Source organism: Silene latifolia, chromosome Y (genome assembly GCF_048544455.1).
Source record: "Silene latifolia isolate original U9 population chromosome Y, ASM4854445v1, whole genome shotgun sequence".
Taxonomy (NCBI): Eukaryota; Viridiplantae; Streptophyta; class Magnoliopsida; order Caryophyllales; family Caryophyllaceae; genus Silene; species Silene latifolia.
In genome coordinates, this window is record NC_133538.1 from 380057133 (window position 1) to 380129221 (window position 72089).

Below are 72089 nucleotides of genomic sequence, written 5' to 3' on the forward strand. Positions count from 1 at the left end.
ATTGATTGTGATGTAAGTAATAATGAACGTAAATAAAGGAGATTGACACAAGGGATTTGGTGACGCGGAAAACCCAATGTGGGAAACGACTGCGGGAAGGAGACAGAATCCTTCCAAGATTTCACTAGCAATAATGTGCAATATAGGTCACGAGTACAAGAGAATTAGGCGGCTAAATTGATAGTATCATGTGTGAGGCTTTCTATGTATAAATGAATGAATTCCTTCTCCTCCTTTCCGTCTGATATAGAACTAAACCCTAGTAGAGTTTAGCTTACTTGCTTCTTAAGATAGTTGTAGTGGGCATACATTCTGCTTCCCGTGACCATCTACCCGTGACCCATGATCCACCTTCCTCTCATGTTGGGCTTATACACTCATGGACTCCTTTTACGTAATTCTTGCGCTTGCTGGCTTACCTTGCTCCTTAGCCAATTACTCTCCATGGCCCAATATGCAAGATTAGGCCCAAACAAAAGAGTTAGATTGTGAACCCCCGTAATAACGCGGAAAATATAACTTATAAAATTCAAGCGGAAATTTGGAAATTTTTGAAACTTTTAAAATTTAAAGCGCGGGTTAATAAAAACCTAAAACACAAATAAAGAATGCGGAAATAAAGATTAAATTATACAAACGGGATAGTCAAAGGTGAGGGAAGATATATCCCTCGAATGACAAAACAATAAAAGGAGAGTCTAAGCAATCCTAATAAACCGACTACTAGGCCCAAGTGCTCGCTAGCTCACACATGTCTTCACCCCATAGATGCACCAACTAATACCTGTCATTCACGTAAACATGAACGCCACAGTTAGTGGGGAGTAACTCAAGGTTCTCCCAGCCACGAATTGTCAAAATGAACATAACAAGGAACTAAAACAGGTAAGTCATATAAGATACTTACAAAAGATAAGAATATCAAGTTTATATGTAAACATGGCAATTAAATAAGATGGAACAAGATAGACCAACATTAGCATAATAAAGAATCAACTATTCACGAGAGAGAATTAAATAATATGAAAGACAAGAATACGGTAATTTATGCAAAAGTACACATTTCAAGGAATTACAACATAGATATGAGATTAGAATCCAAATCATGTAAAGCAGTTAAGTAAGGGATCAATCAATGCAAATTACAAGAATAGAAAACGTAGCCATTATTTGGAAAACCACTTAGCAAACATTGCACGGGACGTGGCTACTAATGTCACATTCACACATTTCAAGGAATTACAACTTAGATATGAGATTAGAATCCAAATCATGTAAAGCAGTTAAGTAAGGGATCAATCAATGCAAATTACAAGAATAGAAAACGTGGCCATTATTTGGAAAACCACTTAGCAAACATTGCACGGGACGTGGCTACTAATGTCACATTCATACTTATGGCTTGCATCTCACCATAAGAACAGATGGGAACATCAATCCTGATGATCATATCGCAACTAGAAGGCTTATAGCTCACCCCTAGTATCCGATAGGACCAAAACAAACAACACAAGGCATAACTCTTGCCTTGAACGACAAATACCAATATTTATAACCAAGCAAGACCTTTACTACTCATATATCAAAACATAATTCCCCCGGTAGGACGACAATGGTACTCCCAAGACTCAGTCCGAGTCTAATCTGGCCAGACTCTCGGGACAGCACAGTTCCCGATTCGACATGCGGCAGTACAGTCCGCATCCAAGACCCGAACCCTAAATCGGAAATCCAGAACCCACAATCGGCAGGACAGTCCGAAAGAGGCGGAAAATATGAGCTTAACCCACAATCGGCAGGACAGTCCGAAAGAGGCATACAGATAAGTCAAGCATAAAGGTATAACATAAAGGCATTATCATAAGAATACGACTCAACCAAGCGATACGAATCAATTTGGAAAGAGACTAATAATGTAATGAGTCGATGATAATCCAAGTAAGACAATCCAAGTCAAGTTATACTCGTAAACATGGATTAGTGACTCATTTCTTAAATACTTGTCACTTAAATAAATATGTAAATAAACGGAAATGAACCATTTATAATAAGCAAAACAAGAATTCAATTATAAATGACTCAAATGTAAGATAGATCATTTATTACTTACAAGGCATAAATAATTAAATTGGGCTCATCTTATAATGAAAACATGTCATTTTATATATAAATGATATAATTAAATAATGAGTTCCACAATTATAAATCATGTGACAAAAATATATAAATGAACGATATTTAACGAATTACGTTATGCGAAACACGAGACGAAAACTCAATTACTTACACACGACTACTTAACTTTCAGTTGTCGCTTCAGAGGAGAACTAACATGAGACAAGTTAATCTTAGGATCTCAGATACAAAATTATGAACTCAAAGTCAAAGTGTCTACACCAAAAGAACACTACACTTGTTTAAAACAATCTTATTCTTTGTGTAGTTTAAACATAACCACCAAATGCCAAGCATTCAAGCTAAATAAATATAGAGCATAACCATCAGGCAAAAGCAAGTCACTCTAGTCTTTTAAGTTTATTCATGAACAAGAGATACAGGAATAACAACTGAAAGAAAGAAGGCATATGTTCAATAAAGGCGGATGCATCTTATAATTCGCTAATATATATGGTCAACTAGGCGCTCATATAGATTTGCTTAAGCATAATGATGATTTGTAAAATAACCACAGAGACTGTATTAACCAGATTTATAGAACATACTGGCCACCGAGTATCGTCCAAATAGCCCAAACGACCTCCCCTTCATGACTGCTCAACACAGCCCCGAAAAGCTACAAGAACTCGCACTAAACCGCACCACAAAGGGTACCAAAACAATCCCAATTTCAGCACAAACAACCCACATTTACGGTTCCAAAACCGCACCAAAATAGTTCTAAAACAGCTCGTAAAACTTCCATGAAAACCGTTCCAAACAGCCCATTTCAACCATCAAATTGAAACGGAAATTACCGTACCATTGAGAAAAAATGTAAAGAACCAAACTTTATCAGAAAAAGAACATATAAAACGACACATAAGACGGAATTTCGACGTTTTATCGAGTAACCTATCACCGTTACCTTTTTGCCCTTCAATCTCCAAGTGAAACGCCTAAAAGGTACGAGCCTCCCTCCGGGTCTTCAAGTTCTTCAACTAGCACACGAAAGGACTCGGTTTTCAGATGAACCGTGACATTTATAAGACGGGTCAAAAACGAAAATCTTACAAGACCGCAACTTTCTTAGCTTGAATGAAGGAGGAAGGAAAGGGGAAGAGAATGGTATAAAAATTATAGAATTTGGTCGAGAAATGGGGACGGTATCGGAGGTTGAAGGTGACGGAATAAAAAAGGGGGTTTTGCTCTGTTGATTGTTGTTGTTGCTGGTTCAACGAAGAAGCAAAGGGAAAGACGAGTTGGGCCTTGGTGGAGTTTAGTAATAGTAATAATAATAGTAATAATAATAATAACAATAACAACAGCAACAACAACAACAAAGAACAACAACAAAGAACAACAACAAAGAACAACAACAAAGAACAACAACAACAAAAAGAACAACAACAACAACAACAACAACAACAACAACAACAACAACAACAACAACAACAACAACAACAACAACAACAACAACAACAACAACAACAACAACAACAACAACAACAACAACAACAACAACAACAACAACAACAACAACAACAACAACAACAACAACAACAACAACAACAACAACAACAACAACAACAACAACAACTACTACAACAACAACAACAAATACAACAACAATAATAACAACAACAACAATAATAATAATAATAATAATAACAATAATAATAATAATAATAATAATAATAATAATAATAATAACAATAACAATAACAATAACAATAACAATAACAATAACAATAACAATAACAATAACAATAACAACAATAACAATAATAATAATAATAATAATAATAATAATAATAATAATAATAATAATAATAATAATAATAATAATAATAATAAAAGAATTATATAAATGTAGAGTGTAAGGGGGTAGGTGAGTGTGTTGTCGATTTTTGGTTGGTCCGGATTAAATTAGGTTCAAAAGTGAAATGTGACGGTCTTATAAAAGACGGAAGTATGTCTATAGCTTAAGACGGAAATATTAATAATTATTATTATCAATGTTAATACTATCCGACTAAAATACGTATTTTTATGTAAATTAAGCTTTAAAATATTACTTTTATAAAAATCGTGTTTAAAATAATATTAATAAAATTAAATTATTTAAAAATATAAAATAAATTAATTGAATGGTTAAATAAATTATAAATGTCAAAATGAGAAATTCGTGGGTGTTACAAAGACCCGTATCCAGTGGTTGTAGGAACCAGGAGTATTATGCAACACCAGCAGTCAGGAGGAAACTCTGGATTGGAGAAAACCCTACCAGGACTGGCTGCAGAATGATACCCTACCAGCAGATATAAAAGAGGTAAGAAGCTTTAAAATGGAAGCGTCCAGATTCATATTAATTGATGGTGTTTTGTTAAGGAAATCCCTCGCTGGACCCTACCTCAGATGCCTAGATAGGGAGGAGTCCCAGGCTGTTTTACATGCTCTCCACAGTGGTGAATGTGGAAATCATGCAGAGGGCAGGAACCTGTCCAAAAAGGCACTGAGGCAGGGATACTTCTAGCCCATAATGCGCAAAGATTCTGTGGAATTCGCAAAAAGATGCGATGCTTGTCAGATGCATGCACATGTCTGCCACCAGCTAGGAGAACCTCTGCATCCAATCATTTCGCCCTGGCCCTTTATGAATTGGAGGATGGACATTGTGGGACCATTTCCCAGAGCACTAGGAAACAAGGTCTATATGCTCGCCATGACGGACTAATTCTCCAAGTGGGTAGAAGCAGAACCATCCTCCCAGGTTACATAAACCCAGGTTATATCTTTCATTAATCCAAATATCATATGCAGGTTTGACATTCCATCTAAGATAATATCTGATATCGGATCCCGGTTTATTGGAAATAAGACAGAAGCATTTTGTGCTAGGTGGAATATCTCACTATAGAAGTCTGCCCCTAGAAACTCCCAGTCCAAAGGACATGCTGAGTCCAGTAAAAAGATTATTGTGGAGAACCTAAAAAAGAAGCTGGACGAAAGAGGGGGCAAGTGGGCAGAGGAGCTGCCTCTGGTCCTCTGGGCTGATAGGACCACTCCTAAAGTTGCAACAGGACAAACTCCTTTCAGCCTGGTATTTGGAGCCGTAGCAGTAAATCCGTCAGAGGTTAGGATCCCTACCCATAAGTATGGGTGCATAACAGAAGACCGGAACCAGGTAGAAATGGCAAGCAGTCTAGACACGATAGACGAGCTTAGAACCAGCGCTCAGATCAGGATGGCTTCGTATAGGCAAACAGTGGCCAGGAGCTATAACAAGAACGTGAAGGTGAGAACTCTGCACGTAGGAGACCTGGTCCTTAGAAAAGTCTTACAGAATACCAAGAACCGGCAAGTACGGAAATTCGCCTACAACTGGGAAGGGCCATATCAGATAGAAAGCATAGTTGGAAATGAGGCCTACCGGCTCATGACTATGAAGGGACAAATGGTTCTCAGATCATGGAATATCATCCATTTAAAAAAGTATTACATCTAAGTGATCATCACGGTAAGCAATCAGATACTCAGTCTACCAGATGCAGCTCTGCCAGGTTCCAGGTTTTTCCTTAAACATTTTCTGGTTCTGAAATAATTATTGATTCTATATGTACCTTTTTAACATTCTCAAACATTAAATCAGTATTAGTAAGTTTGAGCATCTTTAAAACTTTGAACGTTTTATAGTTCCAGGATTTACTTCGAACATTGTCTAGTTCCATGCTTTGCTTTGAATATTTTTCTGGTTCTAGATTTTGACATTTGCTAGAAGTTGAATACCTTTTGCAAAAATTATTGTTATAACTATTGAAATATGATCCCAAAATGTGAAATTATAAACTGATCTGGTAAAAGTTGTACTTTCTAGCAGAAGGCGTATGTCCGTGGCTAAGCACTTACAACCAGAACAACCAGCCTCCCGCGCTGCATTAGCACCCACGCAAGCCTGGATCCTCCGACAGAGTGTGCAAACAAAATCCCACAGCCAGAAGTCCAACAACGATGGCCATACATACAGCGTAAAGTGGATGCATAAATCAAAGTACACCAGAAACGGTAAAGTAAAAAATGTTCCTAAAGCATAAGTACTGCATTCAAACGTAATGCATACGAGTTCGCAAGAACGACATAATGCATCTGGTCCCTGCGGACCAGACCAAAAGTATACCGAATTGTTTATCAGATCTAACAAAGTACTACACCACGCAGGGCCAAATACTACTAGCTAGCAAAGCAAAACAAGTATCTACTCTAGGAAACCATCACTCCACCAGACTAATACGCTCCGCAACTTCATCAGCAGAAGTTTGAGTAACAGGAGCAGAAGGAGCCTAAGTCACCTCCTTATCAGTAGCGGAAGGACCTACAAGATCCTCTGCATCTTTCACCCCAAAGCCAGAAAACGCATCCAGATTCGGCTTCTTTGGAAATTTCTCAGCAAGTGACTTCTCTGCTGCTTCCAGGTCCCAAGCCAGATGCTCTCCACTATGAAACTCCTTTATGAAATTATTCCTGGTCTCTAGAGAGGCATATGCGAGAGCATCCACCAAGGATCTCTTGAGATTAGCATTCTTTCCATTCAGCACCTGCACCTCGGTGGATAGAGAAGATTCAATATCCAAAGCCTTGGAAAGTTGACGCTCAGCTTTAGCTAGTTGACCCTGAAGCTTCTGCTTTTGAGAGGCCTCCTCCATCAGTAGGTTCTGAACCGAATCCAACTCAGCCTGCGTCTTAAGTTTATCTTCCTTGGCAACGCTTACCTGACCAAGTACCTCAGACTATTTCATTTGCAACTTGCCAATACTACCTTCCAATTGGGAAATCTTCTTCCAAAGAAGCAGAACTATTTGTAGGGACTGTCAAGAATAATAAAATCAAGCACTCAGAAGGGATCAAAAGCTAAATGGGAAGAGTAAGGAAGAGGAAAGTACCTCGAAGGAATGTTCGGTACCTCGGTCAACCAAATCACCCACGCTCCTCTTCTCCAGCCCATACCTCGTACCAGAAAGCAGTATCTGGTTGAGATGGCCCAAGTCCCTTGCAGACTTGGTTTTGCCAAAGTGACTAGGAATCCTGAGCACTACCTCAAGAAGACCACCAGAAGCGTCAGGAGCAGAGTTGGGCCTAGGAGTAGAAGTAGTCCCAGAAGCAGAAGCAGAGTCGCGCGGTAAAACACATCAAGAAATTGGTGGCATGGTAGCGAGAGGAGTGACCTCAATAGGGACCGACTCCTTGGTTGAGTCAGCATCATATCTTTTTCTAGCACGGGCTCCAGCGGAAGGAGTGAGGTCAGCCTTCCTCTTCTCAGCCGACTTGGGGGCATATCCAACCTGTTTCTTATTCCTCAAAGCTAGGATCATTGCGAGTGTAACCTTGGTTTTAGCAGAATCTGCGAGTAAAGCAGAAGTACAAAACAGAAGCAGAGACCGTGGCAGATCAGCAGCAGAAACAGGAAAAGATAGAACAACGTAGCAGACGACATTGACTCTCCTTCCTCTTCTTTCTCGCCTACTTCTTCATCTCCTCCAGAAGTAGGAGAAAAACCTTGTATCAGGTTCGTCAAGATCCTATGAGTAATTGGGGGACCGAAGAGCTTGGTGAGGGACGCTACCTCTTCAGAAGACGGAACTAATTGACGCAAACCTACGCAAAAAACCAAGTGAGGAAATTAATCATCAAAAGAAAAAGCAAGGATAAAGGCATGTAAGTACCTTTGGTGGAGCGCCAAATATTGGTTAGGTAATCGGTAGGAGGAGGAAGGGAGCTAATTTCAACAAAAATAAAGCGGTTAAACCATTTACTATCATCGGGTTTGACCAAAAAAATGATGCAATTTTTTTTTCACCATTGGGGACCTAGATGGTCACTTGACCACGACTAAAGGACCTAACCGAGAACAAGTGAACAAGATCGTGAAGGCCGATATCATAACCAAAAGATTCATTCATGGCACAGATCGAAAGTAAAGTTCGCCAAGCATTATATTAGGAGCCACTTGACAAACGACCAACTGATTGAGAGTCATGAACTCTTTGATTAAAGGTGGAAAAGGAAACCTCAAACCGAGACGGAAAGCATACTCGTAAAAGCATATCCACCATGGTCTCACGAAGTCGGCCTTTTGACCAGGAGTAGCGATGTGGAACACCACCTGGTCGGAGAATCCAAACCTCTCCCTGATAAGGGCGAGATCATCTGCCGTGAAGGTGGAATCACACGAGTGTTTGACGAATAGAACGCGGGCGGAGGGAAAAGGGTTTGACAGCGCTGGAGGATCCAAGGTAGAGGAAGGTGACGCGGCCGTCATACCTTTATAGATCCACGCGTCTCGAAATAGAAATTCCCGCCCAAATAAATTTTAGACAGAAATTTGGAGGCAATTGTTATGGACAAAAATTGTATTTTTCCACCTAGGTTATGTGGCCAGCAATCATTGGAAGAAGGAGGACCAAGAGGACCGCTGACATGGAAGTACTGGGACCGTTGGATTAAAGAAAACAACAAACACACATGTGATAAATATCTTGTGCAAAAAGAGTTGGAATAATAAGTCGGCAACAACTCCCTATTTTGGTGCAATTGACGCAGAAATCAAGGAGCAGAAGTGGGGAGAAAGTTGTGGACTCAAACCCTAGCAAACAACAACTATATAAGAAAGAGCAAATGTAAATTGAAGGGGCATCAGAGCATCCGCAAAGGCGGAAATTTGCCTCCCCATATGCCTTCTCTCTTCTCATACGGGGGCACCCCTTTATTGCATTAACCTCCCCACAATTTGGGGCTCCTCTACTTTTAGGGAAGGTTCCAAAAAAAAATGCAAGGCGTTTTTGTGTTCTTTTGTGGAGGTTCCCGAAATGTTGTGAGTAAATTAATATTGTTGGGGCAGCCAATTGTTGCGGACATGATATTATAAAATAGGAAGGTTAGATGAAAAGTTAGTGGAAAATGAAGTGGACGAATAAGAAAAGGAGAGATAAAATATGGGGAGCCTCACCATTGCGGATGCTCTCACACTCTACATCGACTCAACTACTACAACACTCTTAACCAACGATAAACAATACATTAGCAAAATATCCCTTGTATTTCCTTACTTTTGCATTTCCGTCTCAATTATAGTGCCAAATTGGTAGGATTCCGACCGTATTTTACTTCGTTCGTAAGCCAAAGATTGATCCCTTTAACTCACAAATTAAATTGATAAGTCGGAGCTGACTATGGCGCACAGAGGCGAGTTGATAGAAGCTGTGACTACTGTTATTGTAAGCACTTCATAAAACCTAGTTTTAGTAATTTTTTTTAGTTTTTCTTTAATGCTAATTTCACACACTAGCTCAGTACTTGCCTACTTATGACCAAACTGCACAACTTTTCCAGAAACTCTGTGATAAGGGTTTCAAGATCCATAGTCAATGAGTTGAAAAGCTTTTTATGAATCTTATTTTTTGATCCACAAATAACACTTGTGAACAATAATCAATTCTTCTTTTAACAACATGAGCTTCAACTTTGTTGCTTAATTTCTATATCAACCTGGGTGTGAGATGTCGTGAAAAATCTCATTTTTTAAAATAAATTTAATAATGGGAGTTGTCAGTAGGTTTTATAAAAAAAATAAAAACAATTTTAACGGAAAAGGCCCCTTTTGATCCTTGGAATGGGGATTGATCTGTCCCTCCGGTCTGAACTAAAGATTGCGGATTCGGGGGGTAAAGGTACGGTCAGGGAAGTTGTTAGGCACCCAGACCGCCCATAAAAAAAACCTAAAAAAACAATTTTAACGGAAAAAGGCCCCTTTTGATCCCTGAAATGGGGACTGGTCCGTCACTCCGATCTGGACCAAAGATTGCGGATTTGGGGGGTAAAGGTACAGTCAGGGAAGGTGTTAGGCACCCAAACCGCCCATCAAACTGACGACCTCTACTATTTATTTATAATATTGTATATTTGACGAAATTAACAATAAAAAAGGTTTTAATACGATTTTATACATGACTAAACAAATTATTTACGTGGGTGGATTAACTAAGTTTATTTACAAATATTACAAACAAACAAATTATATTATAACAATAGCAAAATAAGGAGTAAAATATGACACTCTCAGACCTACCTCGATACGGCGTTTCGACAATTAGCTTACTTGAATTGACTTTAGGGCGTCTTTATGCTCAAAATAAGATGGATTTATGGAACGGTATTTTGTATGGAAGGAAGTATTTTATGAGAGGTAAAGTATAATTTTCTGTGAATTTTCTGTCCCTTGAATCTACATAGTATAAAAGCCAGGTTTTTTAAAGGTTTCTGATTGGTCGATAAAATTCAGAAAATTGGCTTTGTATGGGTCCCCCCATGTTTTACATCTCATTTAATTACACTCTCTCCTCTATAATAAATTTCTACTCTTATTCTGATTATTCAATTGTCAATTCTTAATTACTCAAATTCAATAATAATTAGTGATAATAATTGTAAACCAGTTATCACTTTCCAACTCACTTTAAATAATCTTCTTGACTCTAATTTCAACAAGTCACCTGTTACATAAAAAAAAAATAGTTTCATGTTCAAAGAATATGATGTTTAAAAAAGAAGTACGGAGTATAGTAAATAAATATAAATTCCTTAAAAAATAATATCTTAATAAAAAAAATACCAGCTATCTAAAAATATTATGTGTATAATTGTTTTGCGGAAATAAATCTTAATTATTGGGAATACATTTATCGACCTATTTAAAAAAATGAAATCACCATAATAATTATAATTATACTACTGAATCTTTTAAAAACTATAGATTTGAAGGTTTTCGAAAAAAAATATTGGTAAATCTTTTAAAATGAAAAAAATACGAGTAACAATTAATATAGAAGTGAAGATTTTCGGGGAAAAAAAGCAAAAAAAAAATAAAAAAAATATTTACGAATAATCCTTTACAAGAAACATAAAAAAGAACAACTTAATGAATATAGTAAAATATACTCCCTGCCATCCAAACCAAAGGTAACACGTCAATATAATACTACTCACATATATTGGAGAAGTGTTACCTTTGATTTGGATGGGAGGGAGCAACAAATAAGAAATAGTCAAATAAGGAGCATATTAAATCTGAAAAAATCTTGGAAAAAACATATTGACAATTTTTTTTTTAATAAAATGCACTTTGAAATGGACCAAGCGAATAAAAGAACTCAGATAATATAATTTTTGGATCATACTTACATGAATTTCTTCTACTTATACTCTTCAATTAACTCTAATATTGACATTAAATTTATTAAATTCGAATCTAAAAGGCAGTAAAGATTAAAGAATATTTATATTGATGTAAATTGTCGATGAAGCGGAAAATTAGAGGAAAATTTATCTTTGTTTTTTCTATTAGGGTGGAGACCCGATAGAGATCGGAATAAGAGGTGAAAAGTGTGAGGGTGATATTTGAGAATGGGTAGGATCACAAAAAGGAGAAAGATGATGATGAACAAAGATTGGTTTAAAGGAGCTTAAAAATATAAGAGGTGACTGATGAGGAGTGCGGCGGAACTTTAAGATAGGATTAGAGAGCCACATGAAATGGGACGAGAGGGTAAAATGAGTGAGGAGGTTGCTCATTAGGGTTAGTTACTTAAAACATATTTTTGGTTATGTATAGTTTGTTTAGCTTTTAAGTTTTGGTGAGTTTATCCGTTTATATGTCAAAATCAGAATTTATAGGTAGGCAATACGGACTTACGGAGTACGTAGTAGTAAATAATATGGCGTACGATGTAGTGAATAATATGGGATATGGTAGTTTTTATGAAGCGGTTTTGCCCGATAAGACGGTTTTATTGTCTAAAAATACAAATTATTTATTAGCATTAAATAAAAAGTTTTCTAATAAAAACAGACTGTTTTACAGTATGATGTCATACTATTCTATAATTTGTATAAGAGGCAGATTTGTCATTTTGTGAAAAGTTATTTACCTGAATATGAAAATAGATAACGAATGAATAATATACTTGAAATGAAAACAGATTACAATAGGCACATTAGAATTGTTGGTCTAAATATTGTAGGAGTATAATTTATAGATGTACATTTATTTTAACATGTCGAGATAATATATAGTTATTTTCACTCCCGTCGGTCCTTCATATAAGATTTTTCTTTGTTCTTTATATCAGTTTAAATGTATTAAAATCATGTTATATTCACTAGACTAGATGTTTTTAATCAATTTAATTGATCATGAATTTAAAATTCATTTTATAAACATATACTTATATTTTGCTTTTAACTTCACCGTTGGAAAAAAAAAACTTATATTTTGCCTGAATATATTCTCATTGCTGTTTGTTTTGTGATGTCGATAAACAAAGTCAAGGATAATAATACTCATTTAAGTGCTCCTATATACAATGCTAAATTGATAACACATGTTATTAATTACGATGCGTGCATTTTCTGCACGGATTTAAAACTAGTAAGTGTGTAAAGGGGAGTATTTATACTAGTTAGGACGAGAGTGTTTGACATGATCTAAAATATTCGTGAGATAGAATTTAAGCGTCTGAAATTTTATCTATCCCCGTCTTCCACCCACGAATTGTATTGTATGAGAGCATGTAGTAATCTTTCATATGATAAATTTCAAGTGTAAGTAGTTGACACTACTACGTCTTTCATACTCCATGCTAATCATGCTTTCTTTTCTGATCTCATTTTCCTTTCCTCAGGAACTAATATACAATACAATAATAAGAGGCCTCTTTTAATCATGCACTTCCTTGTTGTGCTCCAATTCTTTAGCATCTCATGCTGGTAATAAATTATGACCCTCATATGGAGGACGTAGTTTGATTGCTGGCCAACTACGTGTAAAACAAGTATTTGGACTTAAATTTCTTTTTGGGCTGAACAATTAACTCGTTTCCAGTAAGAGTGAATCATTAAAATCAGGCCTTAAAGTTATAAGGTGTGTTGCCTTATTTAATTATTAGGCTTGATTAAATATCATTTAAGTGCTGCCTGTTAAAATGTAACATTTTTCATTTACGGTTTTGTGCCGCCAATATATCGACTGAAAAGTTATTAGAATTAAGCAAATGGGCTATGAATGTAGTAAGTGGTCGAAGTGGACCGGGTGATAAAATAAGTAAGGGCATTCTATGATCATATTCCGAAATAAATAAGGGCCTCATCATCACGTGTCCAAAAGGCTAGCAAACATTTTGAGGTGTCTAGACTAGGACATTCTATGATCATATATTTGGAGTTTCGCCGCTTTGTGCCAATATGCGAGTCATAGGCACTCAGTGTCTCTATTTATATGGCCTCCTTGTTGTATATTTTAACAAAAATAATACACAATAAATATTTGATTTATATTCTTTTTAAAAAATATATATATATTTATGTTACTGATTTTCCGTTTCTAAACTAAAGGTCAAACATTCTCATTTAATTTCCAAATTCAATGTTACAAACGTTTTTCCATTGACCATATTTGCTAATGGATTGCTTTGGTCTATGATTATTAATGCTTAATAGCCTAATAAATCTACTATATTCAAATAGCTTTGCCGTTTTGTGGACTAACGTCTTTTTGGGATTAATACTACAATTTACTTTGATCTTTGTGTAACGTTATTATTCTTTGACGTTTTTAACTCCACCAAATGTGTATATATATGGTTATATGGACAACTTTTTTGGGGTGTGTGAAAATACATATGATCTTTACAAAAATTAAAAAAGACAATATTCTCCCAAAGTTTTTTACAAATTGTCAAGTGTTCCTTGTGTGTGAGCTTCTCCTCTTTTATACGCAGATAAGAGAGTATTATTATCGTTGGGGTTTTATCCTGGGGACGACGCGCTATTAACTCTCTGCAATTATTAGAGGGCGTGAATCGTCTTGAGGAGAGCTGATTAATTACGCGACTCTCCAACAAATTTCCAGGTGGTTTTATTATTATACCGGTCCGTCTTCCTTATCAATCGAGTTTTTTTTCCAACAATCTCAAGACGATTCATGGATCCTATGGCGACTCCATTACCCACTTCCACTCCAATCGACTTTAACAAACCTTTCAAGTTCACGGGTGAGCATTTTAAGCGTTGGTCGAAGAAGGTATTGTTCTATCTAAAACTTATGAAGGTAGTGTGGATTTTAACCGCTAAAGATCCAACTAAAAAAGACACAAGTAATATGACCAAAGAAGAACTTGAAAAACATGAAAAAGAAGTTGAGAAGTGGAAAAATGATGAGGAGGATTGTAGGAATTATCTTCTTAATTGTCTTTCTGACGAGCTTTATGACTACTATGCTAGCTTTTATTCTACTGCAAAAAAGATTTGGAAAGCTTTGCAGAAAAAATATGACACGGAGGAAGCCGGTGCAAAAAAGTTTGCTTGTAGCAGGTTTTTCAATTTTAAAATGGTGGATAACAAATCGGTGGTGACACAAACACAAGAGTTGCAAAAATGTGTACATGACATACAATCCGAAGGTGTTGTCGTTGATGACCAAATGCAAGTTGCGGCAATAATAGACAAGCTACCACCATCATGGGGGGAGTTCCAAAAGAATTTACGTCGCAAGCAAAGTGATTTGACCGTCATTGATCTAATTACAAGAATCCGAGTTGAGGAAGAGTCTCTTAAGAGGGACAATGTCTCTAACAATGGTAATGGTGAGTCGGCGAAGGTAAATTTTATTACTACTAACGAGGACATCCATAAAGGTCATAACTTTAATAAAAACGGTGGTAAGTTCAAACCTAAAGGGAAGTCTTTTAAAAATAATTTTCGTAATCACACTAATAACCAAAACCATTTTAAGAATAATACTAATAAGTTTAGGCATTCTAATAATAATAATAATAAAAATAATGGTCACCATTTTCGTTCTAACTCTTTTGGCAATAATAATAATAATAATAAATTCAATGGTAATAACAATAGTAATCAATCCATCAAACCACAATATTTTGAGTGTGGAAAATATGGTCATATCGCTAAATTTTGTAATAATAAGAAAAAGGGAACCACCTCACAAGCTAATATGATAGAGGAACCTTTGGTTGCTATGGTGACTGAAATTAATATGGTGGAAAATTATGATGGTTGGTGGATTGATACGGGAGCTTCAAAACATGTGTGCCATGATCGAAATTGGTTTAAAAGTTATAATCCTGTTGATTCTGATAGAAAAATACTTTTAGGTGATTCACACACTACTAAGGTTCTTGGTATTGGTGATGTTGAACTTAAATTCACTTCTGGTAAAGTTTTGACCTTGAAGGATGTTCTCCATACTCCTCAAATTCGGAAGAATCTTGTTTCTGGCTATCTCCTCAACAAAGCAGGTTTTGAGCAAGTGTTTAAGTCCGATAATTATTCTATCACTAAGAATAATATGTTTGTTGGCAAAGGCTATGCTTGTGATGGTATGTTCAAATTGAATGTTGAGATGAATAAAATCGTTGATGGTTCGGTTTATGTCGTGAATTGTGTTAATATTTGGCATGCCCGTTTATGTCATGTTAATAGTAAATATATCAAAGACATGAGTCACATAGGATTAATACCAAACCTAGTAAATAAATTTGAGCAATGTGAAATTTGTAGTATGACTAAGATCACTAAAAAACCTCACAATAATGTTTATAGAAGTACTCAACTTTTAGAACTTATACACACCGATATATGTGAGTTTGAAGGAATATTAACACGAGGTGGACAAAGATATTTTATAACCTTTATAGACGACTTATCAAAGTTTACCTATGTTTACTTGATGAAAAATAAGAGTGACGCTTTTGATAGGCTAAAAACATTTATAAGTGAAGTTGAGAATCGTTTTGAAAGGAAAATAAAATGTTTTCGTAGTGATAGAGGATTAGAGTATGCTTCTTTGGGGTTAATAGATTATATAAAATCTTTAGGAATAGTTCATGAAGTGACCCCACCTTATTCACCCGAGTCAAATGGCGTAGCGGAGAGGAAAAATAGAACCTTAATTGGTTTGACCAATTCTATGCTAGTACATGCTAGTGCACCTAAAAACTTATGGGGAGAAGCTATTTTGACAGGTAATTATGTGATGAATAGAATACCTCGGAAAAAGACTTTACTAACACCATTTGAATTATGGAAAGGTTATAAACCCAATATTAGTTATTTTCGTATCTGGGGTTGTTTGGTTTATGTTCGTAAGACTGATCCTAAAATTCACAAGTTAGGAATTAGAGCTACTAGATGTGCTTTTATTGGTTACTCTTATAATAGTAGAGCTTATAGATTTTTGGATTTGGAAAATAATGTTGTTATTGAGTCATTAGATGCTATTTTTCATGAAGATAAATTTCCTTTTGGAAATAGTGGGGGTGATAAAGTTTCTAACGAAAACTTTGTGAGCGATCCTAGACCCTCAATTACACATGAACTTGTACAAGAAAAGGACTTAAGAAGGAGTAAAAGACCTAGAATTGCAAAAGATTTTGGTCCTGATTTTGAGCTTCATTATGTAGAAGACAGTTATCTTTTTGACGACAATATTATATGCATGATAGATAATGAACCTAATTCCCTTGTCGAGGCTTTTTCATCACCCGATGCTAATTTTTGGAGAGAGGTCAGAATGATGAGATGGACTCTTTGATGTCTAATAATACTTGGGTTTTAGTTGATTTACCACCCGGATGCAAACCTATTGGAAATAAATGGGTACTTAGAAGAAAAAGGAAACCAGATGGTAGTATTGAAAAATTTAAAGCTAGACTTGTTATTAAAGGTTTTAGACAAAAGGAAGATATTGATTTTTTCGATACTTATTCTCCGGTTGCTAAAATTTCTTCTATTAGGACTCTGATTGCGGTTGCAGCTGTTCATAATCTTTTTATTCATCAAATGGATGTAAAAACTGTATTTTTAAATGGGGATTTAGATGAGGAAATTTACATGGAACAACCCGAAGGTTTTGTGCAACCTGGCTTGGAAAATAAAGTATGTAAACTAACAAGATCTTTATATGGGTTAAAACAAGCTCCGAAACAATGGCATAAAAAATTTGATGATTGTGTTTTAGCCAATGGTTTTTATGCTAATGAGAGTGATAAGTGTGTTTATTATAAAAGAGTTTTTAATGATAGTGTGATAATCTGTTTATATGTGGATGATCTTCTCATTTTTGGTACTAACATGACCATTATAGTTGATACTAAGAAAATGCTTTGTAAACATTTTGACATGAAAGATATGGGAGAAGCTAGTGTAATTCTTGGTATGAAAATTCATAAGTGTTCTAATGGAATTTTTCTCGATCAATCTCACTATGTAGAAAAAATGTTGAAAAAATTTAATTACTTTGATTGTAAGCCAAGAAATTCTCCTTTTGATTCTCATATTCAATTATATCCGACCATGAATGACTATGATGTGATAAATCGTAAAGAATACTCTAGAATTATTTGTAGTTTGAGATATGTCTTTGACACTACTAGACCTGATATTAGTTATGCCGTTGGTGTGTTAAGTCGTTTTACTAGTAGACCGTGTCATGAACATTGGTTTGAAATTGAACGCTTAATGAGTTATTTAAAGAAAACTATTAACTATGGTATTATGTATAGAAGGCACCCTCCTATACTTGAAGGTTATACTTGACGATTGGAATTCTTTAGCCGGAGACACCATGTCTACCAAAGGCTTTGTGTTTTTGATAGGTGGTGGTGCAAAGAGTTGGCGATCAAAAAGCAAACAATTATATCTCATTCTACTATGGAGGCAGAGTTGATAGCTTTGTCAAATGCTAGTGATGAAGCAAATTGGTTGCGTAATTTATTACATGATATTCCTATGTCGGATAGACCAGTGCCTCCTATTTTACTTCATTGTGACAGTACTGCAGCTATTGGCAGAGTACATAGTTTGTACTATAATGGTAAATCCCGATCTGTTAGACGGATGCATGGTATTGTGAGAGGACATTTGTCCAATGGCGCTATAAATGTTAGCCATGTACGATCAGAAGAGAATATAGCTGATCAATTGACTAAAGCTCTAGCTAGAGAGAAAATTTGGAAAGCATCGAGGGGGATGGGACTTTTGCCCAAAGATGAGTTTAGTCATATATGAGGATACCCTGGAAAGGGAAAAACGAATCATATGATGGCGGGTGACATGCCTATGTATATATATTTTTTTTTATGATGATTATTATTATTTATGTCCCTCCCTATGGTGCAGGCATGTATACTTGTGGCGTTGATAAGGTTGAGCAAAGTGCTTTTTTGTATGAGAAATTGATTAATATTATTTGGCTTTGCTCTTAATGACCCATAGCTCGTGTGGGTGGAATGCTTGGCCACGAGTGCATTCTTGATGGGTCACCTATATGAGTGTCGGAGTGAGGCCGCTTCTATGAGAATGGGGGCACATTCTCTAATACACTCATGAATACCGGGATTATGCACATGGCCATAACGTGCGGACCTTTGAAGCTTGGAACGCTTAAGGTATCATGTGTGTGAGGTTTCCTACGTGCCTAAGAGAAGTCAAAGTTTGAAGGCGGTGCCACTTTGACTCTAGTACGGGGCTAACCAAAACACTAAGTGGAGGTTTAAAGGCGGAGCCACCTCTATGAGGCATGGTATCTTGTGACATTTGTGAATTAATTTTCTGTTAAAATAAGTGGGGGAATGTTGTATATTTTAACAAAAATAATACACAATAAATATTTGATTTATATTCTTTTTAAAAAATATATATATATTTATGTTACTGATTTTCCGTTTCTAAACTAAAGGTCAAACATTCTCATTTAATTTCCAAATTCAATGTTACAAACGTTTTTCCATTGACCATATTTGCTAATGGATTGCTTTTGTCTATGATTATTAATGCTTAATAGCCTAATAAATCTACTATATTCAAATAGCTTTGTCGTTTTGTGGACTAACGTCTTTTTGGGATTAATACTACAATTTACTTTGATCTTTGTGTAACGTTATTATTCTTTGACGTTTTTAACTCCACCAAATGTGTATATATATGGTTATATGGACAGCTTTTTTAGGGTGTGTGAAAATACATATGATCTTTACAAAAATTAAAAAAGACAATATTCTCCCAAAGTTTTTTACAAATTGTCAAGTGTTCCTTGTGTGTGAGCTTCTCCTCTTTTATACGCAGATAAGAGAGTATTATTATCGTTGGGGTTTTATCCTGGGGACGACGCGCTATTAACTCTCTGCAATTATTAGAGGGCGTGAATCGTCTTGAGGAGAGCTGATTAATTACGCGACTCTCCAACAAATTTCCAGGTGGTTTTATTATTATACCGGTCCGTCTTCCTTATCAATCGAGTTTTTTTTCCAACAATCTCAAGACGATTCATGGATCCTATGGCGACTCCATTACCCACTTCCACTCCAACCGACTTTAACAAACCTTTCAAGTTCAATCGAGTTTTTTTTCCAACATCGCTGGAGGATCCGAGGTAGAGGAAGGTGACGCGGCCGTCATACCTTTATAGATCCACGCGTCTCGAAATAGAAATTCCCGCCCAAATAAATTTTAGACAGAAATTTGGAGGCAATTGTTATGGACAAAAATTGTATTTTTCCACCTAGGTTATGTGACCAGCAATCATTGGAAGAAGGAGGACCAAGAGGACCGCTGACATGGAAGTACTGGGACCGTTAGATTAAAGAAAACAACAAACACACATGTGATAAATATCTTGTGCAAAAAGAGTTGGAATAATAAGTCGGCAACAACTCCCTATTTTGGTGCAATTGACGCAGAAATCCAGGAGCAGAAGTGGGGAGAAAGTTGTGGACTCAAACCCTAGCAAGCAACAACTATATAAGAAAGAGCAAATGTAAATTGAAGGGGCATCAGAGCATCCGCAAAGGCGGAAATTTGCCTCCCCATATGCCTTCTCTCTTCTCATACGGGGGCACCCCTTTATTGCATTAACCTCCTCACAATTTGGGGCTCCTCTACTTTTAGGGAAGGTTCCCAAAAAAAATGCAAGGCGTTTTTGTGTTCTTTTGTGGAGGTTCCCGAAATGTTGTGAGTAAATTAATATTGTTGGGGCAGCCAATTGTTGCGGACATGATATTATAAAATAGGAAGGTTAGATGAAAAGTTAGTGGAAAATGAAGTGGACGAATAAGAAAAGGAGAGATAAAATATGGGAGCCTCACCATCATGGGATGCTCTCACACTCTACATCGACTCAACTACTACAACACTCTTAACCAACGATAAACAATACATTAGCAAAATATCCCTTGTATTTCCTTACTTTTGCATTTCCGTCTCAATTATAGTGCCAAATTGGTAGGATTCCGACCGTATTTTACTTCGTTCGTAAGCCATAGATTGATCCCTTTAACTCACAAATTAAATTGATAAGTCGGAGCTGACTATGGCGCACAGAGGCGAGTTGATAGAAGCTGTGACTACTGTTATTGTAAGCACTTCATAAAACCTAATTTTAGTAATTTTTTTTAGTTTTTCTTTAATGCTAATTTCACACACTAGCTCAGTACTTGCCTACTTATGACCAAACTGCACAACTTTTCCAGAAACTCTGTGATAAGGGTTTCAAGATCCATAGTCAATGAGTTGAAAAGCTTTTTATGAATCTTATTTTTTGATCCACAAATAACACTTGTGAACAATAATCAATTCTTCTTTTAACAACATGAGCTTCAACTTTGTTGCTTAATTTCTATATCAACCTGGGTGTGAGATGTCGTGAAAAATCTCATTTTTTAAAATAAATTTAATAATAGGAGTTGTCAGTAGATTTTATAAAAAAAATAAAAACAATTTTAACGGAAAAGGCCCCTTTTGATCCTTGGAATGGGGATTGATCTGTCCCTCCGGTCTGAACTAAAGATTGCGGATTCGGGGGGTAAAGGTACGGTCAGGGAAGTTGTTAGGCACCCAGACCGCCCATAAAAAAAACCTAAAAAAACAATTTTAACGGAAAAAGGCCCCTTTTGATCCCTGAAATGGGGACTGATCCGTCACTCCGATCTGGACCAAAGATTGCGGATTTGGGGGGTAAAGGTACAGTCAGGGAAGGTGTTAGGCACCCAAACCGCCCATCAAACTGACGACCTCTACTATTTATTTATAATATTGTATATTTGACGAAATTAACAATAAAAAAGGTTTTAATACGATTTTATACATGACTAAACAAATTATTTACGTGGGTGGATTAACTAAGTTTATTTACAAATATTACAAACAAACAAATTATATTATATCAATAGCAAAATAAGGAGTAAAATATGACACTCTCAGACCTACCTCGATACGGCGTTTCGACAATTAGCTTACTTGAATTGACTTTAGGGCGTCTTTATGCTCAAAATAAGATGGATTTATGGAACGGTATTTTGTATGGAAGGAAGTATTTTATGAGAGGTAAAGTATAATTTTCTGTGAATTTTCTGTCCCTTGAATAAGTGTGTAAAGGGGAGTATTTATACTAGTTAGGACGAGAGTGTTTGACATGATCTAAAATATTCGTGAGATAGAATTTAAGCGTCTGAAATTTTATCTATCCCCGTCTTCCACCCATGAATTGTATTGTATGAGAGCATGTAGTAATCTTTCATATGATAAATTTCAAGTGTAAGTAGTTGACACTACTACGTCTTTCATACTCCATGCTAATCATGCTTTCTTTTCTGATCTCATTTTCCTTTCCTCAGGAACTAATATACAATACAATAATAAGAGGCCTCTTTTAATCATGCACTTCCTTGTTGTGCTCCAATTCTTTAGCATCTCATGCTGGTAATAAATTATGACCCTCATATGGAGGACGTAGTTTGATTGCTGGCCAACTACGTGTAAAACAAGTATTTGGACTTAAATTTCTTTTTGGGCTGAACAATTAACTCGTTTCCAGTAAGAGTGAATCATTAAAATCAGGCCTTAAAGTTATAAGGTGTGTTGCCTTATTTAATTATTAGGCTTGATTAAATATCATTTAAGTGCTGCCTGTTAAAATGTACCATTTTTTATTTACGGTTTTGTGCCGCCAATATATCGACTGAAAAGTTATTAGAATTAAGCAAATGGGCTATGAATGTAGTAAGTGGTCGAAGTGGACCGGGTGATAAAATAAGTAAGGGCATTCTATGATCATATTCCGAAATAAATAAGGGCCTCATCATCACGTGTCCAAAAGGCTAACAAACATTTTGAGGTGTCTAGACTAGGACATTCTATGATCATATATTTGGAGTTTCGCCGCTTTGTGCCAATATGCGAGTCATAGGCACTCAGTGTCTCTATTTATATGGCCTCCTTATCTAATGCGTCATAAATCATAATACTCTACTAAATTTTTGTTCATGTACACGTGACTTGAAAAATTAAATTTTACGAAAGTGTGTATAAGATCAAATAACGCCACCTTAATTTATTTAGTTCATAAGTCTTCTTTAGAGCCCTTAGATTTTGAGAATGAATGGCTAAAATTACTCCAAAAAGTAAAATATAAGATTATAATATAGATTAAAGTAATTACCTCTCTCTTTAGACGGCGTAGGCTCTGACTTGCTGCATGTAAGTCCATCAGTCACAGCACGTCATTCCATTCCCTCCACTCTCTCATACTTTCTCATAATTTCAAAAACCGTCCTAATTTCACTCTTTGATATCTTTTTACCTGCAGTTTCTTCATCTTTCTTTACCAAATTAACCACATTTCTGCTATCTTTTATTCTCATTCAAGTTATTCACCATGTAACTTCACTGTTAACCAACTTTGAAGGTAATTCTTTGATCATCCTTGAGTCCTCTCTTTGTACTTTTTTTTTAAAATGTGTATTTTATGGGTATTTTTGAGGACTTATCTTCATTCTTTTTTACGGGTTTTATTAGCATTCTTTTGTTATTATTTCATTCTTCATTCATTCTTTTGTTATTACTGAGATTATGCTTTTGGAACTGTTATACATACTGCTATGCATATTATCCATATTGTCCACTCTTGCTATGCATCTCTGTTCTATTGATTATCCATAAACATCCTGATTTTAAGTATGCTTGAATTTAATTTTAAGCTGAATTGGTCAGATTTATTTTAAAAAGTATCAATTACTAATGAAATTGAAAATGTAAATCTGAACAAATGGGAACTGTAAATGTGATAAATTGTAACTGTAATTCTGATTTCGCTAAAAGTGTAAGTTTGTTTATTTTATGGTGCAACTCAAATAATATGAAAGTGTAATTGTTAATGATGTAAGTGTAAATGTGAATAAATGGGGAGTGTAAATGTGATAGTCTATAAGTGTAACTGTGGGATAAAATTGAAAGTGTAACTGTGGAATTAAATTGGACTTAAATAAGAGTATTAAGTCTGTTTATGTTGGAAGTGTAACTATTAATATTGGAAGTGTAACTCTGAATTGGTCATATATAACTCTGAATTGAGAGTGTAACTCTGAATTGAGAGTGTAACTCTGGACAAATGGGAACTGTAAATGTGAAACTATAACTATAATTCTGATTTCGCTGAAAGTGTAACTTTGTTTATTTGTTAGTGTATTTGTTAATGATGTAAGTGTAAATTTGAATAAATGGGAAGTGTAAGTTTTGATAGACTATAACTGTAAACATGGTATTAAATTGGAAGTCTAACTGTGGAACTAATTTGAAATTTAAATAAAAGTATTGAGTCTATTTATGTAGGAAGTGTAACTGTGGATTAAACATAATTGTGTAAATGTGGAATCCTGGATGTGAAACTCTGATAGACATTCAGTTTAACTTCTGTAATTTGTTTTTTCTGATTCATATGGCATCTGATGAAAAACAACCTCAAAATGCAGAACAACCTCAAGCTTAACAATGCTCATCAAGTCGCTGTACATAGGATTGGTTTTGAGGGGCTACTTCATCTTAAACTCAGAACTTACCCGCTTGCCCATGTTCCCGAATTTCTTGAAGCTTTTAGCGATGGGCCTCATGTGTTTAGGGCGTCGGAGTTGAAGGAGTTTATGGTTACGAAGCATGAAGTGTATGACTGTTTCATGTTACCTCTTGGCGAGAGAGATAGAAATAATACCTACTGGACATATGCCGGGTGCTCAAGAAGAACAACATAAGCGCCTAAAAAATAAGTGGTGGAAAAAATTCAATGTAAAATGAAATTCTGATTCTATTCCTTTAGGCAATGTCTTCAAACATATCGAGCCGAAGGCCTTCAAAGATGGAGGGGATGAATTCTGCCATCTGTTTGTGCTGCTTAATATGTCATCATTCCTTGCGCCCAATTTAAACAATGGGTTTGAAATGACGCTTTTGAAAGCTGTAGAAGATGTGAGTGACATCCCGCTGTATGACTGGTGTTCCTACGTCTTGGAATGTGATGTGACTCATATTTACGCACATTTAGTCCCTTAACTAGCCTCGTTCGTATGATTTCTAGCATGTATTAGGGTCGTTTATATCTTAAACTTCCTATTTTGCATATTCTAAGAGGTTTTGGTGCCTTTGGTAGGGGAGGAGTCCTAAGCCTTGCCTAAACGGAGCAAAAGGGAGCTAAATTGAGCGAATCTAACGACCAAGCATCAAAGAGGAGACCGATACTAAAGGCCTAAGTTGTGAAAACAAGTAATTGGGCAATGATGAAGAACAACCACGACCTTTGAAGGATCCCCACAAGTTAGAGGACAGCCAAATGAAAGAAAAAGTAAAACTGTCCATCAGGACGGACGTCCCCAAGCTCAGCCCGAGCGTCCCCAAGCCAGGATGGGCATCCTTCAATGCAGGATGAGTGTCTATCAAGAGGAGGTCGTGCGTCCTATGCCAGGACTTGTAAGGTGTTGGACTTCATTAAGGGGCTTAATTGTCATTTAAGCCCTTAGTTAACCTAATACTTGTACTTAGTATAAATAATCCTTTTTAATAGGAGATTAGCAACAAGTTATAAGTAGATTAGAGGAGACATTAGAGACTAATTATAAATATATTAGCTTAATTACACTTTAATCCTTTCTTAATTATCATTGAAGAGTTCTAGATCTAATTGGGTAGTTGAAGATTATTTGGGTTTAATGGAGAATTGACAACTCTTCATCATCAATCAAGTTTTCTTCTGTTATTCTTTCCTTTCCATTTGTTCATCATAAGTTTGGTACAATTTCTTTACTCCTTACTTAATTATTGTTTATTGCTTTACTCTTCCATCATGTTTATACTTGTTAAGATGATTGACACCATTGTCAACATGTTTTCCATGATAATGAGTGAGTAGTTCGCTAACTAGGGTTAGTGGGGGATTAGGAGAGTTAATCATGGGGTATATCTATACTTAATAAGTTCTTATGAATGCTTGTTTGTTGTAGTTTCAACTTATGCACATGTTATGCTTAATGAAATGTTTCATTGACAACCTAGCATGATTCTCTTATTCTTTCAACAAGATTTGTAAGACATAAACTAACTCAAGGCTTTTTAGACCATGCATGTAGTTGAATAGGGGGGGGGGGGGGGGACTAAGTCGATGTAGGTGTTGTAAAGTTGTGACCGACTCGGCTCCGAGACTTAAAACTCCCTAGAAATTGTAAGATATAAACTAACTCGATTCCATTACAACAATAATTGCTTGCATCTTTGTAAATTATTTATGTGATCTCATTATAATTTCCCCTTTGAACCCATGACACCCTAGTGCCTTTAATCAATCGTTTACAAACTCTATTATACTTGCCTTAGTTTGCTTTCTATTTGTTTATATTTCCTTTGTTAAGTAGTTTAGATTACATTCTCAACTCAAACCAAATTGTGACTCTAAGGCATAGCTACTTGCATTTCATAGCTTAATTCAATACCCGTCCCTTGGGATCCGACCTTCACTTGCCGCTCTACTGAGAGTAATTTGTTGAGATTATAAATATTATTTGAGAGCATAAACGACACGCTCATCAAAATGGCGCCGTTGCCGGGGACAGTGTTCAATTGAATTGTTATCAATCATTGTTTTTAGTTGTGTCTTTCTTTGCCTTGGGGAAAAATATTTCCTCAAGGTACTTCTTACCTTTTTCTCTTAGTGTACATTGCAAGATGGACCTTATAGATTGTTGTGTAAAGGACCATACGGGCTCTACTCTCATCAAAGACCCATTGGAAGCATTGGAGGCCTTGAAAGCAAGTGAGGCCAAAAATAAATATTGGCCATTGGAAGTAGATCTCCTTGAAGCTCCTCTAGCTAAAAAAGAGCTCACCCATGAACAATCCATGAGGATAGATGACATTCTCAATAAGCCATCACAATCCATCAAGGTGGAACAAACAATGAGGGTAGAAAGTGTAATGGAGGTGGAAAGTGTTCCCAATGAACCATCAAAGGTAGAAATTGAGGTACAAACCCCATCTTTAAAACCCCTTCCCCCAACTTTGAAGTATGCTTACCTTGATGAGTCTTAAACCAAACCCGTGAATGTCAATGAAAAACTTGATGAATGTCAATTAGAGAGTTTGCTTGATGTGATAAAGAAACATGAAAAGGCTATAGGTTATAGTCTAGATGATCTTAAGGGAATAAGCCCCGAATTTTGCATGCATAGGATATATTTAGAATATGATCATAGGCCTACCATTCAAGGCCAAAGGAGATTAAATCCCCATATGCAAGAAATTGTAAAAGCGGATGTTATGAAATTACTTGATACGGGAATCATTTACCCTATATCGAATTCTTTGTGGGTTAGCCCCGTTCAAGTGGTACCCAAGAAAGGAGGTACCACGGTGGTGAAAAATGACAAGAACGAGCTAATACCCACAAGGAAGATCACCGGTTGGCGAATGTGTATTAATTATCGTAAGTTGAATTCCGCAACAAGAAAATATCATTTCCATCTCTCATTCATAGATCAAATGCTTGAGAGCAATGTTGTTAGGATCTGGATTCTACTTTGAATTGATGGAGAGGGTAGGATCAAATCGGTAGAATCGGATCGTAGAATCGTAAGATTCTACAAATTCACTAAATATAGTTTTTAAATCACTAAATATAGTTTTTTATTTGTTAAAAATATATAATTGAAGATCAAAACACTTATTTATACACAAAATATCGATAGTTAATGAGTTTAGTATCATTTCATGAACATGTTTCTACAACTTACATGAAATTTAGATTTTACGATGTCATTATATAAAAATATATTTTAATATGTTTACTATAGAGTCGAATCGTAGGATCTTAAGATCGTAGAATCGTATTATGATTCTACCTCTAGAAAATTTCAAATAGATAGGATCGTAAGATTCTAAAAACATGATAGAATCGTAGGATCCGGGATCGGTCAAGCATTTTTGGATCGTAAAATCGTAGAATCATAGGATCGAATCGGGATTCTGACAACTAATAAGTTCTTTTGCTACCTTGACGATTATTCGGGATTCTTCCAAATCCCGATACACCCGGATGACCAACACAAGACCATTTTCACATGCTCCTATGGTACCTTTGCCTATAGGAGAATGCCCTTCGGGCTATGTAATGCTCCCGCCACATTTCAACATTGCATGATGAGTGTCTTTTCCGACTACATAGAAACCATAACGGAAGTATTAATGGATGCTTTTAGTGTCTATGGGAAAGATTTTGAGTTATGTTTGCATAATTTGTCACTTATCTTGCAAAAATGTGAAGATGTTAGCCTTGTTTTAAATTGGGAGAAGTGTCACTTCATGCTCAATGAAGGCATTGTCTTTGGTCATTTGATTTCAGAAAAGGGCATCGAGGTCGATAAAGCTAAAGTTGAGGTGATAGAGAAATTGCCACCACCCGTGAATGTAAAAGGGGTGCGGAGTTTTCTCGGTCACGCAGGGTTTTACCGTCGATTCATAAAATATTTTTCTGAAATTGCAAAACCCCTTACTCAACTCTTGCATAAAGATGCCCAATTCCAATTTACTCATAAGTGTGTTAAGGCCTTTGATAGGATTAAAGAAGCTTTAATTTGGGCACCGATTATTTAACCACCAAATTGGGAGTTGCCTTTCGAGATAATGAGTGATGCAAGCAACTATGCCGTTGGCGCGGTTCTTGGCCAACGGATTAGGAAAGATTTACATGCCATATAATATATAAGCAAAACCCTTAATGCTACACAAATTAACTATGATACCACGGAAAAAGGAACTTCTTGCTATAGTGTATGCTTTGGACAAGTTCCGCTCCTACTTGCTCTGATCCAAAGTAATAGTGTTTTCAGACCACCGTGCCCTTAGACACCTCTTGACAAAGAAAGAATAAAAACCACGATTGTTGAGGTAGATATTGTTGCTTCAAGAATTTGACTTAGAGATAAGAGACAAGAAAGAGGCCGAGAATGTAGTTGTGGATCACTTGTCAAGGATTCGGTTTGACAATAATGGAGAAGATACACCAATTAATGATTCCTTTCCCGATGATATCCTAATGGCCATCCACACATAACTTGAGCAACACACCACACCGTGGTTTTCCGATTTTACAAATTACCTTGTAGGAGGAGTTCTTCCCCCGAATTTGAACTACAATTAACAGAAGAGACTCCTATTTGAAATGAAGAGGTATTTTTGGGATGACCCTAATCTCTACAAGGCATGTAGTGATGGTCTATACAGAAAGTTTGTACCATAATGGGAAGTTCAAGGAGTTTTGGAGGGTTGCCACTCATCCTCATATGGAGGACACCATGGAGCAAGAAGGACGGTTGCCAAAGTCCTACAATCAGGCTCTTATTGGCCCACCATGTTCGAAGATGCTAGAGAGTTCATTCTTCATTGTGACCCTTGCAAAAGAACTGGAAACATATCTTGGAGAAATGAGATGCCACAACAAGGCATATTGGAAGTTGAAATCTTCGATGTATGGGGAATTGATTACCAAGGTCCCTTTGTATCGTCCCAAGGCAAAAAATTCATTCTAGTTGCCGTTGATTATGTATCAAAGTGGGTTGAAGTAATTGCTACTCCAACCGACGATGAAAAGGCGGTAACCAAGTTCTTAAGAAAAGTGATCTTTCCAGGGTTTGGACCCCCTAGGGCTATCATTAGTGATGGTGGGACACACTTCCATGAGAAGAAACTTGCATCTATATTGATAAAGTATGGAGTTCCAACATAGAACCAGGTTGGGATAGCCAAGTCGAGGTTTCCACTAGAGAGATCAAGCAAATCCTTGAGAAAGTAGTTAACAAGACTCGTAAGGATTGGAGCATGAAACTTGATGACACTCTTTGGGCTTTAAGGACGGCCTATAAGACCCTCATAGGAGCATCCTCTTACAAGTTAGTCTATGGAAATGCCTGCCACTTGCCAATTAAGTTGGAATACAAGGCCTTTTGGGCAATCAAAGCTCTCAATCTTGATCTCAAGCTAAGTGGAGAAAAGAAGATCTTACAAATTGAAGAGTTGGAAGAATTTCGACTTCACTCATATGAGAATGCAAAGATCTATAAAGAACACACTAAAATGCTCCATGATAAGAGAATCAAGCAAAAGGCATTGCACAAGGGAGATAAAGTCCTTCTATTTAACTCTAGATATCGACTCTTCCCCGGAAAATTGAATTCACGATGGACGGGTCCCTTTGTGATCACAAATGTTGGAAAGTATGGAGACTTGGAGATATAGTCGGAATAAGGAAATAGATTCAAGGTCAATGGTCAACGAATCAAGCCATATTATGAAGGAGCCTTCATAGGAGAGGTTGAGGTCATCCGCCTCGAGCCTCTCCCACCATGACAAAGCATTAAAATGGAGGAGAGTATGATGGAGTCCTCCCTAAACCACCACTTGTAAATATACTAACTTACTTTCTTGCACTTAACTTCTTTGCATTGCATTTTAATTACCTTGTTTTAAGCATAATTTTTGACATGAGAGCAAGCGAGGGAGGGTTACTAATCAAATTTGAAGTGTGAAGGATATGAAGTTCAAGTGTGGGGAAGCTATGCCTAGGCTAAAAGAGCCTATAGCCCTCAATCCATTTCTACGAAGCTAGAAGGAGGAAGCCTTAGAAGAGCTAAAAGGAGGGTCCCCACGAGTTGGCCTCAACTCGTGGGAGTTGGAGCCAAGAAGTCTTGAAGAAAAAAAATTCCTGCAGCAAAGGACGGGCGTCCTGGATTCAACCCCGGCGTCCTAAAGCAAAGGACGGGCGTGCCAGCTTGGGGACGCACGTTCCCATCTGCTTCTACAAAAAGTCCTGCAGCAGGAAATCCGCGCGTCCCCCTCCCGTGATCCTCTCCTATAGAGTACCAACCCTCTTTTCTTTTCTTCATTTCCACCACACTTATTAAGACATATTAACTCCTCTCTCTTCAAGTAACCAAATCTCCCTCACAAAACTCAACATACCAACCACAAACAAATCAACCACCCTAAACATCAGCTCACCCAAATCTAGGGTTTGAGATGTTCCAAAAAGGAAAGAAATTCTATCTAGGGGGATTTGATTTCACTCTCAACAACAAAGTTCTTGACTAGATATACAAAAAGAATCCCCAACTCAAATTCAATGAAAGCAAAAAGAAAGATCATGATAACGGAGAAAAGAAGATCGACAAGGATAATTGGGAGTTCTTCTTGCTCACACCTAAATGCAAGAAGAAGGGAGAATAATGAAATCATTGATCTCTCACGACTCAAGCATTTACCCAACATAGAATTTGTCAATGATGCACAAAGGATTGTCTTTCATCGGTTAACGGGTAAGAACATCCTCCCTACAAAGTTTGTTTGTTATGATACTTTGAGGAAATTGGGAATATATCACCAAACCCAGGCATTTTTTGATTTGTTTGGACTCACCACTATGTTCCACATGAATGAACTCACTTATCAATCACTTGTGCTCGAATTTCTAAGTTTCCTAAATATTTCTACCCTAAATAACACTATTTCCATTGAATTTCGATTGGAGAATATCACAAGGATGATGACATTGGTTGAATTTGCGGATATCTTGGGTCTAGATGTGTTGACCTCTCGGCCATACAAGCCTAGGAACAATAGTGTAGTACCCCTTTGGAGAGCCCTAACGGGCCGTGACTTGACAAGGATAAATGATTGTTCTGCTTCTTACATACGAAACCCCATTATAAGGTTCACATACCATTTCATCACAAGCACCCTACTAGCTCGACACGACCCGACCGTGGTCAACGAGTGATACGTGCATTTTATATAGCCTTTTTAGTCGTATTTTGCACGTATTTCCATGCACTTTTATACTGTTTTGTATTGCAATATGACCCGAATTGGCTACTTTGGTTTGTTTAGTCTGTTTTGCAGAAATGAACCTAAAAGTGGTGAAACCGTACTCCTGTTTTACATGCATTTTGAGGAGACGGGAATGTTAGAGCGGGAGTACTGCATTGCGATGCGTGAAGGATGGTTAATGAAGCAGTCAACGATGATTTTGAAGCTGACTTGGAGGAAGAACACTCGATCGAATGGTTTATTTGGTCGATCGAGTGGTTTGAAGTGCTGAAGAGTTCGATCGAGTGATTTATTGTGCTCGATCGAAATGCTGTTTTCTGGATTTCCTCGATCGAGTAGAATTATTGCTCGATCGAGAGGATTATCTCTTGAAGACCTCGATTGAGTGGTTTTATATCACTCGATCGAGAGGTTTTGAGTTTTCACGGGCTTAATTAACCCGTGTTGCCTTATTTCGTTGATGGACTTAGTTTTTCCTATTTAAGCATTCATAATTAGGTGATTAATTACGTTTTTAATCATCTTAGAACGCCACTTTACTCTCTTAATCTTTCCCTTAAACTTTCTACTGTAACTTTCTTCTCCTTAATCTTTTGCTTAGTGGATTTGATCTTTACGCCGGAATCGCTTGAGATTGTAATCTCTCTTCTCTTTTTAATCTTAGTCTCATTATTTCCTTGCTTTAATCCTTGTTTTATTGTCTTAATTATTCTGCCCTAATTTCGTTTATGCCATATTATTGTTATTACATCATGCCTTTAATTAGTTCATTCATCATTATTATTATTGACAACATTAGTAATATGAGTAGCTAATTTCATTCATGTTGGGATTACGGAATCCATGGTAGGATTGTGACGATGTAGCGAATAGGCTAGACGATTTATTTGTGAGAATCTGTACCCATGGCAATTTAATTATAATACCGACTTAGTTGAGTGCACGCTTCTAAGTTACCTTTAATCTGGTTAAATTTACTCCTGGATCGGAAGATTGGATTAAATAGATATGCCTATGAACAGTAGACTACCCCGACGAGGACGAAAGTTAAGTTAGTGGGAATCTAGGATAGAAAGTGGACCGGAAGGATCTTCCCTGTATCCGTCTCACAGTAAATTATCTAGGCTATTTACAGCTGAGTCGATAGACTACCATGGTGAACCGAAATCCCGACATGTTCTCTCTCATTTGATCACCTTTATTATAATTTCTATCTTTTATTTCTCTTTCTTTACTGCTCTTTTCTTTAAGCCTTTATTAGTTTAGAAACCAAATTTAAACCCCCCATTTAGTGACCTAAATAGACGGACCTTAACAGATATCTTACCTCCCTGTGGAGATCGACCCGACTTCCCTAGCTATATTAGTTAATGCCAGTTGGTTATTTTTGGTAGGTACACGACTAGCATGTCGAATTTTGGCGCCGTTGCCGGGGAGGCAATAGCCCTTTATGTTTTTGTTTTCATTTATTTTTATCCGTCTCAGGGAATTTTTATTCCTTGAGACAGTTCTCATTTATCTCTTTCAGTGCTGTGTATGCCCAGGTCAAACAAATCGGAGTTAGTTCCAGCTGATTGTGAGCCAGAAAGACTATTTCGGCATAGACTACGTCTGCAAAGAGAACTTCGAAAGGAAGACTTAAGTACTTTCGAGCCCGAGCTACAACACTTTTTATTTGAAGAAGACCAGTCTTTTGAAGAAGACAATCTCATTTCTGCCAACAAACCAGTAAAGATGCCGAACATTGCAAGTCACTCGGAGCCTAGAGCATCCTCTATTCCTAAAGGTTTCAACCTCCAAACTGAGGACGGTAATACTTTTGATATCCGTCCATCTTACATAAATTTTGTGGAGAGAAACCTGTATAGAGGTGTGGCGGGTGAAGACCCAAGGAAGCACATGGACGTCTTTAATGATTACTGTTCCACTATTCCCGCTACAAAGGGAGTAACACAGGATAAGATAAAGGAAGTGCTCTTTCCTTTTCTCTGACTTACTCAGCCCGAGAGTGGCTGACTGATCTTGACCAGACTACTGCTGGTATCACCAAATAGGAGACTCTCGCACTTGCCTTTTAGAAAAGATACTTCCCTCCTCAACGCACTAATCGTAAGAGGGAAAAGATTACTAGTTTCAAGCAAGCACCTGATGAAACTTTCTATGAAGCTTGGTGTCGGTTCAAGAAGTTGGTGAGGTCTCTTCCTCACCATGGTTTTGATCAATGGTTTTTGTGCAACCAGTTCTATAATGGGTTGTATGATGACCATAGAGCTATACTTGACGCCTCATCCAACGGAAGATTTCAAAAGAATATTGATTATGATAAGGGATGGGGCATTATTGAGGAGATGGCGACCCATTGTACTGAATATGGGAACCCACGGGACGTTATTCGAACAGTCCATTCAGTTGATAAGGCAGTCGTGGCTCAGCTGGAAGCCATGAATGCTCGGTTTGATAGAATGGAGCTTCAATCTGCTGGGGAGCCACAGACAGTTCATTTGTTGACTAGACATGAAACTATTATTTGTGAGAGGTGTGGAAGTGATGACGGTCATACTGCTATTGACTGTCTTACTAAGAAAGAACAAGTTCTTGCTTTTCAGCAATATAAGCAAGGAGAAGGTTCTTATTACAACAACCAAGGGGCAGTCCATCCCAATTTGAGGTGGACAAGTCAAAATGTTCTTAATCCCACTCCTCCACCGTAGCAGCAGCAGCCATATGTCCCTCCTCATAAAGCTCAGAAAGGCTTCCAAAAGCCTCCTTCTTTTCCTCCACCGAATCAAGGAGCATAGTCTTTAAGTGGGGTAAGTGTGCTAGCTGCATTAAAGACAATGCTTCAGTCGTTGACAAATCAATGGCAACTAAGTGACCTAAAAAAAGAAGCATCCATCAAGTCACTTGAAACTCAAGTTGCTCAACTCGCCGCCAATCAGTCCACGAGGAAAGCGGGTCATTTACCGTCCCAATCTGAGAAGAATCCACACGAGACGGTAAACTTGATTAATTTGAGAAGTGGTCGTTCATATGAAGGACCAAAATTATCAACATTAGATGACATATCAGACCCGAGGAAGACCGTTAATGCTGATGAACAGTCAACTGTCGCTGAAGATAAGCTTACCACGAAGAGTATACTCGATCGACTGATTTCAGGGGGTCGATCGAGTAGAATTGAAGCTGAAATCACTCGATCGAAGGGAAATTCTACTCGATCGAGTGAACTGGATAATAAAGGGTACGATCGAGAGGTGCAAATCACTCGATCGAGTGAAAAACTGGAAGAATATGTTCGATCGAGTGGAAATATGTCTCGATCGAACACTGATGCTATTAAGGAACTCGATCGAGAGGCTACTATTGCTCGATCGAGTGAAATTTCACCTGGAAAGACTCGATCGAGAGGTAAAAAGTCTCGATCGACTGACAGAGAGCTTGAACCTGCTGAGACATTGGAAGAGAGAAACAAAGGGCTCGAGATTCCTATTCCGGTGCCCTTGCCAAGGCGATTACAGAGCACAAATTCCAATCAACAGTTCGGTAAATTTGCCGAGCTCCTAAAAAGCTTACAGGTCATTGTTCCATTCGCCGAGTTGCTGACAGAGGTACCCTCTTATTTAAAGTTTATGAAAGAAATTTTATCACGTAAGAGACATATCAATGATCATGAGACGGTAGCTTTGACCGAGGTAGGGACCGCCCTAGTTCAAAATAAGTTGCCACCTAAACAGTCATACCCGGGTAGTTTCTCAATCCCATGTCACATAGGTACCCATTTGATTGATAACGCGTTATGCGATCTTGGTGCTAGCGTGAGCGTCTTACCTTTGTCTCTCGCAAAGAGACTTGGTTTGACTAAATTTAATTGCACAAACATGACCGTACAGATGGCCGATCGTAGTATATCACGGCCGTTAGGAGTAATAGAGGACATACCTGTCAAAATCGGGAGATTCTTTATTCCCGTTGACTTCGTAGTGCTTGACATACTCAAGGACACTCACACCTCTATTATTTTAGGGAGACCATTTTTATTCACTGCTCGCACAGTGATAGATGTCGGTGGTAAGACACTTACATTTCAGGTAGGAGATGAAGAATTGATTTTTCATCAATCTAAGTCTCGTAGGGCTCCCATGCAAGCTCAACCTTGCATGCCCTCTCCTCTACTGACTCCCATATTGACACTTCAGAAGAAAATTTGGAATTTTGTGCTGCAATTGTAACCCCTCCGCCTCAAATTGAGAGCGAAAAGGAGGAATATTCGTCTGTTTTCCTTGCTGCAGGGACAGATGGATTGGATGCAGGAGCTGTCAAAGGTCAAATTGCAATTAAAGACAATCAAAATGGGAATGCTAATTTCAAAACTGATGGGAAAGATAAAGGGACAAGGAAAGTTCGTGCATATGTGGATGTTAACTATTTGATGCGTGTCTTTTATATGATGTTTTACACCCTATTTTACACGCATTTCAGAGCTCAATTATGTAGTTTAAAGCTACTATTTGCCCCATTTCGTCTACTTTTGTATTTTTATGTAATATTGCAGATTTATGCGGAAATGAGTAGATATTGAGCTAAATCCGTCCCCGAGTATCTTTTATTGCATTTGTCATGAAGTATTTACTCAAGGAACGAGCTTGGTGCGCATTTCGAGGCCTGAAATATAATTTTATGAATAATTTGAAGCGGACTATCAGCTAAAGCAGTCGATCGACTGGCCTTCATGGTCGACCGACCAACGCACGACTTCCAGGAGCTACTGTACACTGCAGTCCAGTCGATCGACCGGTCACAGTCGTCGATCGACCACACCGCTAATCTGGGTGAATTAAGAGATCGAGAATTAAGAAGCCCGTTGTGTATTAGGTTTAGGAAAGAGTGTTACGCTATATTCCTATATAACGCAACCTGAAACTTTTCAGTAGAAATGAAGTCTTTCATCAGAAAACTTTAGGGAAATATTAGGGTTTGCATTTAAGTTTAATTATTCAATACAATCGGATTATTGCTTTACTTTCTTTCGTACTTTCGGTTTCCTCCAATTCCACTCGGTATTCTTCTGCTCTTATTTCAGTTTTTCTACTCTACTTGTTCATAGATATAGATTTGCTAGATTAGTTTTCCGAAGCCGAAATTATCGTTTTATGTTATTTGTTTGTTTAATTATTTCGATCATGAATTCAGCATTTTTATTCCTTAATCTTAATGTTATTTTCGTCGTAATCATGAGTAGCTAAATACCCTGTGCTAGGATGTAGGGAATCTGTAGAAGTAGGCGTCATTAGAATAGTAGACCCGAATCGCGCCTTGGTCGATCGACTGGCCTACCTGGTCGATCGACCGGCCACGTGAGATCACCTTCGTTTTAATTAATTAAATTGTTATGTTTGACGAATCGAGTGCACGCGACTAGTTAAATGCCTAGGATTTGACCGACCCAATAAAGATCGAAAGATAGGGAAGAGAGATAGCCTACCTAATTAAGACGACTAAATTAATAAGATCGAGAGATGAGTTAATTTAGCCTTTTTAGTCACTTTTCAGGACGAAAGTTAGTATTAGTGATATTAGGGACCTGTAGCGAGATCGAAAGATGCTACCTGTAATAATGGACCGAGAAGGCCTTCTTATTTTCCCGTCTCACGTTTTTGTTTTAGACCTACCTAGTTTACTGCCGCCGAAGCTATAGTGAACCGACCATTTTAGCACCCTTTTAATATTAGTTTTCATCCGTTTATTTAGTTTACTTTTCTTTTATTGCCTTTAGTATAGACCAACTCAACTCAAAATCCCCACACTTGTTACTTTAAAGACTAAAATCAGACAACTATTCATTGCATCGCCTCCCTGTGGTTCGACCCTGTTACCACTAGCTTCTGTTAGTTTTAATAGGTATTATAAATATTATCTTTGGTGCACACAACGATAGGCATCAAATTTTGGCGCCGTTGCCGGGGAGGCAATTGTTTAAAATTTTTACTTGTTTCTATTTTTAGTCTTTCTATTAGTTTAAGGGACATCTGTTCCTTAAACTATTCTCATATTCTACTTGTAGTTTCTTCTTATGCGTAAGTCACAGGGTGGTGAATTACTACCGTTCAATCCTGAGATTCAGAAGACTTTGCGTGAGTTGAGACGATCATCTAGAATATTGCCGACAGAGGAAGAGCTCAGTACTCTGTCTAGTTACTACGAGAACACTTTATTTGAGGAGGATCCACCTTCATCTCCTGTTTCTACTTCATGAACTGAGACCGTCACATCTCCCGACATGGCTGAAGAAGCAAGCATAGCCAGTCACTCTGAGCCGACAGCTGAGAATCTCTATAAGGGATTCGCATTACCAGGGACGGATAGAAAATTCGAGCCGAAACCGTCCTATATCAACTTGGTTGAGAGAAACCAATTCGGGGGAGGTGCAAATGAAGATGCAGCCAAACATATGGAGACTTTCATTGATTATTGCTGTTCCATACCCCCACCAACCGGTGTGACCCAGGACCAGGTGAAGGAGACCATGTTCATATTCTCTCTTCATGATGCTGCAAGGGATCACTGATTGGAAGTCGCTGGCCCTGACATTCTACAAGAAATATTTCTCTACCTCGAAGATAAATGCCATTAGAGCTCAGATCACGAGCTTTAAACAGGGTCCGGATGAGAATTTTCATGAGGCATGGGTCCGTTTCAAGAAGCTAGTGCGAACTATTCCACACCATGGGTTTGAGAAGTGGAGTCTATGCAATCAATTTTATAATGGGCTCTATGACGATCAGAGGGCTATCTTGGATGCGGCAGCAAATGGTAGATTCCAGGAGAATGTTGGAGAGACTAAGGGGTGGAAAATTATCGATGATTTGGCCACCCACAAAGCTGAGTATGGAAATTCCAGGGGAAACCAAAGGAGAAGTGCTGAATCCCCTTTTGTAGCCGCATTAGAAGCTCTCACGGCAAGATTTGATAAGTACAAGTTGGGAGGAGCTTCAAAATGAGGGATCTATCATGTGAATGTTGTTTCAGACGGTCCTTTCGTCTGCAAGATATGTGGAGGAGAAGGACATGTTTCAGACAACTGTCCTAATCCCTATGAGTCTTGTGCTGCCTTTCAACATTATAGGCAGACAAACACTTATTTTGAGCCGAATGTCCATCCGAAATTGAGGTGGAGTAGCCAAAATGTCCTAAATCCGACTCCACCTCCACAAAGAAGAGAAGCAGCAGCAGAATTATGTGCCCCCTCATAAGCAGCAGCAGCCATATCAAAAGCCTCCGTATGTTCCACATCAGCAGCAGCAGTCCCAAGGCTCCGAATTTGCCGAATTGAAAAATTTGTTGCTGAAAGAGTCTCAAGCTAGAGAGGCCGGGATGAAGATGTTTGAGAGCCAAATTGCTCAATTGGCTAGCAAGAGTGCAACTCGAGCTCCGGGGCATTTACCGTCGCAGACGGATCAAAAGGAGACCCTTAATGCTGTTACTTTGAGGAGTGGGTCCACCCTTGAGGGGCCCGCTATGGTCGAGGATGTCACTGAAAAAGATGAGGTGGAACCAAGTAAGAAGAAGGCAGTGACGAATAATAGCAAGAAAAAGACGATCAACAGGTATGTCAGTCGATCGACTGACAGACCCAGTCGATCGACCAGTCCGCGAAAAGATACTGCTATTATTCCTGTAGACATCAGTCGATCGACTGACATTAATGGTCGATCGACTGACGACGCTGCTGAGGGTGAGTCTTTTCGTCCTCTAATGCCAAATAACTGGAGGGACCACTTGTTTCGGGGTACGACTACTCCGAAAGTATTGAGGCAAGACCCAAATGCTGATGGGTCAGTTCCGGTTCCGAAGTACTACCCGATGACGATTAATGGTTCATTTTTGAGACGGTCTGAAGAAGGGTCAAGCTTCAACAAGAAGAAGATAGTGTATTTTCAGCCTAAGTCCACTGATGCCGGCATGAGAGACCTAGAGGAGAGGGCTAAGTTGCTTCTTTCAGCCCCCTATCCGGAAAGATTGGTGTCGACGAAGGAACATGTATCGTTTAATAAATTTGAAAATGTTATTCGTAGCTTAAACGTACAAGTTCCTTTTATTGAGTTAGTTAATCAAGTGCCTGCTTACATGAAATTTATGAAGCAACTACTGTCTAAAAAGAAGTCACTTGAAACTGTGCATGCTGTCGCACTAACTGAGGAGTCATGTTCTTATCTGACACACACTGCACCTCATAAGCTAGAAGACCCAGGTAGCTTTTCAGTCCCATGTAGTATTAGCACATTTTCTATTGAGAAGGCCTTGTGTGACCTAGGAGCCAGTATTAGTGTCATGCCCTTGAGTCTTGCTAGGAAGTTGAAATTGACTAGGTTTGCAGTCACCAACATGACAGTACAGATGGCTGACCGATCTGCGGTCTAGCCTATAGGAGTCTTAGAGGACATTCCTGTGCAAATAGGAAAGTTCTTTTTCCCTGTTAACTTCGTTGTACTAGATATGCCCGAGGATGCCCACCTTCCTATCATTTTGAGTAGACCATTTCTGCACACTGCTGGTACAGTTATAGATGTTGGCTCAGGGACTTTGACCTTCAAAGTAGGGAAGCATTCCATTGTCTTTGCCCAGACAGCTAAGAAGAAAGGCCCTATGTGGCCAGTAACTTGTAATACGGTTTCTGAAAAGAAATCCTATTTTATGCTTCCTGACTTGCCTATCTCTATGCCTATTTCTGCTATAACACCTTTGCCCCAGGTTGGGAGCAAATTGGAGGAAGATTCTTTTGTTCTAGATGTTGCAGGAGCTGGTTTGGGGAAGGAAGAGCCGCAAGTTGCCCCAGCTGTGAAGGAGCCAATCGTTCAAAGAGGCGGCCTAGGATGTCTTAGCTATGGCACTGATGAGGATCCCGATGAGGAGCCAATCAAAGTGACGGAGTCCGATTTGGATTCTGATGAGTCAGAAGAGGTCATTGATTGGGAAGATGTTGAGGCTGTTGGTCCACTGAATTCTGCGGATGTTGGAGTTGAGAAGAGTACAGCTGAGAAGATGAGCACTGTAGAGGCTACCTCTTGTATCCAGAAGCCGAGCAAGTGGGCCATTCCGTGGCCATTCTTGATCAACTATTAGTTGATTAAGGCTTTTTCAAACAACATTTTATTGCTTTTTAAGATTATTTATTGTTTTTCGTGCGCGAGACTTCGCAATTTTTATAAGTTTGCTTAGGATTTTATGTGCTTTAGACTATTGCTTTGGGTTTTATGCAATTTTGGGCGCGTTATTGTGTGTATTTGCAGGTTCATAGACCTTGATAGCTCAATTTATTGAGCTAATTGAAGAAATCAGAAAGTTACAGCAGGTTTTTCAGTCGATCGACTAGCCTGTGTGGTCGACCGACTGAGCTGCGATTTCCAGGAGCTTCTATCCCTGTTCACTCTGGTCGATCGACTGGGTGATGTGGTCGATCGACCACCCTGCGCTGCTGTACCTTGTTTTCGATCATTCCCCTGCTGTGTTTGGTTGATTTGCGGAGTTGAGGGAGTTTTTTCTCCACTTTATTCTCCTACTCATTTCTGTTTTCTTCCGTTTCTTTATTTTACACATACTTTTGCGTTTCAATAATTGTTTTCTCGGTTTTATGCGTGGTACTTTTGCTTCTTTTCAGGTTCTTAGTGGTAGCACTGATGGCTACTGAAACCTCCTATCTCACGCTGGTTTGGGGAGGTTTCCTTTTGCTACGCTTAAAGTCTTGTGAGTTCCGAGTCCTTACTTCATGTCTTGTTTAGTTAATTTCACGCAAATTCCCGTTTCCTTTTATTTCATTTCATGATTTTGCACAATGGGGTCATTGTGCGTTTTGGTTTAGGGAAGGGTTTTGCGTTGCATTTCATTTGCTTGCATTCACGTTTACATTTTGTCTTGCATTGTTGTTTATTTTCTCTTATATAAATTCAAAAAAATTGAAAAATTTTAAAAAATTTCAAAAAAAAAATATCACGTTTATTTTAGCATATAGGTCGAGTCGGAACGGTAGTATTTCAATGATGACATTGCATTTTCAGCTGTTTTATGCCTGAGCCTTGCTAATTGACATGTTATTATGAGAATCGTATATGCATATCTACGAGTTCTCGTTAATATCTTGCTGAACTTTAGACTTGACTTAGATTTTTGGCAAACTACATCATTTTCTGAGGTTTAGAGCTTATAACTGGTGTCATTCATGACCAGTTTATCTAGGATTATGAGTAGTACTCCTTATGAGACATGTTACATTAATTTGCATAAATATGAACTTGATCTGCTTAATACCTGTATGCATTCGGTTTGTGGTTTGTTGACACATGTGGAAGAGGTTTCCTTTATTCATTTTGCCCATAAGCTCCACACTGCCAAAAATAGTTTTTTTGTCCCGTTAACTATATCCTACATTTAGCCTGCCCTTGTCAAGCTAGTAGTTTATGTTCTTGGGATTGTTACTTCATTTTTGGTTGCAAATGCTCTTTTGAGATGATGTTGGGAAGATGAAAAAGAAAGGAAAGGAAGAAAAAAAAAGAAAAAAAAACAGAATTGGAAAAGAAAAAATAAAGAGAGAAGAAAAATGTTTCGAAAAAAAAAAGAGAAGGAGAAAAAAAAACGCATGTGTACTGTAGAGGACGGTCGATCGACTGGACTCATTGGTCGATCGACTGATGCCCGAGAAGAAAAAGAAAATCAAATTGCATAATTCAAGGTCTTTGTTAAATGGCGATTTTTGCTCCCATGTTGCATTCATATCTTATGGGGAGTTGATTAATTATGGAGATTGTGAGATTTGTGCTTGCTATTAGCACTCGTTTTATTGGAATTTTGAGCAAGAAGTTGGATGTTGTTATTAATTTGGTTCCCTTAGTTACTAGCTTGGCTTTTAACTCTGTTTTTGTTCAAATTTATCTTAACCTCTTCTTACCCTTTACCTCACAATCCATATTTACCTCGGCATGTATCATGGTCATTTGATTGGTTGGAATGCATATGTACGGTTGTAGAGATTATTTTCATATTAGATTGCAGGCGTGTTCTTATAGGTCGTAGTTAGGTGAGAGTCATTACAAAATGAATTCTTTCTATTTTTACATATACTCACTTGTATTTATTGAGTGATTTGAGCAACCCGTGAGAGTCCAATTTGATAAGTCTCTATAGTTGATGGTTCAACAGCTTTTTAACGACTTCATAACTCGTTTGCATGATTCACATTGCTAATTGATTGTTGGTTATTGCATTAAATTGGTTTAGGCTTTACAGTTTGCATTTCGCTCTGAGTTTGAACTCGTTCCATTAGGTTTTAGGATCGAGTCTAGTTCTTGCTTGGGGACAAGCAAGGGTTTGGTTTGGGGAAGTTTGATGCGTGTCTTTTATATGATGTTTTACACCCTATTTTACACGCATTTCAGAGCTCAATTATGTAGTTTAAAGCTACTATTTGCCCCATTTCGTCTACCTTCGTATTTTTATGTAATATTGCAGATTTATGCGGAAATGAGTAGATATTGAGCTAAATCCGTCCCCGAGTATCTTGCATTGCATCTGTCATGAAGTATTTACTCAAGGAACGAGCTTGATGCGCATTTCGAGGCCTGAAAGATATTTTTATGAATAATTTGAAGCAGACTATCAGCTAAAGCAGTCGATCAACTGGCCTTCATGGTCGATCGACCAACGCACGACTTCAAGGAGCTACTGTACACTGCAGTCCAGTCGATCGACCGGTCACAGTGGTCGATCGACCACACCACTAATCTGCGTGAATTAAGAGATCGAGAATTAAGAAGCCCGTTGTGTATTAGGTTTAGAAAAGAGTGTTACGTTATATTCCTATATAACGTAACCTAACACTTTTAAGTAGAAATGAAGTCTTTCATCAGAAAACTTTAGGGAAATATTAGGGTTTGCATTTAAGTTTACTTATTCAATAGAATCGGATTATTGCTTTACTTCCTTTCGTACTGTCGGTTTCCTCCTATTCCACTCGGTATTCTTCTGCTCTTATTTCAGTTTTATTACTCTACTTGTTCATAGATATAGAATTGCTAGATTAGTTTCCCGAAGCCGAAATTATCGTTTTATGTTATTTGTTTGTTTAATTATTTCGATTATGAATTCAACAGTTTTATTCCTTAAGCTTATTGTTATTTTCGTCGTAATCATGAGTAGCTAAATACGCTGTGCTAGGATGTAGGGAATCTGTAGAAGTAGGCGGCATTAGAATAGTAGACCCGAATCGCGCCTTGGTCGATCGACTGGCCTACCTGGTCGATCGACCGGCCACGTGAGATCACCTTCGTTTTAATTAATTAAATTGTTATGTTTGACGAATCGTGTGCACGCGACTAGTTAAATGCCTAGGATTTGACCGACCCAATAAAGATCGAAAGATAGGGAAGGGATATAGCCTACCTAATTAAGACGATTAAATTAATAAGATCGAGAGATGAGTTAATTTAGCCTTTTTAGTCACTTTTCAGGACGAAAGTTAGTATTAGTGATATTAGGGACCTGTAGCGAGATCGAAAGATGCTACCTGTAAGAATGGACCGAGAGGACTTCTTATTTTCCCGTCTCACGTGTTTGTTTTAGACCTACCTAGTTTACTGCCGCTGAAGCTATTGTGAACCGACCATTTTAGCACTCTTTTAATATTTGTTTTCATCCGTTTATTTAGTTTACTTTTCTTTTCTTTTATTTCCTTTAGTATAGACCAACTCAAATCAAAACCCCCACACTTGTTACTTTAAAGACTAAAATCAGACAACTATTGATTGCATCGCCTCCCTGTGGTTCGACCCGATTACCGCTAGCTTCTGTTAGTTTTAATAGGTATTATAAATATTACCTTTGGTGCACACAGCGACAGGCATCACTACCCCTACTGGTTCAAATTCAAGCTCGTGGAGAACGAAGAGGACGGTCAAGGATGCTGAAGGGACCTCCTCCAGTCAGAAGCCCTCCGTTGGGCTACTGACTTGTTTTAGGAATTGAGCGGGGAATGCCCCGTTGTAACAAATTGTAAAAATTAATTTTGAATTTCCGTTGAATTTCTTTATTGCATTTTTAAGACTGTTAGAATTTAGACTATTTTTAGCGTGGTTAGAGAGACTCTAGACTGTCATTTTTTGTGATTTGGTATGTTCGGGATGTTTTTGCGAGTGTTTTTAAGCAGGTTTGGGGAAATAATGACGCACTTGGATGACTTACAAGAAGAAAAGAACTCGATCGAGTAATTTTTGTACTCGATCGAGAGGAATTCAGAGGAAAGGCTTCGATCGAGTAGATTTTTACTTGATCGAGTGGACTGAAGATGAGACCTCTCAATCGAGTGATTTCAAATCACTCGATCGAGTGAAGTTGAATTTCGTACGCAGGAAGTGTCTCTTAAACTCCCTACTTTTCATTATTTCTTTTTATTCTTTCATTTTCTTCATCCTCTTTACACGAAAAACCCCCAAATCCTCCATTTTTTCTTGCCCATTACCAAATCAAACACCTACTATTTATTCCTTGCTATTAAATCGACATTTGCCCTCTAATTTGCCCTTCAAATTCGTTCTTTTTCACTGTCAATTTGGGTATTTAGGGTTTGAGATTTTCGGTTGAAAAATCGCCATTTGCATCGTTTTTAGTCGATTTTCTTGCTTACCTTGTGGGTTTATTCATCAAGTAAGTATTATCTTCATTTTCTTGTTGTTTAATTGATTTATTTCGAACAAATGAAGTAATTGGGGTTTAGGGTTTATGAAAGTCGAAATTTCGACTGAAATTTGGGGGATTTTCTATTTAATTGCTTCAATTGATTATTGTTCCCACTTGCTTACTTGATTAGGATGGACAGTAGCTCAATGCCTTCATCTAGTTCGACTGTAGTTCTGTTCTCCGTTGAGACAGTGGTCCCTTCTGCCACCACCGTCACCACACCTGTTACCCCCGTGTTACTTGTTACTACTGTTGGTACGGTTGTTACTGTTGCTAGCACTGCTGCTAGTTCCACGTCCACTTCTGTCTCAGCCTCTGTTTTAGCTAGTTTTGCTGCTAGCTCTTCTTCTGTGTCGGTTTCTGCTGCTTCTTCTGTTGCAGCCACAGCTAGCACCTCAGGTACGGTGACCACCCCTGCTGCGTGGTCACCCGCTATCACAGCTGCTTACCGGGCGGCCTTAGTACCTTGCTCCGTCAGAGGACGGGCTTCTACTTCAGATACTAGAGGCCGGGGTCGTGCACGAGCTACACCTACTACTAGCCGTTCTGCTGGCCGTGTTACCATCCGAGTGGATGACTCACTCGACTCGCACCCCGACTATCCCCAGGTAATCTTCGTTAACGCTATTCATCGCACTAGATTCTTTGCTTTGCTTGACTATGACTTTCTTTCTACAAAGTTTTTGTGCGGTCAGTCACTTGAGCGACTTGGTATTTACGAGCCAGTTTGTGAGATTTTGAGGGGTATGGGAATGTCTGGCCTAGTGACCATTAGTACCTTGACTTACAAGGAGCTGACCCTCGAGTTTTTTAGCTCCTTTACCTTCTCTTCTGGGGCACACGACACTGACCCCACTTGCGCTTCCGTGACTTTCCGGTTATTCAGCCGGACTTTTTCTTTGACTTTAGAGGAGTTTGGTTCTAGGCTAGGACTTTCTTTTACGGGTCCTACTGCTGCCCCTAGGAAGGTTTTCCGCATGTTGTGGAGGACCTTGGCACAGACTACTTACGAGGAGCGAAAGCTCGCCCAGGTCCACTTTCCCCCCTGCCCGATACTCCCTGCGTTTGATGGGTAGTACTATTTTTGGCCGTAAAGAACCAAACAATGTGAATAAAATTGAGCTTTCAATTCTGGGCGGGTACCTGAACATTGACAGTAAGGGCCCCTTTGTCCTCAACATTGCTTACCTGACCGCCCAGTACTTTCACTCTATGGGGGAGAAGACCACGGGCACCATTGTCTGTGGTGGCATAGCCACTTTTCTTGCCCGTTCCCTCTTCCTCGTATTCCCTTGTGACTTACCGTACCTAGACACTGATAGGTACCTCGGCATTCCTGCTATGCTGTCCATGTTTTGGCTTGCTTTCGACCACCAGACTTGGAAGATTTCTGGATCCTTGTCTGAGACCCTTCCTTGCACCACCTTACCTCGACTCGTTCCCCTGCCCAATGTTAGGGCCAGGTTACCTCCACCATTGCCCATGTACCACCTACCGCTGCAACTACCTCCTACCATGTCCGCTTCTAGGAAGTAGAGGAGACCTGAGACCGGAGAGGGATCCACACCTTCTACGGGTGGCCAGACTTCCACGGCCATTCCTACCCCGATCCCTACTCCCACTCCTACTCTTGCACCCGACCAGACACAGCCGGTTTACCCGGCTAATTTTGTACCTCCTCCACCCTTTGAGGCGTTCGCGGTTATGGACCAATGGCGCCGTGACAGTTTGTTGCTTGAGCTTGTAGATAGGCAGGCTCGTATGGAGAGGGACATAGCTCTTAAGTTATTCCCTCTATACGAGTATCACATGAGAAGACACCGTCCCGTCCCTGAGGGCTGGCCACACCCGTCCTTCTACCAGTACCCAGCTAAGGGGTACCCTGAGTCAGCCAGTGACGAGGAGGAGGGCACAGTTGAGGCGGAGGCGCGTGCTCAGGCTGAGGAGGCGAGGAGGAGAGAGCAGCAGGTGGACCCAGACTACACGGTGGAGGACGTGACGGACGAGGCTGACGAGTAGCTACAGGTCTACTCATTTCCCCAGTTTTCAGGCTGGTTTGGGGAAGTTCGTGTTTTGTATGTACATTCTTGTTCTTTTATTTCTTTTGTCTCCTTTTTATTTATTGTTCTTCATTCATTTATTAGCTGTATTTTCCCGTTCCCCTGTATATATCTGCTGGTATATGTTGGAGGACAACGAGGGCGTTGTCCGTTTTGGTTTGGGGAGGGTAATGCATCCTTTTGAGTCTGTATTTACATTTGTTTTGCATTCACGTTTCTATTTTCAGCTTGCATTATTTTCATTGATTTCAAAAAAATCCAAAAAAAATAAAAAATTTCATATTCAAGTTTATTTTGCATATAGGTTGAGTCAGAATGGTTGATTTCCGTGATGATATTGCACTTTAACTTGTTATTTTACTTCAGCCTTGCACTTTCATTGACGGTTACTAGCTGAGTCTTACGCATAATTTACGAGTTTTTGTTCAAATTTAGCTGACCGTGTAGACTTGACCTGAGAAATTGGCAACCTACTTTACAATTTCTGAGATTTAGAGCCTTATAACTGGTGACATTCATGACCGGTTTACATAGGAATTGAGAGTAGTACTCCTTGCATCGCATGTTCATCATTTTTACTTTTTTATGACATCCGATTTCTTGTCAAATGCATACATTCGGGTTTGTGGTCGGTGTCACATGCAGGGAGGTGCTTGCAAAATTTTCCCTTTCTTACATTTTTCACCCATTTAGCTCCACTTAAGCCAAATTTAGCCTTTTTGACCCATTAGCTACATCCAAAACTAAGCCTGCCCAGTCAAGCTAGTTTAGTGTGTCTTTTGTGGTATATCGATCCATGTTACGGGTTTGGCATGATTCTATTGTTCGGAGTTGGTGGAAAATAAGGAGGGGATTATGATTTGAAAAAGTAAAAAAATGAAAAAAAAGAGGATTTCACGTGAGGCAGAAAGAAAGGAAAGAAAGAAAAGTTGAAAAAAATGGTTTAGATTGTTTGTGTAATTAAGACGGTATTAAAAAAAGGGAATTTTGTGACCGTCTCACTCCTCTGTTCTTATTCACATATTTTTGAGGAGATAGTGTATTTGGATGGTGAGATGTGTGCCAAATGAAAGGCACTTGTGTTTATTTTTAGTCAGTTGAGATTCGGACGGTTTTATATGGTCTTGTTTAGGAACTAGCTTGGCGCTTTTTACCTCCACATTTCCATAATTTATTTTGCCTTTTCTCACCTGAACCTCACTATTCCTATACTATTTGTAAGCCCTCGGCTGTGACGAACATTGTTGGTTGGAATGTGTGCATAGTACTTGAATCGTCTTTCATTTTTGTTGCATGCATGCTATGTAGGTCGCAGTTTAGGTGAGTGACTGTTTCTCCTTCTCTCTTATACATATATAATTCACCCTTTGCTTCATGAGAGAAGAGTGACCACGGGAGAGTCCGATTTTGTTGGTCTTGCAAGGTCGATAGGTCAGCTTTATTTGTGGACATCTTATAATTCGTTTGCGTATTGACTGTTGTAGCTATAACTATTGATTTCTGTTGCATTAAATTGGTTCAATTAGACAAAATATAGCTAGCTCTGAGTTTTCATTTCCATTCCATTCGTTTCCATTTAGTTTACTCGAGGACGAGTAAAGGTTCGGTTTGGGGAGATTTGATACATGCATTTTATATAGCCTTTTTAGTCTTATTTTGCACGTATTTCCCTTCACTTTTATACTGTTTTGTATTGCAATATGCCCCGAATTGGTTACTTTGGTTTGTTTTGTTTGTTTTGCATAAATGAACCTGAAAGTGGTGAAACCGTACTCTTTTCGTCCTGTTTTGCATGCATTTTGAGGAGACGGGAATGTTAGAGCGGGAGTACTGCATTGGGATGCATGAAGGATGGTCAACGAAGCTGTCAACGATGATTTTGAAGCTGACTTGGAGGAAGAACACTCGATCGAATGGTTTATTTGGTCGATCGAGTGGTTTGAAGTGCTGAAGAGTTCGATCGAGTGATTTATTGTGCTCGATCGAAATGTTGTTTTCTGGGTTTCCTCGATCGAGTGGAATTATTGCTCGATCGACAGGATTATCTCTTGAAGACCTCGATCGAGTGGTTTTATATCACTCGATCGAGAGGTTTTGAGTTTTCACGGGCTTAATTTACCCGTGTTGCCTTATTTCGTTGATGGACTTAGTTTTTGCTATTTAAGCATTCATAATTAGGTTATTAATTACGTTTTTAATCATCTTAGAACGCCACTTTACTCTCTTAATCTTTCCCTTAAACTTTCTACTGTAACTTTCTTCTCCTTAATCTTTTGCTTAGTGGATTTGATCTTTATGCCGGAATTGGTTGAGATTGTAATCTCTCTTCTCTTTTTAATCTTAGTCTCATTATTTCCTTGCTTTAATCCTTGTTTTATTGTCTTAATTATTCTGCCCTAATTTCGTTTATGCCATATTATTGTTATTACATCATGCCTTTAATTAGTTCATTCATCATTATTATTATTGACAACATTAGTAATATGAGTAGCTAATTTCATTCATGTTGGGATTAGGGAATCAATGGTAGGATTGGACGACGTAGCGAATAGGCTAGACGATTTATTTGTGAGAATCTGTACCCATGGCAGTTTAATTATAATACCGACTTAGTTGAATGAACGCTTCTAAGTTACCTTTAATCTGGTTAAATTTACTCCTGTATCAGAAGATTGGTATAAATAGACCTGCTATGAACAGTAGACTACCCTGATGAGGACGGAAGTTAAGTTAGTGGGAATCTAGGATAGAAAGTGGTCCGGAAAGACCTTTCCTATATCCGTCTCACAGTAAATTATCTAGGCTATTTGCAGCTGAGTCGATAGACTACCATGGTGAACCGAAATCCTGACATGTTCTCTCTCATTTGATCACCTTTATTATAATTTCTATCTTTTATTGCTCTTTCTTTACTGCTCTTTCCTTTAAGCCTTTATTAGTTTAGAAACCAAATTTAAACCCCCCATTTAGTGACCTAAATAGACGGACCTTAACAAATATCTTGCCTCCCCGTGGAGATCGACCCGACTTCCCTAGCTATATTAGTTAGTGCCAGTTGGTTATTTTTGGTAGGTACACGACTAGCCTGTCAACGAGTTCGATCTTACCTTCATGGAATCCTATTTGCAAATATAATGGAAGAGAGGGTACAATTTCAATGCCCCTTTAGTGTTGCTTGAACGGTGGGCACGACTTAGAAATGGATGTGATAATGGAATGCGACATATTGTAAATGGAGGTTTGATAACAAGAATTGCCAAGAAGTTTAATTCGAATTTTAACAAAGACAACTCCTATGTCCATCTTCCGGGCAATACTCGACTTAATGAACAACTCCTATTCCAACAACATCATTGGATAGCTTATGAAGGGTATGAGAGGCAAATTAAATGGTTAACGAAAGGGAGCACCCCGCTATGCCTTCCAAGAGAAGGATTAACAAGAATCTCACCAAGAAGAGGGCCCCTTTCCTGAGTACCATCATACTTAGTACCCGGAAGTTCAACACAAGAAGAACAACCTACCCCACCTACTCAACAACAAGTAAATGAGAAACAACAAGATGAGGGGGAGCGAATCACTATTCCGCCCTACCCCTTTCCTTACCAACCCTACAACCACCCTAACCCATTTATTCTAACAAAAGATGATTTTGCTACGGGGTTACTTCAAGCAATGCATAGTGAACAATATGATGACCGGGTGGATGCTTAATATGCTCTTTACTCCACTTTCCATCATTTAGCCCACCAAGGGCGAATCAATGAGGAAGGAGCACTTCCTTCATGGGCTCAAATTGACATACTCTTCCCTACTTTGGCCCATGGGAATGAAGGAGCTAATAGCAATGGTAAAGGAAAGGCAGAAGCCTTAAATGACGGTGATACCATAGAAGTGAATAGTGAGAGGGACAAATTCATGGATTTTTATAATAGTGATGAATGAAGGGTCAATTGGAGTGATGAGTTTGGAAGGAGCAATGATGATGAATGAGAGAATTCTTTAGCATTCACTTGGTGGAGGAGGGCAAAGTGGCACCCACCATGGGTTTTGTAAGCTCTTTCTTTCTTTTTCACATGTCAAAAATTAACTTGCATATTAGTATAGTTTAGATTAATTTACATTCAAGTTATTTTGGATTTTGCTTAATAAGTGTCCTAGCAACATCAAGGACTTTTCCACCTTAGCAACATCAAGGTGAAGACAAATCTTTCTCCCACAAGGAAAATCCAAAATGACAAAATTGCATAGAATACATGGCCTTCTGACCAAACTCCCTCCATAGCTTTAACCGGTTTGGGGAAGTTTGATCACAAGCGACCCGAGTTAATTCAAATTAGCTCTCCAACCTAATCGAAAGCATGAATCATTGAGAATAACTTAGTTTGCATCTTATGTAATATATATCATGTAGTATGCATTTAGTATAGACTTCATGCATTTCATATAGCTTCATGCATTTGCATTTGCATATATTTTCTATCGTTTTGTCCATTGAGGACAATGTCCACACTCCTGTGGGGATGGGGAATTTTTAACATCTAACCTATCTTATAAAAATGATAAAAATTGAAAATTTTGAATAAATTCCAAAAACATGTTCTTTCTTTATAGTATAGAATTGTATATACATGTTTGTTTGTCACTCTTATCACATGGGGACTACTACGCCACATTCGAAGCATAAGGGATAAAGAAGACCGCATTGTACGATCTTTCCAAATATTCTTCTCCCTCTCCTATATGTTAATGACAATGTGGCTACTTTTTGATTGATGCGGTTTATACCTATGTGATATTAGGAGTTGCATTTAGTTTATATGGCATACTAGTTGATAGAAGCATATGTATTAGATTCGTATATATGTTAGTTGTATCATGGCATATAGTTGCTTGATAGGAAAACTTTGTGAAAATGCCTAATTGGGAAGCTTGACAAGTGTATATAAGGCCCTTGTAGATAATTTTTCTCCTTGAGACTTTGTTTGCTAGAATACCCTCTGTGTCATACCAGTATCTTTTGTCTCATGGTCTAAAGCCTAGTCAAGGGTTTGCATGTGAGTCATCTATCCAACCTTATGATGTGATGTGGACTTGATCAACTTATCTAGGGGACTTGATTGACTTGGTAGTTTGGCAACCCAAAAATACTTTTCATTAAAAAGTTTGAAGTGCTCATTTCAAAAGTTTTGTGATGTGAAATCATTTTTAATTGCCAACGAAACCACAAATGTTTTGAATTGTTGAATTGCCGAGAAATTTGATGGAGGTGTACCACTTCAATGTGCTTTGGTAAGGGATCCATTGAATTGGGCCCCCACACGGTTGTGAATTCAACCGCCCAAAGACAAAGTAACTATCACCCCGAAAGCTATTGTCTAGAGGTTAACCGGTTGGCTAATAAGCGATTGGTGAAATTAATGGACACTAGCAAATGAGGGACAAACCCCATCTTAAAATTTTGAAATGTGAAATGCGGAAGTTGAAATGAGGCCAACTTTTGAAAGCTAGTCAAATCCACTACTTTTGTTTTAATTGACTTGATCACTTCATTCCCAAAATCCTTTTTGTTATGCCACCTTGTTGAGCTTGGGACGATCCGTGGCCTTTAAACTTATAGAGAATCCAAGATTTGTAATGTCATATGCCACTAGAATCATAGGGATCATCCTGCCACGCCCATCCGATCGGTCTTGACGAAAGTATTTAGCAATTGTGGACAAAAGTAGCCTAGTTTAACACAACTTGGAGGTGACTTGTTTGTATCCTCTTGGATTTAGTAACTTGGAGAACTAATATCTATGGTGGAGTGTGTACCCTTAAATTGCTTCCCTTTTAGATGATTTTCGCCATTCAGATGATGAAAGTGGCTATTCTTTTGTAGATGCATCCTTTGACGTGTCTTGTATGCTTAATGTTTGGATGCAGCGCCATTTTGGCAATCCCCACCTTGCCTTGCAAGAAGGCATCTTACCTCATAGATGTCTTGTTGTTAGTTGAAGGGGCGGAGTGAAACGCGCTAATTGTCTCACATCGGCTATGTTATTAGAGTAGTATAAATAAAGGTCATAGTTTTAGTCAGCTCTTTACTCGGGACGAGCAAAGGTTCTATTTGGGGATATTTGATGTGACTCGTATTAACGCACATTTAGTCCCTTAACTAGCCTCACTCCTATGCTTTTTAGCATGTATTAGGGTCGTTTCTATCTTAAATTTCCTATTTTGCATATTCTAAGAAGTGTTTGGTGCCTTTGGTAGGGGAGGAGTGTTAAGCCTTACCTAAATGAAGCAAAGGGGAGCTAAATTGATCGAATCTAATGACCAAGCATCAAATAGGAGACCGATATTAAAGGCCTAAGTTGATAAAACAAGTAATTGGGCAATGATGAAGAACCCCCCCACGACCTTTGAAGGATCCCTACGAGTTGGGGGACAGCCAAATGAAAGAAGAAGCAAAACTGCCCTTCAGGATGGGCGTCCCCAAGCTCAGCCCGAGCGTCTCCAAGGCAGGACGGGCGTCCTTCAATGCAGGATGAGCGTCTATCATAAGAGGTCGTGCGTCCCATGCCAGGACTTGCAAGGCGTTGGACTTCATTTAAAGGGCTTAATCGTCATTTAAGCCCTTAGTTAACCTAATACTTGTAATTAGTATAAATACTCCTCTGTAATAGGATATTAGACATTAGAGACTAATTAGAAATCTATTAGCTTAATAACACTTTAATCCTTTCTTAATTATCATTGAAGAATTCTAAATCTAATTGGGTAGTTGAAGATTATTTGGGTTTAATGGAGAATTGACAACTCTTCATCATCAATCAAGTTTTCTTCTATTATTCTTTCCTTTCCATTTGTTCTTCAAAGTTTGGTACAATTTATTTACTCCTTATTTAATTATTGTTTATTGCTTTACTCTTCCATGATGTTTATACTTGTTAAGATGATTGACACCATTGTTAACATGTTTTCCATGATAATGAGTGAGTAGTTCCCTAACTAGGGTTAGTGGGGGATTAGAGGAGTTAATCATGGGGTGGATCTATACTTAATAAGTTCTTATGAATGCTTGATTGTTGTAGTTTCAACTTATACACATGTTATGCTTGATAAGATGTTTGATTGACAACCTAGCATGATTCTCTTATCCTTTCAACAAGACTTGTAAGACATAAACTAACTCAAGGCTTGTTAGACCATGCATATAGTTGAATAGGGGGGACTAAGTCGATGTAGGTGTTGTAAAGTTGTGACCGACTCGGCTCCGAGACCTAAAACTCCCTAGGAATTGTAAGATATAAACCAACTCAATTCCATTACAACAATAATTTCTTGCATCTTTGTAACTTATTTATGTGATCTCATCATGATTTCCCCTATGAACCCATGACACCCTAGTGCCTTTAATCAATCGTTTACAAACTTTATTCTACTTTCCTTGCTTTGCTTTCTATTTGTTTACATTTACTTTGTTAAGTAGTTTAGATTACATTCTCAACTCAAACCAAATTATGACTCTAAGGCATAGCTACTTGCATTTCATAGCTTAATTCAATACCCGTCCCTTGGGATCCGATCTTTAATTGCCGCTCTACTAAGAGTAGTTTGTTGAGAATATAAATATTGTTTGAGAGCATAATCGACACGCTCATCAGAATGTATAGCTAATGATGCGGCCGACGTTCACAAAGTGCAGTGACATTTGCGTGGGTGTATTCAATTCCTTATGATCACTTACCTTCAGTGGTTTTATTTCCGCGGTAAGAGCTACCGAGATGATCTCCCACTTATCAAGCATTGGGACGAGAAAATTTTTTCGGGTAGGATAAAGGATGAGCTGGATAAGCGGCCATTGGGTCGACTAACATTGTCTAAGGTGAGGTACCCTCGCTGTCTAAGTAATCCCTCTTGCTTTGATTCCAAGGGCACTGGCAATACGATGTTGACCATCACTGGCGCGGCCAAGTCATCATTGGCAAGACCTCTGCCTCCTATGAATTCAACGTCGCATACAACACCTGATAAAAAGTTTATTCAGATTGAACTTCCTCCTGGTGTTGAAGATGATAAGGAGTTGAAAGCTAGGGCTTTAGATGTAAGTCTTCTGTTTATAATTCCTTTAACATGTACCAATTTTTTTAATATTTAATTTAGAGCAGCTATATGTTAAAAAGGGTAAGTGGAACTGGTCTTAAAGTATTATTTTGAAAAAGTGTAGGGTGTACATAAGCTTTACTTGAAGATTCAAAGGAACGCTATTGCCTTGTATTCATGGTATGCGGATATAACGTCAAAGATCAAAAAATTAATCAGTTGGATAGCTCTTCAACTGGCCTTGTTCCGTCACAAGCGACCCAAGAATTCTTCGAAGGTACAAAGCTGAAGGAATATGTTAAAGAAGTTTAAAATATAGCGTCACAAATGAATAAGTCTCTTGATAAAGCTCCTATATTGTCAGATGTCGGGACGACAGCCAAGAAAAAAAACAAGGTGGGAAAATTTGAGTGTATGCCTACTGGAGAAGATGTATCACTTGAAGATGATGTTGATTTGGTTGACAAAGTAGGTGATGATGTGATGTCACAGATTATGGAAACCGTTGATTTTTAAAACACGTTTGAACTGAATGAAGCCTGTCGACGAGAGGAAGAGGAAGGTGGTGGAGAGGAGACTAACTTTTCTCAATTATCTGATCGCTATATTTTAGAGACGATTTATAGTCCGTCTGAAGTTGCGGAAGCTTTGATGAAGGCCGCATTAATTTCAAAGCACAAAAGTGTGGAAGGGGAAGTAGTTGCTGATAGTGGGCATATTGAGGTGGTTGATCATGTAGTTGATAAGGATGCTTCAGATGTAGCGGATAAGGTCAATGCGGACGTGGTAGTGCAGTCAACTGAACATGCTTCATCTCCGTTTGATCAGTTGAAATTTATTTCGAGTTCTAATATTGACAACGCGCTGCATGGATTGTTAGAAGGGGATGCGATCCCCAAATCAAAATGTGATGGTGATGGTGATGGGATAAAGGACAATGCACAGAGAGCTCAGGAGGATTTCGTGCAGGGAATGGATATAGAGCCTGCTCAAGCAGAGGATAATGGCTCACAGGAATTGCCGAATTTGGACTTCACTTTTTATACTACAGCAAAAATAAAAGAGGCCTTTTGGTGGTGCCAGATATCAGTTGTGCAGCGGTTTTAGAGTAAGAACAGGAGCCTCCTAAACTACCTGAACTAGCTGTTCTTGGATAGGGATGTCAAGGGATCGGGTTCGGGTTGGGTGAAGCTTCACCCGCATCCATCCATAACATTAAAAACCTCATCCAACCCTTCCATCATCTGCGAAACTTATCATCCATCACCCTTCCATACATCATTCACGGATGAAACGGGTTGATCGAGTGATAAATGGGTGATGATTTAATTGTGTTTATAAGCCTAAAAAAGTATTGAATTTTATTTTATCCAAAAATATGTAAGCTAAATTAGTATTAGACTAAGTGCTTTAAAAATCTTGTAACTAAATGCTTGCTTCAACATATAAAATGTAAGTAGATTAGTATTGGCTAGCTTAAGCCCCTGTTCTTTCTGGCTTATTTTCACCTACTTGATTCAAATTCGAGCTCTATTCGATTCGATTCATTTCGATTCGATTCCTCGATTCCATTCGATTCGATTCGCTCTATTCGATTCGATTCGATTCGACTTTCGCTCCATTCCGTTAAGTTAAGTTCAGTTCAGTTCAGCTCCATTAAGTTCAACTCATTTCAGCTTTATTCATCTTAAATTTAATACTTATTATTAATTTTTTTATCAATAATACTATTTTTTTTATATTATTATTCTTTATTCTTTATTATTATTATAATTATAATTAATAATATTGTTAATAATAATGTTAATAATAATTTATTTATTATAATTACTATTATTATTATTATTATTATTATTATTATTATTGTGAATATTATTATTATTGTGAATATTATTATTAAAATGAATAATAATGTTATTAATGTTAATATTATTGTTGTTGTTGTTGTTGTTGTTGTTGTTGTTGTTGTTGTTGTTGTTGTTATTGGTACTGTTATTGTTGTTGTTAAAATGAATAATAATGTTATTATTGTTAATATTGTTAATATTGTTGTTGTTATTATAATTATTATTGGTATTATTATTAAAATTAATAACATTTGTTATTAATATTATTGATGGGGTACGCCCAACCGACTTGATCCGCTAGCCAATACGCGGTCATACAAGTCGTTATGGATTCGCTTGGTACCCTACGAATCACGAATCGTTAAAAGCGAATTCTATCAAATTGATTACTAAAAATACATATAACACATTTTCTATAAGCGAATCGCGAATCGGTAAGGCGTATTCATAGCGAATCTGGTAACCATGCTTGTCAAGCCATCATTTGAGGTACACATATAAACCTATAAATAACTCATTATTCACCAATCAATGGTAAAATACTTCTCACTAACAACTTCCTCTCTCTAGAAGTAAGACTACTCGAGCTACTATAAGAGGGCACGAAGACCTTAGCTTCAAGCAAGGTCCCGACTATCCACCAGTACTGTAAGGCATCAGAGAAGGACCTCTTGTGAACCCTCCGAGGCGTTGTTTGTTACGCGTGAAAGATTCATCCGAAGAGAGCAAGCATAGGCTCGAGGTGCCATCTGAGAGGAGCGCGTTGACCCGACCCGGATTTGAGCAACGCTTACTTAAGTGTTTCTATTCCAAACAATTATTTTTACTAATATCATTATTAATATTGACATTATTATTTATTATTGTTATTAAGAATATTATTAGCAAAAATTCCTATTTTTTCATTATTGTAATTTATGATTATTCATATAAAATATTATAATTTTTTTCTTATAAATATTAATATTAGTATTATACTATGAATATTAATATTATTATAGTTGATAATAACAATAATATTAAAAATTATTATTATTATTATTATGATTATTTCATTCGGCTTCATTTCAATTCACTTTATTTAGTTCGATTCGATTACTGCTTTCGTCACTCTATTCGATTCGATTCGATTCAGCTTCAGCTCCCATTCGATTCGATTCATTCATTCAGCTCCATTCGATTCGATTCGCTTTCAGTTTAGTTCAAATCACTCTCATCCATTGATTCGATTCGATTCGGCTCTAAAAAGCCAGAACGAACAGGGCCTAAGTTTTATATAAATATGTATTTTTTTTTCAAAAAAGGAAGAATATCGGGTGGCGGATGGATGACGGATTGGATTTAGTTTCATCCATCATCCATTTATTTCATCCATCATCCATTTATTTCGGGTTTTCGTCCGTCCATTTAATTCGGGTGGATGGATATTTAGCGGGTGTAGGTGAGATTGACATCCCTATTCCTGGATCAACGCCCGTTGAGGATGTGGACGTTGGCAGTGTACAGGGAGAGGAGCAGCCCGTTGTCCAAGCCCACTTTAGTGAAATCAAGTCGCCTCAAGTTGAGTCGACTTTTGTTTCTACCGCAGACCTAAAAGATGCATTTCGAGAGATGACAAACATCAGTTGTGGAATGGTCAACGAGCAAGAACAAGGTCCTTCTGCACAACTTGAACCAGCTATTCTGGGCTCATTTGAGAATGAGGTTCTGGCTATGGATGTTGTAGAGGGAGCAGATTAGGCGGTTGTCGAAGCAGCCTCTACTGAATTTAAGTCGCCTGAATTTCAGTTGACCTTTTATTCTACTGCGGAGCTAAAAGAGGCATTCGGGGGGGGGGGTGTTCTAGGTAAGGCAGAGCTTTCTGAACCAGCCGTTCGTGCGGCTGTTCGCGAAATATATCTCCCCCGGAGTAACCTGGTCCACCACCACTTCTTATTTTATTCAAGTGAGCATAACCCGTGCATGGATGTGGTCCCTGAGAACCTTGGTTATTCCATTGATTGTGGGGCACCCATGCCCGACTAGGACTTTGCTACAACTGATTTCCAACGCAATAAGAATTTATTCAACACAGTTTTTTGTCTGAGGAAAGATGTCATGGACTACGTCTTTAATAAATCATAATCTTTTTTAAAAGGGTAAGTCCATTAACTTCGATGTGTAGTATGGTAATCCCGGGACCATTCAGAAGCAGTCTATAAGTTGTTTTATACATGTATTGCTAATAAAGGGATTTTTTTTGTTGGGAGCAATTGGCAACATTTACCGACTTTTTTTTATGACTCGGGAAGAGATGTTAACCCTCGAACTTGGATAGAAATTTATTTCTTCTATTATTTACTGTTGGTGCTTACTACTCAATCAAATGATGAATGAGCACACTGCACCAGTTGCAACCTCTAGTTGTTTCTTCGGGCTTAGTCACACCGTACGTGTCCTATCCTCACTCAATTCCTTTTGAATAGTTTTAACTTTAATTCTACTGTAAGTGTGTAACTTAATAGCACTGTCCCTTTGTTTGAACAGAGTGTTGCCCTGTCTATTTGGAAGGCCAAAAAGAAGGGAATAGTTGTTGACAAAACCGATGAGAACTGGTATGGCTAGAATGCTTGGATTCAATCCTATGTTACTCCATTTCAACTTGATTCGGATATGGTGTGTCTCTAATCTAGCACTGATTTCTTGCGGGAAGGGTAAATCTGAACAGATGGAAAGTGTACATGTCATTAGGATGACAGTGTAACTGTGTCATGCATATTTGGCAATAATGAACATTTATTTCAAAACTGTTAATTTACATATTAAATTGAACGTGTAAATGTGGTAAAACTCAAAGTGTAAATGTGATAACATAGGAAATGTAAACGTGATCAGATGGGAAAGTGTAAATGTGATTAAACTGAAAGTGTAAATGTTATCACATGGGAAGTGTAACTGTGTCATACATATGAAAGTGTCAGTTTGTTGTTGGTGTTATCTAGCAATAATGAACATTTTTTAAGAGCCCTTAATTTACAAATTAAATTGAAAGTGTAAATGTGATCATATGGGAAGTGTAACTGTGATTATATGGGAAGTGTAAATGTCTTCTTATGGGAAAGTGTAAATGTGATTACATTGAAAGTGTAAATCTGACTGATACGTGCATTTTGTATAGTCTTTTTAGCCTATTTTTGCACGTATTTCCATGTACTTTTGTACTGTTTATATTGCATTATACCCCGAAATGGCTACTTTGGTTTGTCTTGTCTATTTTGCAGGAATGAACGTGAAAGTAGTAGAATCGTACCATTTTCGTCCTGTTTTGCATGCATTTTGAGGAGACGGGATTTCCTGAGAGGGATACTGCATTGGGATGCGTGAAGGAATGGTCCACGAAGCAGTCGGCAACGAGTTTGCAGCTATTTTGGAGGAAGAACACTCGATCGAAGGCCTTTCTTGGTCGATCGAGTGGTTTCACAAGCTGAGGAGGTCGATCGAGCAATCTGCTGTACTGGATCGAATTGCTGAAAATCAAGGTTACTCGATCGAGTGATATTTCTACTCGATCGAATGGTTTGCTGGCTGAAGTACTCGATCGAGCTATTTCAAACTGCTCGATCGAGTGGATTAGGGTTTCACGGGCCTTAATTAGCCCGTGTTACTTATTTTAGTTTATGGACTTAGTTATTTTCTATTTAAGCGTGAGTTAATTAGGTCTTTTACATCTTCTTATCTATCTTTCACCGCTAAACACTCTTGAACGCTGTTTTCTCTTTTCCCTAAACTCTTTCACTGTAACTCTTGCATTCGGGTTATTTTGCTTGGATCTCGTTGTTCTTTACGCCGGAATTCTCGCAATTGTAATCCTTCTCTTCTTTTAATCTTAATTTCCTTATTAGTTGCTTTAAATTACTTGTTTCTCTATTCCTTAATTTCTGCCCTAATCTTCGTTTATGCAATTTTATTATAAGTTCAATATGCTTACTATTAGTTCATTCATTATTATTAATCTTTACAATATTGATAGTATGAGTAGATAATTTAATTCATGTTGGGACTAGGGGATCTATGGTAGAATTGTGAAAATGTAGCGAATAGGCTAGATGACTTATTTGTGAGATATTGTACCCATGGCAATTTAATTGTATTTACCGACTTAGTTGAGTGCACGCTTCTAAGTTACCCTTTAATCTGGTTAAATTTAATCCTGGATCGGAAGATTGGACTAAATAGACCTGCTTTGAACAGTAGACTACCCTGGCGAGGACGGAAGTTAAGTTAGTGGAAATTTATGATAGAAAGTGGACCGGAAGGACCTTTCAACATCCGTCTCACAATGAGTTATCTAGACTATTTGCAGTTGAGTCATTAGGCTACCGTAGTGAACCGAAATCCAGACATGCCCTCTCTTTATTGTTATTCTTATTCTTGTTTTCTGCCCTTTTTACTGCTCTTATTTATTTCTCTTTCCCTTAAGCCTTTTTAGTTTAGAAAACAAAATTTATAACCTCCATTTTGTGACCAGATAGACGGACCTTTTACAGATATCTTGCCTCCCTGTGGAGATCGACCCGACTTCCCTAGCTATATAGCTAGTTTAGTTGGTTATTTTTGATAGCTATACGACTGCCCTGTCAGTGACCATATGGGTAGTGTAACTGTGATCATATGGGAAGTGTTAATGTCTTCTTATGGGATAGTGTAAATGTGATTACATTGAAGTGAAAATGTGATCATAAGGGAAATGTAATACTGAAAGTGTAAGTCTTTTTTTAAAACTGTTAATTTACATATTAAATTGAAAGTTTAAATGTGATCATATGAGAAAGTGTAAATGTGATCATATGGGAAGTGTAAATGTCTGTTTATGGGAAAGTATAAATGTGATTATATTGAAAGTGTAAATGTGATCATATATATGGGCAGTGTAATACCCGACCCGAAAAGGTTGACCCGAAATCAACTCGAATTTCATCACCCGAATGACACCCGAAGCTCGAATTGACCCGACCCGACCCAAAAATGACCCGACCCGACCCGAAATGATCGATCTGAAACCACTCTACCCGAAAATGACCCGACAAAATATAACTCTAAATGACCCCAAACGACATGAAATGCTTTTTTCTCTCTTAATCATTGACCCGAAAATAACCCGGCCCAAAATAACCCGACCCGCTTGACCCAAAATAGACCCGACCAACAAACCTGAAACAAACCCGGAATCCGAAATGACCGGGCCCGACCTTAGCTAACCCGAAAATTTGAGAAACCCGAAATGGCCCGACTTGAACCCGACCCATTAACCCGATTTGCCAGGTCTAAGTGTACATGTGAACAATTGTGAAGTGTAACTATTATGGCTTTGTTCACACATATTTCATGTCTTCATCCCAGTTTTATCTAGCAATAATGATCATTACAGTTGTGCTTGCATAAACTACATATCTGAGAAGATAGAGTACCTGGACAACCGTTCTTATGATGATGATTTTGAAAAGCTTTCATATTTTGGAATTGCATGTATTTCGGTAATATCTATATACAATATTCATAAATTACATTGAGTTTATATGTATTCTGGAAAGATGGTGTACTTAAATTAACTCTTTGTTTTTCTACTTTTTCAGTGTGATGCAATGGGTAAGTTTCTGTTGTCTAAAGGGATTGCCAAAGGCTCAAAGGTCAGCGGGTTTAAATTGGTTAACGTGAAATTTAAATGGAAAGGTAAGGGTTATTCGAAGTTCCACTGCGGGATTTACATGATGATACACATGTTTCTTTTCTCTGGGAAACCTTTTGAATGCGCCCTAGGGGAGATGGAGGTGATTAACCTCATCCGTGCTGATATTGTAGCGATACTAATCCTTAGTGACCTTAACAAAGACAAGGCAGACGTGCTGCAAATGAGTCCCATCTCAAAGAGACTAGTGCTCATGTACTGATTTCGGTCTTGAATGCTGCTCAGAAGCGAAAAATAGATGATGAGGTAGAGATTACTTACAGTAAGCGGCCCCGTCCCTCAAACCCACCCTCTAAGCGTGAAAAAGAAAGCCCTATAATCATACCTGCAGAAAGGAGCCCTGTCTGCAGTCGTCCAGTTTGCAGGAAGCCAACCCCTGTCCACCGTAAGGAGCCTTCCTCGTGGCAGGGGGTATGGTCTGGGATACTCACTCGGGTGTGGGGTTGCTGGTAGACAGACTCTTGTTATCTCCAAGTTCTTACGGAACAATCAAAATTTGCTCAGGGGTGTTAGATCGTTACGAAAGCATGTGGTGGACTATTGCTTCTTTGATGACCACAACGTTGAAAATACGTTAGTATTTCTCAAATCGTTTAAAAAATGTTTAATTAATTACGATGCTTAATTTTTAATCAATTACGATTTTTAATTGATTACTCTACTTGGGTTTGACTGCAGCGAATCATTATCTTGGTTCAGTAGGCATGCTACACTACGCCGTGCCGACATCATGTCCATGCTTCTTGAGGTTGTAATGTTGTGAGTTGTGATTGGGTCTAGGGCTGTGTTGCCCCTGGGAGTCGGCTGAACATTTATTTCCAAGGATGACCTTCTTTGGGTTACATCATATAGTACTGATGAGTAGTATTTTGGTCGTATATTACCCCGCATTTGTACCTTATTCCGACTCGATTTTGCATGCTTAATTGATTAAATAGGTCATTTTAATTACTAATTTATAATAATTAGTAGTCTTAGTTAAATTTAATAATTAGTCGGGTTTTATTATAACATTAGTATTACTATCATTTTATTAATATAATGTGTAGGTGAGACGGAATAAACAAGGAGGATCGAGGAGCAAGACAGAATCAAATGGAAGAGAATGAGATGAGTATATCCTTACATCTTAAAACAAGAGAACTAGATGGTACTGTAGCTATGAATAGTACCACCCAAGTTTTCTCCTCTGCCGTTGATTTGCGTCTTTAATCTCCACCCTCCATCTTTATTGCAGCACTTACAGCCACATTTTAAGTCACACTCATTCTCATTCATTCATTCTCACTTCTCGCTCCTCGCACCTCACTCCTCACTTCTCCGTAGCTAATCGGCCTTTCATATCCCTAAAGAAAACTAAAGATAAATTCCTTCTTATTAGTGATTATGCGTTCCTCTTTTTTACCTGTCCGGATTTGGTGTCGTTCTGGGGGAATTTTGCACGGTTTGATTGAGCTATTGTTAGGTTTGTTGGTTTGATGATGTTATTGTCAGGTTTGTTGATTTACTCAAAGGTGTTTATTATTTCTACCTCTTATTGCTAAAACTTTCATGAATGTAGTGTTAATTTACACTATGATAATTTGTGATGAGTTTTGCGTTTAGCATGTTCTTTTAGTGCTTGTTACTTTAGTCTAGCTGTTTACCTCACATTTTCGGCTGTGAACTTTGCTTTACGGGTTTTGAGTTCCTCTTTTTACTCATCTATCGAATTCTAATGATTAATTAGGGTTTTGTTAGGTTTTTAGTTTTCTTAATTAGGGTTTTGATGGAGCGTAGCCACTGTATCATTCACCTAATTTTTGTCAATCAACTGGCTGTTAGACTTAGTTTGTTTACATTTGTTTTTCCCTCTTATTGTTGTTTGTTGTTTGGGTCTGAACTCCTCATTTCGAATTTGGAGGTGCCAATAGTTGAAATTTTGGCGCACCTGGCATCTGGATGATTTGATTTCGACATGCTATACAGCTAACGATTACATCGGCAACGCCTACGTACTGGTTTCATTTGCCTAATTCATGCTGGTTAATTTTATGGTTTTGATCCACTATTTTAAGGTTTGTTTCAGTTGTTATTTTGTTGTTGCTATTGCTTTATTATTACTACATACTGCTATTATTATTACTATTGGCCTTAATCCTGAGCTCATTAATATTGCCAAAAAAATAGGACTAGATTTGGCCTGAGCCTGAGCCTGGAATTGGCATGGGACATTTTAGGTTGTTTGGAGCTTTGAGGAGATGCATGAGTACTAGCTACATTGTTTTGAGGGGTGCGTTCAAGTTGGTGTTGCCGCTTGCCAGGTATTATTAATATTGTTATTTCCAATCCTTCATTAGTCTTGTATGTACTGTGGTGTACTCACACGAGCCATGCTTTTTTTGTATGGATTGTAAATCAATCCAGGTGGATTTGTGAACTGCCAATGTGGGAATTGCAACAAACAGAGGTGTGCTGATCTATCTACTGACTTTTTCCTTGAAGCCCTCGTCTTGTCCTTAAACTCCTCCTTGCATTTTTATCTGTATCGTATGTGTCTCTCTCGATTTTCTCGACTCTTAGATTTACTCATTTCTTCCTCTTCATCTATATGTTCATGACCTTTTTAGATCCAACGGCCTAATACTGGTCAACAACCTACACTCATATCTCATGGGCGACCAGAAGTTGATGTCATCACCGGCCACTTTAATCGGGATGCTCCGTGGACTGTCACTGCTGACCTCGTTAAACAATTTTTGTGTCGATATTTCTTGTTGCTATTTCGATTCCATACTTCTATTTGCTTTATTTCTCTAATGTACATCAGAACGTTTATGTGTTGATGTATTGGGAAGGTTGCTCCATTGCACTCTTTTTTTCCCCCTAATATTTACAGATACATATCCGTGTTCCCACATTCTCATTTTGTTACTCTGAACAACACTATAGAGCGTTGGCAGCATCCTTAGGACCGGGCTCTTTCCAATATCACTGTTGCAGTGGTTACAGGCTTAATTGGGAATAAGGTACTTGCCAAACATTTTAGAACATTTATGCCTCATTCTCGAGGTATCTTTACTGTAGTAATATCACGTGTCACGTTCTTTATCTACGCTCTTTTTTTACGAGCTTACTTTGCTTGTTGACTTTGGGTCCTTTCTCGTTTAGCTCTTCAGCGCAAAACTAGGAGACCCTGGACCTGTTGCTGGGAATGACAACTTACATTTTACTAATACACCCGCTTGCACTAGAGTAGTTACTGGTGTTTCCTCAAATGCTTTGGTGAGCTGCCGAGTTCTTTGACCTCTTAATTGTGCCTTCCATAAAGGCTCGCTGGAACCTTTTTGTATACTTAACCCTTAATTATTGTTGCTTTTTTTTTTTTTTGAAAAGGAACAAAAACAAAACGGATTAGTTGTTTCGTTTCTCAATTTGATCTGTTCCGGTTGGTCTGACAAGCTGGGACACGGAAAAGCATCTACACCTGGAACCTCTTCCGCATTCCTATTTTTACGCGGCCTATCTACTAGAATTTATGTATGCGGTTGATATCTTTTTCAACCTTGACATTTTAACGTCCTGGTCGTCCTAAATTATTGTTTCTCTTCCTTTGAAAAGAGAAAAAAACAAAGGGCATTAGTTGTTTCCTTTCTCAATTTTAACTGTTTCGGTCCTGTATTTTTTAGAACATCGTTACTTTTTACTGACTGTTTTTTGTGATGTGTGTTGTTACCTTTCTGTAAACCTAAAGTCTGAGCGGTCAGCCCAATAGTGCATAGACCTTTAGGGACGGAGCGTTAAATTTTGAGGTTTAACACTCCCCTCTGACTATGTTGCCCAGGGTAGTGTACTGAGATTGATGACCCTAACAGGAGGTTCTTTTGATAATACGGTGTTTGCAGTTTGAAGAGGTATTTCAATAGTATCAGTGAAATATTAATTATACCTTATTTGCTGGTCTCCGGTAGCTGATGTATTCTGACCTGCTTGGTTGTGTAGGTAGCCGATATAGCTAGGCCGAGTTATGAATTACCGCTGTCAGAAACACAACTACCATTGCCGTCTTGATCTATCTACCAAAGATTGACCTAAAGCCTTCATTTTCTTGCATTAAACTCCTTCTTGCACTTTTCGTCCGTGATATATATGTTTCTCCCTCACTGCCCATTACACTCACATCTACCCGTATCCTCCTTTACAACTATTTATTCACGATCTTTTTATATTCACATACCCAATAAAGTTTATCAACTTGCCCTAATGCCTTTTGTGCTACCTCGAGGTGATGTACTCATCGGCCACTTTTGTTGTGCTGTTACCTTACCCGGCGGAGATATTTGTATTTACCACTTTCACAGCGATAATACCTGGTATTCTTTCAATTAGTTTACCCTTTTTTGTTGAATAAACTTCTATATAGCGTGAACATGACTTATTTGAAAAAAAATGGCTTTATTTGATAGATTACTATCTTTAACCTTATTATTATTTAAATTTTTGTACTACTACCTATTTATTTGTTTTTTTAATATAAGCATACTCGATTTGATGCGTTGATCTGACATCTAGAGCTATGGAAGCGTCCCTATGCCTCAGACCTTTTCGAACTTGCTGATTTGGAAATCTGGAACTACGCATAGCTGAGGAACCTGCCATCAGGTTTGAATTTGTTCGGACTCATTCTCAATTATCTTTATTGGAGAACTATCAAATGTCGTTTACTTTAATTATCCTTTTCATTGTACACTGATACTTGGACAATTAGCTTTGGCTTCACTTTCATTTAGCTTTGTTGGCACAACAAATGGAGCCTTGAGCGTGTTGCTGCTACTGGCCTGATTACGTTAGCCTACTATTGTAACACCCCACATTAATTGAACAGGTCCAGTGATAGGCTTAAATGACTAGTGCTTAAAGGGATTTGAAGTACTACTCATATCAACAAAGTGCACTTTCTTTTCTGGTTATCCATGCGAAAGAACTCCACGGTTAAGCGTGCTTGACAGGGAGTAGTCTTAGGATGGGTGACCTCCTGGGATGGTTTCCGGGATGCGCATGAGTGAGGACAAAATGCACTGGAAATGACCCGTGTTGATCTATGAGCCATGTACACAGCCTGGCAAGCTACCGTGAGTGACCGCTCCCGACCCTATGTTTGGGCCGGGGTGTTACAAATATGACCGCCTGCACTAGAGTCGTTAATGATGTGGTCCTAGATCGCTTAGAAAAACAACTGTCGGATTCGTTATTCTCCTTCCCGTATGTTTCACCATGCTCCAATGAACGTATTTTATTCTATACCTCTTGTGTATGCTCTCCTTGTAACAACAATAAACGTATTTGCCTTCCAAGCCACACTCCATAATTTGTATAAAGCATTTGCTACTGTTGAATGGCAAGGCTTTAACATGTGATTTCCATGATTTGTATAAAGTAAAGCATGTGCCAGTTACATTGCAAAGGTATCAATTGAAATGTTGTTGTATCATTTTATTAAATATTTTCACCATTTTTTTTTTCACTTCCATCATAAAAACCGCCTTGGGTTTCATTTAATTTTCGTTCTGAGTAATAAAGCTTCCATCTTTTTCTCGTTTTAAATGTTGTTTTTGGTAATGTTTTTGTTGTAGGTTGATGTGGCCCCTTCTGCTAATATTAAATCTGTGAAGAGAAGTAGCTTTGGATAATTCTTACTGTTTTTGATAATGTTGTTTTACGTTTGTTGTTAATGTGCTTTAATTTTTTATTAACTGACTTTATTGTGATTGAACTTTGTGAAGCGGTCTGTTAATGCGTCCTTCGTTTCAAGTGGCAATGTAGAAATAATGACTGTCCCTTTCATGATCTCTAAAGACAGTATGAAGCTCCAATTTGCGACGACCTACTTAGGTATGGCGATACGAGTAAGTCAATTGAATGGTTTGATGTATAGTCTGATTTTCACATCGAACTTTTGTTGAATTCATCATATCTCTCTTCCATATTGCTTCCTTATCTTTTGCCCTTTCTGTTACTAATCCTATGGCTTACGTAGTAAATAGATTTTAATTGTGGAGGGATATCACGGTGTTGATGGAGTTTGCTTGGCCTTGAGGGATGATAAGACAACGTTTGGTGTCGCTGAATATTAGTCTAGGGATCGGGAGGGGGGCGTGCTTGAAGAGCTCTCGATGGGTGGGAGGGTTATTGGGTATTTGAGGGTGGCACTAAAACTGCTGATGCGGTGATTACCATTGCTGTTTCTGACATCTTCAAGGATAAGCCGCTTTAACGTGCATCTATAACACATAATCAGTTACTTCAATGTGTTTTTTCCTTCTATGTTAAGCTCATGAGTCATTACTCATATACTATGTTATTATTTTTAAAACTAGGTATAGGAATAAGCCGTTAATCAGCAACTTGCTACTGCAAATGGCCTAAAATTGTCTTCACACTATAATTTTTTTGGGTCAAAATTGTCTTCAAGCCGTTAATCAGCGACTTGCTACTGCTGATGAAGTCGGTGTTGGTTTATACTTTTGCACCTAGTTTACAGTCAGTTGTTTGGTCTTGATGACTGCTTTTTATGGTTGTTTTGTCTAACCCAGGACATGGTATACTATAGGTTTACCTTAGTCGTATTATTTTCAAGTTTGTGATCTAACACCTAACATGAGTTATAATAGGGATGTGTTTTATCAAGTGGAATCCTGCATTTTATGTCTATGATTAATACTATGCCTTTTTTTTCGTTTTTTTTTTCTCCTTATCTTATCTTATAAGAAATTCTGAATTTTTACTCTGTATTTTGATTCTAATTTACATGTTGTCGGTTGGAATATTATTTTAGAATTCTATTTTTGATCATTTGGATCAATCAGAGTTGTTGGTTAACGTCTGTCTTATGTCGATAGTCAAAGGTGTCTTATATATAGGTTATTGAAACTTGATCTAGGATTAGGCATCTGGGCTGATCGTGACTGTTGCGCCACAACTGTGACAGAAAATACGCTAAATTTCAGTTCCAATTACCTATAAGACCTTGATATAACTCGATTGTGATTCATGTCGCAGTCTATGATTTAGATGCTTTATATCACCTACTCCTTGTCGTGCGGGATCTTAAAATATGTCCATTTGGAGACACTTAGCTTTGTATATTGGTTTTGTAAACTTTATATTTATTTATATAGACATTGTTCAGATTGTCTTCGAATTTTCCATCCTTACTTTAGTGGGGCTAGTTGGATACCTATCACCGTAAACACATAACCAGGATAGAGAGAAAGAGACTAAGAGAGAGAGCGGGATAGGGATCTATGTTGTGTTTTTGATCGAATTACCTTCGGATTTGTGATTACTACTTTTATGGACTACCTATATACATATCGAAAAGGGGGAGGAATGAGGAAGAGGAAGTGGGAGAGGGAGTGGGATAGGGATAGGGAGTTGGTGCCTTGGTTAAGGAGAACATTGGTTTTGTTCAGCATTTCAGATTAGGTTTACATGTATGATTTACCTGTCATTCATTAAAGATGACATTTTGTTTGGAGAGTAGCTCCTTGACTTACAAAGTGAGCAGTTATCTTAATTATAATTTCATGTTGGACACTCATGTGATATTTATGTTTGGTGGTGTCACGTTTTCAACCATTCATGCCTGTTTAAAATAGTTGCAGTTTTTTTTATTTATGCCAGGTATGAAACTCATAGATTTGCTTTACATTATGGCATCATGTTGAGAGAGTGCATTCAGCATTAGAGCATTTTGAAGCATGTGTTCTGTATTGCAGTTAATCTAATTTGACATTGTAAACTAACAAGCTATTAATACTTGCGATTTGGCTATATTTCTTTATCTGTTTGATTGGTAATTGGGCTTGACTTTGATGAGCTTGGCGCATAGATATGTACTGTATGATATATATAGCTTCCATATTTTTATGCATCATTAGATGCAGACAACAACTTTTAAGGTCTAATATATGCTCTTTGTCTGTTTGTCTATTAACTTGTAACAGGATCATTATGTTGGGTGAAAGCGTTTCAGGTTTGTTACAAGCGGATTAATCTTTTTTTTTTTCTGAATTATTGTTGAGAAAGATCTAATGATATCTCTGAAATTAGTGTACTGCTTCAACATAGTGTTCTGAATCTCTTAACCTTAATTGTTTTGTAGAAGTTGTTCACCTGGAATGAACCTCCTTTTAAATCATATTACTAGAAAACTGAAATATCTTCCATCAAAGCAGGAACACTTTGATTACGCTACTTTCCATCAATATTACCATGTGTGATTTTTAGTTTTAAGTTGCTTTCTGTGACATTACTTACAAGTAAAGGTTAGTAGTTTTATAAAAAAAAAATTCAACACAGGCATTTGAATAGGATTGTTTTACCTTTTCTTTCGCGCAAGGTACCCAAAATTCTATTAAGTGCAGGCTCTCTGATGTCGTTGTTCCTAATACATAAACGGTTTATTATTTAGATATCTGACAATATATTTGAATCAAGAAAAGTGTTGTAGATGGAGGGAGAAGGAGAAAGGGAAATAGAATGGGGAAGAGAGGAAGGAGATGGCTGAAACACCCATTGACTTTGACATAATTTAATGTAAGATTTTTCCGAACTTTTCCTAATTTTATGAAATTTCCCAGATTAAATCATCTATTAGCGTAGCAACACTGACTATTTACAATTAAACTGTTTTTTTAACCCAATTTTCAAGGGTGGCGTTGTCGTAGGGGAAGGGAAAGGGAAAGGGGGTGAGGAGGGTTCATCTTAATTTTAGGGTGACCTGTGTATGATTAGCATTCACTTTCAGACTCACTTTCAGACTCACTTGCACCTTCCGAATGACTCAGATATGACTCATCTATGATTCAAACCCATATCTGATTCATCTTAATATGACTGAGTAGGGTCATTTTAGTTTCACATATGGTTTTCTCTAGCTTGGTATGGTGTTAATTCTGCATGATATGACAGAGGGATATAATGGGTTGGGTCAAGTGTTGAGACAGAGAGATATAGTGTGTGTGTGGGGGGGGGGGGTAGAGCGTTTGTGTTTAATCTTAATCTTGTTCAAAATGCTTTTTGTCACTAATATTGCTTACATGAGCCTAGATGCATACCTATCACATAGTCACAAAAACGGGAAGGAGGACAAAGAATGTTTGTTTGGCTTCTATTCAGTTTGAGACAAAAAAAGCGGAGAGAGTTGGAGAGAGAAAGGGAGAAAGACTCTATTTTTTATTGTTCAGA

The 72089-nt window shown here is 38.0% G+C and overlaps 1 protein-coding gene and 2 non-coding genes across 3 annotated transcripts; 1 reads left to right on the forward strand and 2 right to left on the reverse strand.

Moving 5' to 3' along the window:
* The first annotated feature begins 28945 nt into the window (after nt 1-28945).
* LOC141631937 (uncharacterized) lies at nt 28946-29829 on the forward strand. Its single transcript, XM_074444540.1, has 2 exons — nt 28946-29301; nt 29445-29829. The coding sequence occupies exons 1-2, from the start codon at nt 28946-28948 to the stop codon at nt 29827-29829; spliced, it is 741 nt and encodes a 246-aa protein (XP_074300641.1).
* Nucleotides 29830-33521: 3692 nt separating this feature from the next.
* LOC141636233 (small nucleolar RNA R71) lies at nt 33522-33631 on the reverse strand. The gene has a single exon (XR_012540859.1). It is a non-coding gene; the product is annotated as a small nucleolar RNA R71 (small nucleolar RNA).
* A 4408-nt stretch (nt 33632-38039) lies between these two features.
* Nucleotides 38040-38146, reverse strand: LOC141636828 (small nucleolar RNA R71). The gene has a single exon (XR_012541410.1). It is a non-coding gene; the product is annotated as a small nucleolar RNA R71 (small nucleolar RNA).
* Between the last annotated feature and the right edge of the window lie 33943 nt (nt 38147-72089).

Coding starts and splice junctions, on each gene's coding strand:
- LOC141631937 (XM_074444540.1), top strand. CDS start 28,946: ATGTTCGAAGATGCTAGAGAGTTCATTCTTCATTGTGACCCTTGCAAA. Junction 29,302..29,444: donor CTTGCATCTATATTGATAAA/GTATGGAGTTCC, acceptor TTGGGCTTTAAG/GACGGCCTATAAGACCCTCA.